Below are 57,858 nucleotides of genomic sequence, written 5' to 3'. Positions count from 1 at the left end.
CAACAAAACGAAACAGAACAAAACAAGTAGTCTGGCGTAAATATCATCAAGATAAATAGAATCATAGATGTATACACATCGTTAAAATAAATAGAGTAGTAAATAATATATATAAATATGCACAGTGCTGTGGGGAGGGAAAAGGGGAAGAGCAGAGGGCAGGAGAAGGGGGAATGGGGAGGGGAGGAGGAGCAGAGGGAAAGGGGAGCTCAGTCTGGGAAGGCATCCCGGAGGAGGTGAGCTCTCAGTAGGGCTTTGAGGAGGGGAAAAGAGTTAGTTTAGCGGCTGTGAGGAGGGAGGGCAAGGAGTCGACGGCGGGACAGGTACCAACGAGGGACCGTGAAGAGGTGAGCGGCAGAGGAGTGGAGTGACGGGGTGGGCTGGAGCAGAGAAGGGAGGTGAGGTAGGAGGGGGCAAGGTGATGGAGAGCTTTGGCACTGTGCTAAGTGCTGGGTTGGTTACAAGAAAATAGGGTTGGACACAATCCCTGTCCCACGTTGGGCTCACGGTCTCAATCCCCATTTTATAGATGAGGTATAGATGAGGCACAGGGATGTGAAGTGACCTGCCAAGGCTGCACAGCAGACGAGTGGTGAAGCCGGGATTAGAACTCATGACCTGCCTCCCAGGCCAGTACTCTATCCTCTATGACAAACTGCTTCCCGTCTTTACCATTTGCCTCCTGCAAGACTCTGGGCAAGTCACTTAATGTCTCTGAGCCTTAGTTCCTTCGTCTGTAAAATGGGGATACAATACCTGTTCTCTCTCCTACTTAGATGGTGAACCTTTGGAAGTGCAGGGGCCGTGTATAATGATAATGGTATTTGTTAAGCGCTTACTATGTGCAAAGCACTGTTCTAAGTGCTGGGGTAAGTACAAGGTAATCAGGTTGTCCCACGTGGGGCCTCACAGTCTTCATCCCCATTTTACAGATGAGGTTCCCGAGGCACAGAGAAGTTAAGTGACTTGCCCAAAGTCACACAGATGATAAGTGGCGGAGCCAGGATTCGAACCCATGACCTCTGACTCCCAAGCCCGGGCTCTTTTCACTAAGCCACGCTGTATGTCCTGATTATCTTGTATGTACCTCTATGCTTGGCACACAGAAAGTACTTGTAGACCACAACTATTATTAGGTTTCAGGGCTAAAGTTTCTCCATCATCTCCACAGGAGACTCGCTCATCAGTGCAGCAATGGCTAATAGGTGACCCTCCTCTAGCCCCTATGACCCGGAAAGGAATTAGGGCAGTTGGGGAAAGTGCTGGCCAGGGGGAATCCTTGGGGGAGAGCAGCAGAAGGGTCAAGGAGAGGCTGGGATTGGTATCCCCAATTTACAAAAGAGGAAACTGAGGTACAGTGGGGTGGAGCTGGCTTACAGTCCAGATTTCCTGCCTCCCAGCTTGGACCATTCCTGTTAAAAAAAAATAGCGTCACTTTTCGGGAGACCTGCGGCCATGCCACGGCGCGGTGACCGGGATGCAATCTCCCAGCTAGTAGACCTGGGTGCCAGCAGAACATTGGTAAACCCAAGCTCCTTCTCCCTGATGGGTCACCGCGGGCGTTGAGAGGCACAGTGACCGAATCCCCAGGTGATCTTCCTGTTAGCGACCCCCTGAGCTAGTCTGTTTCCCTCAGGTCCCGGCCTCCATCTATTCCCTTTCCCCCACTGCCCGGGACAAACATTTATAAGTTATATGGTATTCATGGAGTGTTTACTGTGTGCAGAGCCCTGTACAAAGCACTTGGGCGTACGATACCTTAGAGCTGGTAGACCCGATCCCTGCCCTCGAGGACCCGGTGCCCTCCTCCATCTCCAGCTTTGGTGAAGCCAGCCGATGAAGAGACATCAAGAAGAACCCATACCGACAATAATAACGCGGTGGTATTTGTTCAGTGCTTACCCTGGGCCACGTCCTGTGCTACGCGTTAGAATACGTACGATTCATCAGATTAGACGCGATCCCTGTCCGGAGCAGAGCGGCAGGACACGGGAATCACCGGACAGGGAGCACGGGGCCTGGGGCACGTGATACGAGGCAGGGGACACACGGCACAGGGGGCACGTGACAGAACAGAGGGCACATGGCATGGGGTAGGGCACACTGGGGAAGGGACAGGATGCGTGGGAGGCTGTTGTGTTTTCTAGCCCTGCCCTGGCTAATCGGTGGTGGCGTCAGGGCGTCAGGGGGCTTCTGCCTTGGCTGGCAGCGGGAAGGCGCGGGCTGGGCTGGCTCCGGGAGAGTGACGGGCCCACAGGCACGTACCGCCTGGGCCCAGGTGCACCGGCCCAGGCCCATCTCCCGGAGGAAATGCAATTACGGCCGCTTATTTCCCAGGCCTGATCTTTATCCCCTCTGTCCTCGTGGGCTCACCGAGGAAGGAGAGGCTCGCTCAGCTGCCCGAGGGACAGGTTAACCCTTGTGGGCCCACGCACCCAGGCAAGCACCGGGTCCGAGCCCATCGGGTGCGACCGGGGTGAGGAGACCCCCTGGGGCCGCTGCCGGGGCCCTGCCACCCACCCCGAACGGTGGGGTTGTGGGCTGCAGGGCCGCCGGGCCGGGCTGCTCTCGCAGACCCCCAGCCCGGTTGCGACTCCCAAACCTCGGCCGCTCGTACCATGTGCTGGGGTGGCAGGGGACACGACTGGGCATCACAGTGCCATGGGGAGAAGCCAGGCTGAATCGGCTGACAGTGAGGAAGCCCAGAATTCAGGGGACCATGGAGTCCCATCTCTCCGCCCTAGATCCCCAGCCAGACCGGAACCTCCTCGGGGACAGGGATTGGGTCTAAGGTATTGTACGCTCTCAAAGTGTTTTGCACAGTGTTCTGCACACAGTAAGCACTCAATGAATACCATTCATTAATTGATTAATTAACCATTCACCCAAGAGCCAGCCCCCGCCACCAGACCATCTCCTCGCTTGTTTTAGCTCCGAGGGAATGCCTAGTCCCTCCCCACGAACAGTGCCACGGCAATGCCCTCCTCCCAAGGGCTTCTGAGGTCTCGTGGACATCCGCACCCCTCGGCCTAGAGGCGGTGCCCATTCTGCAATGACCCCATCTCAGCTTGCCAATTAAATAGACAACCTCCATCCAGTTCAACCTTCACAACATCCCTAAGATCCACCCTTTCTTCTCCAGCCAAAATGCTACTGTATTAATCCTAGCACTTAGCCAATCCTGTCTCGATTACGGCATGGCCTAGTGGAATGATCACTGGCCTGGTGAAGGTCAGGACACCAAGGTCCTAATCCCAGATCTACCACTTACCTGCTCTGGGTGGCCTTGGGCAAGTCACTCAGCTTCTCTGGGCCTCATTTTCCTCAGCTGTGAAATGGGGATTAAATGCCTGGCCTCCACTCCACTTAGATTACAAGCCCCATGTGGAACAGGGGCGGTTTATCCAATTATCTTGTATGGACCCCAGTGTGTAGCCCGGTGCCTGCCACATAGTATGTGTTTAACACATACCGTAGTTACGATTGTGTGCTTTAGCTTCCTGTCTTGGGGTGGGGAGAGGGTGATCACCTTTTTTGTTCTTGTGGGCAGGGATTGCACCTACCAACTCTGTCGTGCTGTATTTTCCCAGGCATTTAATAAAGTGCTCTGCACAAAGTAAGTGCTCAGATACCATTCTGTGTCCTCTCTGGGAAAGTTAAGGTATTGCCCAGGGATTTTCTCTGTGGATTTGTCTCAGGATTGTGTTTCCTAGCGGGGAAAAGATCCCGGGACCATTTTTACTGAAGAACCATGGAAAGTTCTGCCTCTCTGGCACCCGTCCCCTCCCCCCATTCTCTCACCCTATAAACACCTGGTCAACAAAGCACATCACCCCTCCCCAGGTGAATCAGGAACCAGTGCCATTTTCTACTTGCCTGGTAACAAGCCTAGCATAGACCCTACTCAAACACCCGAGGTTGGCAGCTTTGGGTTTCCTTGTGTTTAACTCAGCTCCCTCTTGCTGCAATTTAAGACCCCTCTCCTCTGACTTATTTCTTGTTCAAGATGGAAAAGGGATCCTTCCCTCCTCCCCAGAAACTCTTGGTCTAAAAGGACGGAAACAGCAGTGAAGACCCCGTAACCATCTCCTCTCCAGGCAAAGCTGGCTGGTAAATGAAGGTCGCCTGCCTCGAGATCCTTCCCTGACCCTGTCTCTCCGGGCAAGGTAAGCGCACCCGGCTGGAACGGGAGGCGTAGGAGGGCAGACTGATGGCAGAAAGGGCAGGAGAAGCCACCCTGCTTGGCATGGAACATGAGGGCAGCGTGCCTATTTACATAGGGACTGTTCATCAGAGGTAGTTTTCCAGCCTGCCTCTCCTCCACGCCGGCCGCAATTGAGCAGAGAAGGAGACACACGAGCCCCCGGAGGCTTATGTGGGGAAACACGCTGAAATTCAAGCTTATTCTGAAATGGTTTCATTTGTAGTCAGGTGCCTTCGACAGCCCTTGAGTGGGAAATCTTTTGCTTCCCTCTGGTTTCCTCCATTCCCTTCATTCTGGCAATCCTCCAGCTTCATTTCCTCCCCATAACCCAGGCTGAATTCCTGCTCTCCCCCAAAACCCAGGTTGATTTCCTGCCCTCCCCCAAAACCCAGGCTGATTTCCTCTCCCTCCCCAAGTCAGATTCCTCTCCTTTTGCACACCCAGTCTGATTTCCTCCCCTCTCCTCACCCTCAGTCTGATTCCTTTCCTCTCCCACCCCCCTGTCTGATTTCTTCCTCCCCCACAAACCAGGCACCCCCAATCCTCATTCCTCCCCTCTTGGTGCAGAGGTGGGGTCTGCATTGAAGCTGCATATTTGGTTGACTGTAGGAGAAGGTCGATGGAAGATTGGTCTGGAAACCTCAGCTGCACCTTGATTTTGCCTCTCTCCTTTAGTGAATCGATCCCTGACTTCTTTCTCTCCGGGAAACTCACCGATCTACGACTCGGAGAGGGACTAGCTCTTCATCTCGGGCCCGAGTTTTTGTATTTTAGCTCATTAACTTCGGGACCGGGCAGCCGGTCGCGTTTGTTCCTTTGTCCATCTTCAGCGTCTTTCTCCTCCTGACACCTCCAAATCTTTTCGTATTCTAATTAGCCTCGCACCTGCCGAATTCCCTTCCTGCTATTTAAAATGCATTCAGGACAAAAGGGCAGCATATGGAGCCCGGAATCTCCCAGTGTTTGGGGGCCTGGCCCACTTTTCTCTCCCCGAGCGTGGAACCCTTGGGTTCTATTTCTGGTTCATTCCAGACACATTACATCTCATCATTTGCTCTGTGCTTGGGTGCCTCTCCCCCAAGCCAGCTGCACCATCAGCAGAGACTTTGCTTTGGTTTGGAGTGGTTCAAATGCCCAATACGTCAAAGTGGGACCTGAGTTCTTCTTGTCCATCCCACTGTCTCAGGACATCATTGCACCAAGAGGTTGGATTGCGTGTCTCACTGAAAAAGATTTTCAAGGAGAGACCTTACATGTCCACCTTGCTATTCATTGAACTTTTTAGTATCCTTCATTCAGGAAGTTCATCCTTATGTAACCTTCTGTTTCCTGCTGCAGTTAAAGTTGAGGAGATCAGGGGAAAAGGGTGGTTGAGCTTCTTTTTGATTAGTGGCAGGTTTCTCTCTCTCTCCTAAAGTTTTTTTATGGTATTTGTTAAGCACTATGTGCCAAGCAGTGGGGTAGATATAAACTAATTAGGTTGAACACAATCCCTGTCCCATGTGGGGTTCACAGTCTTAATCCCCATTTTACAGATGAGGTAACTGAAGCACAAAGAAGTGACTTGCCCAAGATCTCACAACAGATGTGTGGCAGAACCGGGATCAGAAGACAGGTCCTCTGACTCGCATGCCCATGCTCTTTCCACTATGTCAGGCTGTTTCTCAAAACTTCCAAACCCAGAAGGGAAAGAAAGTGTTAATCCATACTTTCCTCTCTCTGTCCTGCCCCCTCAAACCTCTCCTTTCTTCAGTGCTATTTATTAACCTCTACTGTGTGCGGAACATAGCACTAAACACTTTGGAGAGTACACCAGTAACAGAAGACAGAATCCCCATGCTCAAATAGCTAGGAATCAAATGGGGGGAAGACAGGCATACAGATCAGTTCCAAACAGAGGAAGCAGGAGGAAGAAAGAGGATTTAGCAGGTAGTAGTGTATTTTAGGATGAAATAGCCAAAGAGATAACCAAATACAGAGAAATCCCAAGGATGCATATATATTCCAAGTGCTATGGGTGCCCGTTCAGTTGATACAAACTGAGAAGGTGGAAATAAATCAGGGAAGCCTTTTTGGGAGGAGGTGGGATTTTAGGAGGGTTTTGAAAATGAAGAGAACTACCACTAGGCAGATTGGAGGGGAAAAGAAGTTCCAGAAAGAGAGAACAGCGTAGGAAAGAGATTGGAGGCAGGTGAATTGAGAATGAGAATCAGTTAGGTGTTCTCCAATCAGTGGAGGCCCCTCCTCCATATACACCAGCCTTGGAGCAGTTAACTCCCTGTTTCATCTCATTCTAGTAAATTTGCCTTTAATTTGACATAGCCATGGTTCAAAATGCTGCTAACTCTGTTCTATTCTTCTTTTGGGGGGCATTCAAGAGCAGAACTTAAATTTAGTGAGGCCAAGAGGGATTGGAGCGGGGTGGGTAGGATTATGGGGTGGGTTAGGGCATGGCTAGGGAGTCACAGAAGCCAAAGTTGTATTATCATGCTTTTAATTAGAAAAGTGATTGTTCTGTTGGTAGGAGGGGACTAAAAACTTCCAATGGCTCCCCATTCACTCATTCAGTTGTATTTATTGAACACTTACAGTGTACAGAGCACTGTGCTGAGTGCTCTTCCTCTTCTTATTCCTCTTCCTCCATAGAGGGGGTAAAAAAATATGTCTTTCAGAGCCCTACAGACACTCACAGCCAGGCTAGGTCTTCTAGGTCAATTCTTGTGTACAACTGCCTAATTCCATTTCCTCATCCCTGCCAAGTAAGTGATTGCCCGGCTAATAGGATTGGTGATTGGTTTTTGCGTGGCTCTCTAGCACAATGCCCTGAGTGTTGAAGTGGCTTTCAGAGAGGATGGAGGAAAAACCGGACGGAACATAATGCATCTTAACACTGTCGGGTGTAGAGATGGTTATCGGTGGGATGGATGGTCTCACTACTTCGCTCTGTTTCCAGCCCTCACCACCCCATCCTGGCTCTTCTGCAAAGAGCCGGCTGCCGACGGGCCGGTGGGATGAATGATGCTCCATCTCCTCTGCTCTTGTCAGTGTCAGTATTTGCTGACTAGGAAGAGGTTAGAGATGGAAGCCAACTTACCTTGATCCTTCTCTTCAGGGCAGAGATCAGGTCTGCTAACTCTAGCGTGCTCACCGAAGCTCTTAGTACAGTGCTCTGAGCTGAATAAGTGCTCAATAAATACCATGTGTTGGTTATTAATTCTGATTCTGTCTCCCCGTTTGGATCCATCCTCAGAGAGCAAGTCCTGAGGCAGATATGTATGACTCTCTGATCTCGAGTTTGTACTGGCTGCCCCACCGCAGCCTGGATGCGTGATAATTCAGCTGAGGGGAGCCTGGGCCTCCTCAAAGGTAGCCTGTGTTAACACAGCCTATGTGCGGGTGAAAGGCAGTTAATTTGCTCTGTATAGTTCCTGGAGCCTTATATATGAGGTGACTACTTCATGGAGTCTCTTGGCCCCTAATATCCATCTGTCATCAGCCGTCCTCTTCCGCTCCTTCTTATTCTTAAGTTGTGAGAGACTTTCCCAGTGATGATAGAATGAATGAAAAAATATTGAATATTAGAATTGAGACCTCACCTCCTCCAGGAGGCCTTCCCAGACTGAGCCCTCCCTTTCCTTCTGCCCCTCCTCCCCTCCCCTTTCCCCCCTACTCCCTCCCTCTGCTCTACCCCCTTCCCCGCCCCACAGCACTTGTGTATATTTGTATATATCATTACTCTATTTTATTAATGATGTGTATATATCTATGATTCTAGTTATCTTGATGGTGATAATGCCTGACTACTTGTTTTGCTGTCTGTCTTCCCCTTTTGACTGTGAGCCCGTTGTTGGGTAGGGATTGTCTCTATCTGTTGCCTAATTGTACCTTCCAAGCGCTTAGTACAGTGCTCTGCACCCAGTAAGGGCTCAATAAATACGATTGAATGAATGACTATTAGAAGATATTCGGAACCACAGAGAGGGGTCAGAATTGAGTAGCAGATCTTTTTTCTTTATATCCAATGGAACAAAGCTACACTTTCCATCGGATGGTCTCCTCTTGGACTTTTAGTGCTGGTTTCTTGAGAAGCCGAATCTGAATCTTTGCCCTCTTTACTTTCCATTTGTATTGTCCCAAGAGTTTACTCTGCACTCTGTGAGCAATCAATAAATACCATTGATTATGATGACGGTGATCCCCAGGGAAAAGAGCTTTTCTTAAGGGTGGCTCTCTTCCTCTTCAGTTTCCTCTCTCTGATCTACAGGCACAAGGCACGAGTCAAAAATTTTCAGGAGATGAAGGGGAGAATGTGGACCACTGAGGCAGCGTCTCTCTCAAGTCTCTCTGGAGTTTGCTTTCATTCTTTTGGGCCAGCAGGGTCAGGATGCCTAGACCATTCAATGGCAGCGCAGACTGGCTCAGCACCCTGGACCGAACTGGGCAACTGAGAGAAAGATGCAGGACCCAGCAGAGCGGCATCAGCAGGGACCTCAAATAAGATTTCTGTTTGCTGGAGAATGCTGAGAGGGCAGGCTAACGTGAAAGCCTCTCTAGACATTGCCTGGCCCCAAACAGCATTGATGTCCTGCCTGATTGGTTACTTCTTGGAAGAAGGAAATTGAAAACATCAAGCCAGCAGAACCTCCTGCTTGATTTTTGCTATATTAAATTTTAAGATCCCACCTTATGGGCCAGGGCCACTGTGGAGCCCTTTGATTTTTTTTCCTTGCCAGAAATGAAGTCAGTCTAATTCATTCTGGGGCCTGAGCCGATCTGTGTATTCATTTTTTTTTTTCCACATCACACTCTTCAGTCATGGTATTTAGAAAGTGCTTACTGTGTGCAGAGCACTGCACTAACCACTTTTTAAAATGGTATTTGTTTAGTCCTTATTATGTGCTAGGCAGTGTTCTAAATGCTGGGGTAGATATGAGTTAGAGATTGGACACAGCCCACGTCCCACATGGGGCTCATAATCTTAATCCCCATTTTACAGATGAGGTACTGAGGCCAGTGACGTGACTTGCTCAAGGCCATACAGCAAACGAATGGCAGAGTAGGGATTAGAACCCAGGCCCTACTGACTCCCAGGCCCATGCTCCATCTACTTAGCCAAACTCCTTCTCACCTGAGAGAGTACAGGACAACGGAGTATGCAGACATATTCCCTGCCCACAGCAAGCTTACAGTCTCAAGGGGAAGACAGACTTTAATATAAACAATTTATGGAGGAATACATAAACGTTGTGGGGATGAGGTGATTGACAAATGCTCAAGACATTCAGAATTAAGTGCTTAAAAGATGCAGAAGGGAAAGGGAGTTAGGATAAAGAGGGCTTAATCAGGGAAGGGTTTGAGGAGGAGAAGTGACTTTACTAAGGCTTTGAAGGTGGGAAGAATGGCAGTCTGGCGTATATGGAGTGTGGCGAGTTCCAAGGTAGAGGGAGGAAGTGGGAAAGGAGTAAGTGGCAAAACCAATCAATGGCATTTATTGAGTGCTTACTATGTGCAGAGCACTGTTCTTGGTGCTCGGGAGTACGACAGAATTAGGAGACACCTTTCCTGCCCATAATGAGCTTTCAGTCTAGAGGGTGAGGTGGAAATTAATATGAATAAATAACTAATATAAAGAAATAATGTAAAGATATGATGAGATGAGATCTGGGCCCAGTGACCAAGCTGGTCCTAGACAAGTGAAGCATGTGGGCTGGGCTGTAGTAGAACATCAATGAGGTGAGGTAAGGCTTTAAAGTTTATGGTAAGGAGTTTCTGTTTGTTAAAGAGGTGGATGTGCAACCACTGGAAGTTCCTGAGGAGCAGGGAGGTGTAGAATCAATTGTTTTTTTTTCTTCAGAAAAAATCATCCAGGCAACAGAGTGAAGTGTGGACTACAGTGGGGAGAGGCAGGGAGGTCAGCAGGTGGGTTTCAATCCCTTGAGGTCTACCTGCATCTTCATAGGCTAGACATAAATTGGGTGCTGGGTCACTGGCCAAAAAGAAATAAACCATAGCACCAGGCTGCTGATCTTTGGGATAACTGAGCTAGAGGATGCATTTGTTCTAAATTAGAACCATGACAGTGAGCTCTGAACACAGCTCCGGAGGCAGGGGCGGAACCCAAAGGAACCTCCCTGGATTTCAGGGATTCATCCTTCCTGGAAGAGGCTTATCTAAAGTCTTTTGGGGCCCAGCCCCTGGCTCTGGAAGAAATGTTCTGAGTCTCTGGAAATACTTTCATTTTCATTCTTGGAGAAAGCCGTCAACTTTCTTTAGGCAGCGATCATCTCTCAAACTGCTTGTTGTAGCTCCCGAGCTTTTAGTAGAGTGCTCTGTTTTCAACAGGTGCCCAATAAATGTCACTACTTTTACCCATATTAGTGCTGGGAGCTCCCACTGCACATGCTCTAAACTGTGGCATGTCAATTCCCAGTAGTATCTTTGGGGTTTAAGGGTACTCTTTCCCTCCTCCCACCCCCACCACCAGCCACAGCTCACTGCTTAGAAGGGACAGTCCGCAAAATAGAATCTGGCTCAGAGTTGCTGAAATGTTTGTCCCCTTGGGTCAAAAACACTTTCCCCTTACACTCCATCTCTCTCTCTCACACACACATTCACACCTGCACACATATGGTTTCCAAGAACACTGGTGTAGAATGGATAAATTCACTGGCATAAGGAGAGGGAATAAAGTGAGTGGAAGAATGAGGAGGAAAAGGAGATAATAGACCTGAAATACAGTTTCGTTTGGACTACGCAGGAGACACAGGTTTGCTTCCCGATTCCATTCCTGCATGGTTTTGAGGGCAAAGTATAAGAGCAATAATCATCATCGTCATCAACTAGTACATGTTTTTTGCTCTGCCGCAATGTGGAATTTCCCTCCTTTGACATTTGGGAACTCATAATTTGCACTAGAGTGATTCTGGTGTTTGTAGATGGGCCTGGTGGGTCGTAGGTGGACCCTTGATAGGACACAAAACTGTGTCACCTTTAGAATGTTTCTAATAGTGCTACCACAGATAGTAAAATCAAGTAGCTAATGGTTGAAGCATGAACCTGTTTATCCTGAAATAACAGCTCATCATCTAAAGCAGCGTGGCTCAGTGGAAAGAGCCCGGGCTTTGGAGTCAGAGGGCATGGGTTCGATTCCCGGCTCGGCCACTTGTCAGCGGTGTGACTTTGGGCAAGTCACTTCACTTCTCGGTGCCTCAGTTACCTCATCTGTAAAATGGGGATTAAGACTGAGCCCCACATGGGACAACCTGATTCTTCTGTGTCTATCCCAGCGCTTAGAACAGTGCTCGGCACATAGTAAGCGCTTAACAAATACCAACATTATTAAAGCACTCACTGATCCTTTCCCATAGCCTTAACCACTGCCCCATCCTTGACTCAAACCCTAATGTGTTTTTAGGGGGAATTGATCTTACTGATAATTGACTTTTGAATTTTTTAAAATTATGGTATTTGTTGAGCGCTTACTGCGTGCCAGGTTCTGTACTAAAAGCTGGGGTATATGCAAAATATTCAGGCTGGACACCGTCTGTGCCTCACATGGTGCTCACAGTCTAAAGACCCATTTTACAGGGGAGGTACTGAGGTCACAGAGAAGTTAAGTGACTTGTCCAAGGTCACACAGCAGACAAGTGGTGAAACTGGGATTAGGACCCAGGTCCTTCTGACTCCCAGGCCATCCTGCTTCCCTGTTGATTGTTGAGGAAATGTACTTTTCTATTCTTGACCATTAACTAGTTGGTCTTGGGTTAATTGAATGGCTTCAAGCTTCAGATGAATTAAATTTAGAACACCTCAGCAAATTTCACCTCGAGAGAAAGCATTTTTTTTAACTTCCTGAAGCAAAGACACCTCAGGGGAGTGAACAAACTGACTGCCTTTAGTGAGGATGGGGGTCTTCCTAAATGATACCTCAAGCACAGTTCCTACTCTCAAGGTGCTTTCAACTGAATGGTCTTGTCAGGGTGGCAAGTAAAATGGCATGTTAGAAATGCTTGACCCTGAGGGGGTGGTGGCGGGTGTGTGCAAAGGGCGGGGAAATGAGAGAATGAGGAATCCGGTGGAGAGGGTTTTTACTTTATTCTTGCTTTCATTTCCCATGGCTATAGGCATCCCTTGCATGGGATTTCAGGAAGGATAATTGGTCCAGTGCGGCAGCAGGAGCCCCTCTGTTATTCCACAGAGTCCTAGTCAGAGGGGAACTCGTTTGTGCTCAGCACTTCCACAGGGAGAGGATTAATGTTCAGATCTGCTGCTCTCCAGGGAGCCTGACAGCCACCACACTTCTTCCTTGGAGGAGAGAGGAAAGGCCAGAGCTTGGTCTGGGAGCTGGCCTGCCCCCCTCCACCCCCACCAGAGCTAAATATGAGCAGATAGGCTAGAGATCAGCTGTGGCTAGGCTCTCACTCAATCTTAGATCCAGCAGTGGAGACAGTAATTTAAGACAGATCTCCTTCCTGTATTTCAGGACAGAGAAACTCTTTCCGTAACCAACGTATCATTTTTAAATGCCCACAAAATAAAATGGACTAGCCTCATGTATTAGCTCCCACTAACTGGCATGGTCATAGGCAGAGTGACCCCAGGCTCACCAGTGTTCTTCCTTTGCAGCTTGCTGACCTCTCAGAGGTGAGAAGGAGAGCACTGAGGGACATGATTCCGTAGAACCTTAAGGCCTGCAAGGCTCTCGAAAGATCATCTGACCCCTCCCTCACTTTCCTGAAGGAACTCACCTAAACTATCCCCCCAACAGGGGAAAATGTGTCCTATTTTATATATCCATAATGGATTTCTTAAAACCTGTAATTTATATGTGTAATTTATTTATGTTATTGTCTGTTTACCCCTCTAGACTTAAGCTCGTTGTGGGCAGGGAATGTATCTACCACCTCTGTTACATTCATCTCTTCCAAGCACTTAGTACAGTGCTCTGCAGGCAGTAAGAACTCACTGATGGATTGATATTTTCAAGTCTGTCAGGGGAAGCTTTCTCGGCCACTATTCCCGGGTTAACAGGGTCCATCTTAAGGAAGTTCTTCCTTAGATCTACTCTAAGTTCATCTTGCTGCAGTATAAACACATTTCCTTTTGTCCTGTATTTTTTTCTCCCTGTTTGAGGAGTGAAAAAATATCTAGTTGCAAGGTTTCAGTCATTAGCAAGGACACATTTCTTTATCCACAGCATGGACACAACCCCCTTCCTTCTCTCTTGCTTTCATCTGTTGTTTTTAAATTAGAAAATTTCTTTCTATATGCCTGGCGTGACAGTGACACATCCTCTCAATAAACCGAGGAAATTTGCAGCATCTATTTATCTCAGCAGACATGAGCCTCTTAACCATCGTGTTGTGTCTGGCAAGTAGAGGGGATTAATTGTGAACTGCCATAATGGCTGAGCCATCACATTTAGCTAGAGTGTGCTAATAAAAGGATTATTATTTAACCATTCGGCCACGGTAAGCTCACTTCTCTCCCTCCTCCCTGGGTCAGTAGAAGAATCTGCAAGCTAGAACTAAAACTGCTTCAACTCTTCCTGCTCCGAGCACTTAAATTTGCAAAGAGATGTAGAAATATGTGTGTGACTGGAGGATCCGGACTGGCTCGGTGATCTGGAAGCGATTTAGATGGAGAAAAGAAGAGCTAGAGATATCAGCATCCTGTAACTTTTCTGATTTCTGGAGGCAGGGCACTGGACCAGATGTTCTCTTGTAGGCTATTCAGATGTAAGCTTAGATAATTTTATGAACTTCAGAATTTTAAAAGAAAGATTCCTCTCTGACTGCAATCTTATTATGGTCGGGGAATGTGAGTGCTAATTCTGTTATATTGTACTCTCCCAAGTGCTTAGTACAGTGCTCTGCACATAATCATTCAATAAATGCCACTGATTAGTAACACCTATAGAATCTTTGACTTTAAGCTTGTTGTGGGTAGGGAACATGTCTGTTTATTGTTATATTGTACTCTCAAATGCTTAGTACAGCCCTTCATACACAGTAAGTGCTCAATAAATACGATTGAATGAATGATGAATTTTTTTTTTAATTCCAAATTGCAGACAGGCTCAAGGCACCACTAGAGCATATGCAGTCCCTCTTCCAGAACCTTGGAGAGAGCCAAGAATTCCCAAGATTTCTCAGTCCTGCTGTTTCCCCTCAGGTGGCCTTTCTTAATTTTAATTCTTTTTAAATTAATGCATATTTGATTTCTTTTGGGGCAAAGACAGCAGTAATCGCCAACCCTCTGATCTTATCCTTGCTGTTAGAAATGTCTCTCAGGCCAGTTGATCCCTGATGCAGAAGAGAGAGGAGTGGCATTTTGGGGGGGTCACTGGATCATCTGAGGTTTCGAGGGAGCCTTGGACCGGGAAGGGAGGACGAGGGTGACACCAGTACCCAGGAAGAGAAGGTTCTGGGACGTGGCCCCGAGACTCAAATTGGCCCCAAGTGAGGGCTGGGACAGGGTGGAGGTGGATTCTTACTGTGGATCCCTGGATCCAGAGGAGTAGGAGGAAGTCCTGGGACTCTTTTTTTTAAAAAATAGCATTTATTAAGCACTTAATGTGCCAGGCACTGCACTAAGCATTAGGGTAGGTACAAAGCAATCAGGCTAGACAAAGTCCGTGTCCCACAAAGGGCTCACAGTCTTAATTCCCATTTTACAGATGAGGTAACTGAGGCACAGAGAAGTGAAGTACTTGCCCGAGGTCACATAGAAGACAAGTGGCAGTGCCAGGATTAGAATCTGTGTCTTTCTAGCTCCCAGGCCTGTGCTCTATCCACTAGGCCAAACTGCACACTCAGACGCTGAAAGTAGAAACAGCAGTGATTAGATTGGCTGGCCTCACCGACACTGAAGAGCTAACTGGCGCATACGCTGCTCTGCTTATGGGGTGGAGTCCGACCCCTGTCCCCTGTGTTGGCTCCTGGTCCAAGAATTCTTGTCAGTGCCTGCTTCTTTGTCTGTACCCACTCCTTGCTGCACAGTTGGACTACTTGTTGTATGCGGCAATGGTCTTGCCCTTCCTCTGGAGGACTCACAATTTTCAGACACTCCATTGTGTTTCTGGAAAGACTCTTCAGAAGTCACTAGTTCTCTTCTTTTGCCTCTAGTCTGGGTAGAAATGATTTAATGATATCGATTCTAAGCCCTTATTTGCTCTACACTCACTCTCTTCTGCATCACCCATGCGTTTGGATTTGCACCCTTTTTCACCCCACTCCACTCTCAACCCCTCAGCACTTTTATGCATATCCATATTTTTTTAAATTAATGTCAGCCTCCATTTATAGACAGCAAGCTCACTGAGAGCAGGGAATGTCTCTACCAACTCTGCTGTATTGTACTCTCTGCACACAGTAAGCGCTCAATCAATATAATTGTTTGATTAAATTTCCCACTCCCCTCGTACTTGTTCCAGTGTTCTGCCTTTAGGAAGTGGTGGCAGGCTTTTTTGTTATCATATTTATCAAGTGTTTACCATGTTCCAGGCACTGTACTAAGCATTGGGATAGATACACTTTAATCGGATCGGATGCTGTCCATTTGCCACGTGGGGCTCACAGTCTTAATCCTTACTTGACAGATGAAGTGACTGAGGCCCAGAGAAGTTAAATGACTTGCCCGAGGTCACACAACAGTCACGTGGTGGAGCTGGGATGAGAACCCAGATCCTTCTGACTCCCAGGCTTAAGTTCTATTCAGTGGGCCAGACTGCTTCTCTACTGGCTCCATCCTCCCTTTCCTCTCCATCCAAACTGAGACCATGTTAATACAGTCACTCATTCCACCCCAACTGGATTACTCAACCAGCCTCCTTGCTGATCTCCCAAGCCTCCTGTCTCTCCCCACTCCAGTCCATACTTCACTCTGCTGCCCAGATCATTTTTCTACAAAAACGTAAGGACGTTTCACCCTGCTCCTCAAAAACCTCCAATCAAAAGAAACTCCTCACCATTGGCTTTAAAACACTTCACCTCCTAACTCACCGTGTTTCTCTTCTTCTACAACCCAGCCCGCACACTTCACTCCTCTAGGGCTAACCTTCTCGCTGTGCTTCGATTTCACCCGTCTCACCGCCGACCCCTAGCTCGTGTCCTGCCTCTGGCCTGGAACACCCTTCCTCGTCAAATCCGACAGTTACTCTCCCGCCACCCTTCAAAGCCTTACTGAAGGCACGTCTCCTCCAGGAGGCCTTCCCAGCCTAAGCCCCACCTTTTCTCATCTCCCATTCCCTTCTGCATTGCCCTGACTTGTTCCCTTTGCTCTTCCTCCCTCCCAGCCCCATGGCACTTATGAACATAACTGTAATTTTATTTATTTATATTGATGTCTGTCTCCCCTCCTCTAGGCTGTAAACTCATTGTGGCCGGGGAATGTGACTGTTTATTTTGTACTCTGCCAAAGCGCTGTGTACAGCACTCTGCACACAGTAAGCACTCACTAAATACTAATGAATAAATGAATGCTCCTTGCATAAAACAAAAACTCCTAACTCTGAGTTTTTTTGACTCTCCACCAGATGCTCCCTTCTTGTCACCACCCCTCATTCTTTCTCCTCCAAAGTAAACTTTCTAAGTGCACCTCACTCAGGTCTCTCTACCACTGGTCACACCTTTCCCCCATCCAGAATGACTTCTTACATCAGTTTCTCCAAACTGCAGGCCCCTCTTCTTTCAAAGCCACCCCTATTCATCAACGATTGCTAGCAGTCATACCCAGACTAATCTGTTCATACATGTGAGTGTCTTTTTATGTGTTTTTATTGATTTAGGTCTTTTTACAGTAATGGCCATAGACGCTCGATATCCACTGCTGCCGCTGATGACAATTATAAATAGGATTTGTTCTAGAATCCCTGTATAGCAAAGATGGCCACTTCCTGCAGAGCTTACACATTTTCAGGAGCCTGAGTTAAAGCTCAATCTTGTAATCGAAGGCCTCTAAGCCAAAGATCCAGTAAGTAGCTTCCGACATTAAAGAGCCAAACATGCACCAGATCAGAATTTATTCAAATACAAACAAGGTTGTCAAACACAATATAGTCTCTACTTAAGAAAATATTCACATTTACAATTAAAATATGGTTAGTCTCATTCTTAGAACTGGAATACCCAACATTCCATTCAACTGTTCTGTTCACTTCATACAGCCTCCTACTGGGCAGAGCTGCTGTTTCCCATTGCAGGAATCTGCAGAAAGAGTTCAGTCCTCCAGTTTGTCTGTCTGCCTGTCTTCCTTGCCCTCTTCCCCACGACGTTTCGATTCCAGGTGTTCACTAAAAAAGACAGCATGTGCTTGCTTAAATTTACTGCAGGTCCAATAGGAGTACAAATAAAATAGCAAGATACTGGGCTAGTTAACATCAGTCTTCCAAGATACGCCACAAAACCAAATATAAGGCAATAGCTTTAGTACCAGAAAACAGCAGCTCCTACATGGCAGACTTCAAAAGTCAAGGCTTCGTTTCCCAAAACTGGCCTGAAAGAAAAGGCTTCAAAGTTTTTTGTTTTTTTTAAATTATTTTACTCTCATTATATTACCATTAAAGTTACTATTAAGTGAGTAAAGCCCTCAAATTCACTGAAACCAAATGGTTCATGAGGTCCGCACCCAACTGGCATGACTCAAGGCCATTTGATGAGTTATACTCAGAAAACTCCAATAACTCAGTGGAATGACTTCACAAAATCAGACCTCTTTTAAATACTGTTTATCAAAAGATAAAATATAATCAGAAGGAAAACAGTCAGATTTCACGGCTATTCTATCATTATAAGAAAAGTAATAAATTAGAGCATACGGACTGCATTCCTTCCCCCAGTGGGGCATTTGGTTTTTTTAAAAAAATTAAAACATTCAATTATTCATGTATGAGTAATGCTATAATAAGTAGAATAATGAAATTCTTATAAATATCGGTTCTCGTGTTAAATACATTCTCAAAAATGAATCGCTTAATCTTTACAGGTATTGCACTTGGACTCAGTCACGTAGAACTCCAAATAGCATTCCTTGTCACTAACTAGGCTTTTCAAAAATAAATAGACCTGTTTCACGTAGAGACCCTTTGGTTAAGATCGATTCACAAAGAAGGAATCCTCTCAAAGGGATGGCGGGATGTAGGGAAAATAGGTAGAACTCACACGGATTAAAAAATTAGCAAGCCAGCAAGGAGGTGATTTTTTTCCTTGGATATCTGGGGGTTCATGACACACTGAAGTGGAGTATTCGCTCCCTGAATGTTTACCACAAACCCTGTCCTGTGGATGGACATCAGGTGAATGAACAAATTTAGAAGTCAGAGGAAATTTTTATCCTCCTCTCCTCCTCACCTCCCTCTTTTAGAGTGTAAGCTTCTTGGGAGCAGGGAACGTGTCCCTTTGTTATTCTGAACTTCCCTAGTGTCCAAAAATATTACTACTACTACTACTCTCCTCGCTTCAGAGAAGAGTAGACCATTCCCTAAGTTGCATCAGAAATTGAGGAAACATTTGGAAAATGATAGATCGAGGGCCCAATTTTTGCTTGGTTCTATAAAGCATCAGGGTCAGAATCTCCAGAATTGTTGCGCAAGGTACAGACTGGAAGTCTTATGAACCCAGGCAAACTCAAACTGGGGAGCATTATGGAAAGTTGAAATTGTGGAAAGTTGCCAATTCTTGAAATTGGCAACAGGAGCCAGGTAAACCCATTCGTGTGTGTGTGTTTGTGCATATGTGCGCTTGTAATTTTTATTCATTGAGAAGCCCCTATTTAGCTGACATAGTTGTGCTAGTTTGGGCCATGCAAGGAAACAGCACCTCATCTCTTCCCGAGGTCTGGGTTATTAGCTCAGATGGGGACTAAAGCAGTCCCAACCGGACCACCAGTCAATTAAAAATTGGGAGAAAAGCTTAGGTGATGAACTGTCCTTATATATCGGCAGCTTCCATTTCATATTTGGAATTGCCGATTGCATGTAAGAACTCTTAGGGAGAGTTGGTGTTTCCTCCCCACCCTTGAGGTGCGCCAGTGACTGATGCCTAAATCACTGAGGCGATTTTTGAAGCCGTTTCAATTAAAGCAAACGGAGGATACCTCTACAAGCCACATGACCCCTGGGACTCGGGCTCACCGCTCCGTGGCTCCCATTAAGAGCAGGCCTGAAACTCTAGACGTAAAAGGCTTATGTGCAAAAGCTTACATCAGACTCTCCAACAACAACAATAAGCTTTTCTAGATTAAAACATAGAACACTGTAAAGCTGAGGAAGTCTTCATACACAAAAGCTTATGACAAGCCTACTTAAATCTAATGGCAAGAATGTGCTTTTTTTTTTTGTTGTTCTGGGCTCAAGAATTCTTATTTTCTCCTTCTCCCGAGACATTGTCTCTGCCTTGGGATGAGGCAAATAAATAAAATTCTATCCAAAATGGCAATTTGCAGAATGGCTTTTGATCCCTCTGCTCCCCTGCCTACCCCAGGCAGACGGAGGATGGAGCAGTTTTATGGAGAGCCTTTTCCAAAGAGAACCTGCTGGGGGTCGAGGGGGATAAGAGTTCAGAAACTGCCCGGGGCCTCCAACCCCAGCAGAAGGTCACCTCGGACACCAGCAGCAGATGCGTGGGGAGAGTTCAGTATAGGCAAGTGCACACAACGCAAGTGATTCTTTGAAAAATACAAAAAAGACATCCACGTTCGGAGCTAGGCGCTCACGGTCGCATCAGCTCTTTTCGTAAAGAACGTGGTTTCAGTAAAGCCCTGTCGGGGCTGAGGGAATTTGTAAAAGGTGCTGTTCCCCCACAAGGTGTGACGCTAAGATTCGAGCGAGCACCGACTTGAGAGTAACCGAACGGCACAGTCTTGAGGTCTTGGTGGGGGGGGGGGTGCATAGCCTATGCGTTGGTATGAAATGGTCGGGGTGGTGGTTCTTGCCTCGACTTGGAAAGAACCAAGGCTTCTCCTCCCATTCCTACCCACCTACCACACTTCCCATCTATCACCCTCAACGTCTTTCAGTCGACGGAGATGCGAAATTAAATTCCCTCTCTCAGGAAGAGCATGTTCAGCTTTGTCTAGGTGAGGTGAATCACACCCCAGAAGGGGAGCTGAAGGTGAAGGGGTGGGGGCCAGCTAGCAACTGCTCCCCCCCAGGTCAGGGGGATATCTTTATAGGCTTCCCATTTTTATCGTACTGATAAACGAGCATTTTGATACAGTGGGAGTTGGCAGGGGAGATCCAAGGACTACTGGTTATGGAAAAGTTATGATTCGTATAGAATTGAACAGGCTGCTTCTGGCACTTGAAGAAAGCCTTGAGGGTGCCCGCGGCCATGGTGCGGAATCGCTTGCTAATGAAACAGTAGAGGAAGAAATTAATCGCCGTGTTCAGCAGGGCCAGCATATTGGCAATGTCTGATACAATATGCACCAGCCAGCTGTTGTGGATGGGGGAGACGTAAAGGTGATACAGGATCATGATGATTCTGGGGGCCCACAGCATGGCGAAAATGGAGGTGATGGTAAACAAGATGGCGGTGGTTTTCCCCGTGGAGTATCCCCGGAGTCGGAAATTGCTTTTCCGCCTGAGCTTGTACACGATGATGGAGTTTAAGATGAAGAAAATGGAACAGGGCACCAGGTAGACGGTGAAGCAGTGAACCCAGATGAGGACGTGGTGCACGGAGGTGCTGATGTAGTCTTCGATCCAAATGTTGGGCCACCAGTAGTAGGGGATACTGGTCAAGAAGCAGGTGACGTAGACGCTGACGATGACTTTCCTAGTACGGGCCGGGTAGGAGACGGTGTGATATTTGAGGGGGTGGCAGACCGCGATGTACCTGTCTATCGTGAGGGGAACGGTAATCCAGATGGACGTGTGGATGGAAGAAAATTCCAGGACTTCGATGACTTTGTCCGGGACTTGAGGCATCTGCTTGTTCAAGATGAAGTCTTCCAACAGAAAGTCCACGAACACGATGAAGAATAGGACCAGGATGTCAGCCGCCGCGAGGGCTAAGAGATAGTTATAGGAGGATTTCTGTCGCCGAGCCACCAGCTGGGAAAGGATGATGACAGTCAGGATGTTCGCTGTGGGGACAAGAAGAGAGGTCGTTAGTGCTGAAACCCTACTGCTCTTGTTTGCTATCTGTAATTTATTCATTCAATTGTATTTATGGAGCGCTTACAGTGTGCAGAGCTGACAGTACTTGAGAGAGTCCAATGCAGCAATAAATGGGGACATTTCCTGCCCACATTTATGTATGCATTTATGTATTCATTTATATTAATGCCTGTCTCCCCCTCTAGACTGTAAGCTCATTGTGCGCAGGGAATGTATCTATTTACTGTTATGGTCTCTCAAGTGTTTAGTACAGAGATTCGCACACAGTAAGCGCTCAATAAATACAACTGAATGAATGAGCGAGTGAATGAATGGCCTCCCGAGGCCCCATAATTTGATGCTATTTTGGATTGTAAACTCCTTGAAGGCAGTCATATCTACAACTTCTGCTCTATACATCCAGGTGCTTAGTACAGGGGAGAGCCGTTCAGAAGCATCGTACAGAAGGTGGGTTTGTAGTAGAGCTTCCAAGTGGAGAGTAACATGCTTGGTGAAGTAGGTTTGGTGGGGCTTTCTTATAGTACCAAACTCTGCTTCACTGGGGTTAGGCAAAACTGGATAAGGATCAACCTGAGTCCAGCTGCCCCAATGGATCCAGAGAGCGAACTTAAGACATTTTAGCTGAAGGAAGGAATACAGATGGCAGCTGAACCACAAGGCAGAAATTAGAAATCACAATGAGATGAAAGAGCCTCTAGCGGAACAGTACTCTGCCAGAGCAGTCCTTAGCTTGCTTAGATGGTGGAGCTGGCCTGGACTGGGCTGAAGGCAGAGAAACCTTTCCCACCATGACTCAGGAGGGAGGCTTCTCTATCGTCTTGTACGTGATACTGGGGGCCTGGTGCCCTCGTGCCGACCGGCTCTGCTCACCGGGATGGCTGAGAGGCTGAGGTACAACAGGCTTTCAGAATCTCCTTCCCCACCTTTTTAAAAAATGTTCTGGGAAATTTGTTGTTAGAGTAGAAGTAGGGGAGAGTGGAAGTGCTCAAATCCCATTACAGGATGAGTGGAGTGGAGTGGCTCCCCTCCCCACCCACCACTTGGAAAACTTGCCTTAATCAACTTGCTAATAGCTCAACCTCCAAATTGCATGCACAATAAGACTCAGATTTCCAGCTCCTTTTAAACTGAGCAGATAGAGGTTTATCCACTTAATTAGGGAGCATTCTGGGGGTTTTGTTCACACTGTGCAAAAATGGACCCATGAAAGGAGCTTGCAACCTAGAGTGTCCCCTAAAGCAGAGAAGAATTTACATGACGGTGAAGACAAAGGCAACTCCAGGCTTTCCAGGAGCCTGAGGTGGAATGAAGCCCAGAACCACCCACTCTCTCTGCTTGGGCCAGCCTCCTGTGGCAATTGTTTGCTGAGGCAGGCCTAGCTGTGCCTGGGTCCTTGGATCCTGACAACAGCACATGGACGTGGTTGGATCTGAGACCCTCCATCCTTTTATTACAATGAGCTGCTCCAGGCTGCTCCCCTCTAGGCTGTAAACTCGTTGGGAGCAGGGAATGTACTCTCCCAAGTGTTTAGTACCGTGCTGTGTACACAGTAAGTGCTCAGTAAATAGGATTGACTGACTCCCCAGAATTCCAGGAGGGTGGCCCTGGGACCAAGCTACATTCATGATAAGTGAGCCCAGAGATATGAACTTCATTCCTCCAGACCTGTCCATGGGTCTCCAAGCTCTCCTCCGTCCCCATTCTTTGCTGACCTTAATAATGGTGGTATTTGCCAGGCTCTTAGCTAAGCCCCAGGGGTAGGTACAATACGATCAGATTAGACATAGTTTCTGTGCTCCTCGGGGTTCCCAGTCTGGCAGGGGTTGTGAGAAATGATGAATAGGTATCAAATCCCCATTTTACAGGTGAGGAAACTGGGACACAGAGAAGACCAGTGCCATGCTCAAAGGTGCACAGCAGTTACACACCAGAGTTGGGATTAGGACCGTGGTCTCCTGACTCAGGGAATGAGGTGAGGGAAGGCTGGGAGAATTCATGATGACCTCATTGTTGTTTTGGGACCAATATTCACTGGATATGGCAGTGCTCCCCCCCAAGCTGTGAGGCTTTGCAACAGTCCTGAGCAAATCCCAGAGGACAGCCCAGGCAGCTGCATTCTCTCAGGCCCCTTAAGGATGACCCCTGAGAAGAAGCAAGGCAGCCAAAACAGGGAACAATATGGATCATCTTCCTCCTGTCCGGTAGCCCTACCAAGTGATTTTGGTACACAGTGTGCTGTCGTGCGTTCTCTGGGGCTGGGAGCAGTTGGACTTTTATAAAGTGGGCTAGGATATCTGCTTAGACGCTTCCCTCTTCCTCCAGGCTAAGTAGTGGGAGCCGGGTGAGGGGTCTCGGGGCTAGAGATACTTCATCATTGACCAGCCGCACAAAGGATCCATTCGCAACGAACCATCCTCTCTCTGATGGTTCCACACCAGGTTGGCCCATCTGCCCCTTCAATGTCCCAGCAGACAATGACCCCACCTTGCTGCCCCAAGGGACAGTTTTGAATCCCGTCAACAGCCCTCTTTACTCCTGTGGCAGTAAGGGGCTTGAACTATGATGTGAGAGATTCAGGCAAGGGAGCAAGAATTTACTAGAGAAGCAGCGTGGCTAGAGAAGCGTGGCTCAGTGGAAAGAGCACGGGCTTTGGAGTCAGAGGTCATGGGTTCGAATGCCGGCTCGGCCACTTGTCAACTGTGTGACTTTGGGCAAGTCGCTTAACTTCTCGGTGCCTCAGTTACCTCATCTGTAAAATGGGGATTAAGACTGTGAGCCCCACGTGGGACAACCTGATTCCCCTGTGCCTACCCCAGCGCTTACAACAGTGCTCGGCACATAGTAAGCGCTTAACAAATACCAACATCATTATTATTATTATTATTATTACTGATGGGGAAGGGGAGGTGGTGTTAAATATTGTAATGGATGTGTAGACTCCCTTCAGCCAGGAAAGGTGGAATCCGCCTCGAACCCCTTTCCTTTCTATGCAGCCTGGAAGAGTGGGAACAGAAGCTTCTGGGTAAGAGGCAGACATTGCTAGCTCACCTTTATTCTGAGTCTCACTCTCCATCCAAAGTAGTGGCAGAGGGAACTTGTACTCCACACTGTGTGGGTAGAAGGGATCAAATGTGAAAGCAGAGTGGCTCAGTGGATAGACCACAGGCCTGGGAGTCAGAAGGACCTGGGTTCTAATCCCAGCTCTACCACTTGTCTACTGTGTGGCCTTAGGCAAGTCACTTCATTTTTTTGGTCTCACTTAACTCACCTCTAAAATGGGGATTAAGACTGTGATCTCCATGGGAGACATGCTCTGTGTTCAACCTGATTAGCCTGTATTTACCCTAGTGCTTAGTTCAGTGTCTGCCTCATAGTAAGCGCTTAACAAATACCATTTAAAAAAATCCCCAAAGCTCAGATGTGTGTGAAACGAGGCTGCTAATGGTGGGATTTCATTCCTGGGTTGGATTGACCCTAAGAACAGACTCATCCGCACTGTACGTATGTAGCAAGTCTTCACCCCAAACAGAAAAACACTGTTCAGACACACCATGTGAGGAGCTAAAAGACAGATCCTGCTATTTTGTAGCCTCAGAGAGAACAATATAGGACTGCCTATACCACAGGCCTTCCGGATAGGTCAGGAGGAAGGAGGAAAAGTGAAACCCAGCACCCGTACAACATGCACTGGATTGGTTTTTGCTGTCGTATTGAAGGGCTGCACCGAGCTCTTCAGTCAATCTCCATCATTCCCTACAGAGCAGTAGCAGGTGCAGCCTGATGTCGCTAAACAGAAAATTTCTGTTCATCCTCTAAAGCAGGAGAACGACTGTGCCCTAAGCTGTTGTCGATGAGCATGGTATTCGCAGTTGGAGCGGAGGGTTGGGGGTTGCGGGCCTTCTAGAACCAGTGGGATTCAGGGGCCAGTTCTCAATGCCCCACCGACAGAAATATTTGACATCAGGGATTGGCAACCATTTTTTTTTCCAAGAAAAAAAAAAAACTTAGTGAAACCTTTGAGTAGATGGTGTGCATAGAGCCAATCATACAATTTAAATACACATTAACACAGTTTACTTCACTGGGGAAATAGTTAAAAATGCTTCAACCCAACACTCCCCCGTCCCCCCCTCCTTGAGATGGGGTGAACCAGACAAAATATACGCATACACACAAAGACATATTCTCTCTCTCTCTCACTCTCTCACCCCCGGACTCAAAGCTCATTGTGGGCAGCGAATGTGTCTGTTATATTGTTATATAGTTTTCTCCCAAGAGCTTAATATAATGCTTAGCACCCAGTAAGTGCTCAGTAAATATTATGGACTGACTCTTTCTCTCTCTCTCTTTCTCTTCCTCTCCCCTAATCACACCTCCTCGCTTCTGTGCTATGGGAACTGATTTTTTGGAAGAAGATACAGCTGAGGAAACCCAAGAAATTCTCATCTTATCCATTTCCATGGGTACGAGTTTTGTACTTATTTCTTAGATTTCAGAGCACAGCTCCTTTGAGGCACTCCGAGCTCAGAACTCAGAATGATTGAAGACTGACAATTTAAGCATACTCTAATGAGGGAAATAGGAAATGGAATGAGGAGAAAACAGGTGATACGAGTGCAGCTTTTGGCTTAAGAAAGAGAAAGACACAGAAAGAGAATCTGCGTGTGGTCTGTGTGTGCGTGTCTGTGTGTTTGCTTTTGTCTTTCAGCCAACAGATGTATTTGATTGAAGGCAGAGATCAGCTGCAGGAACAGGATGATACCTGAAAAACTCCAGCCTAAACAGAAAGTGCTTAACAAATACCATCATAATTATTATTATGATTAAAATCCTAGTCACCTCTTACAATTGTACACCTTCCTGAACAGCAATCGATAAATTGGATCTATTGAGCATTTATTGTATGTAGAGTACTGTACTAAGGGTACGGTAAAGTACAATATAACAGAGTTTGTAGAGTTCCCTGCCCATGAGGAGCTCACACTCTAACGAGTAAAGATAACTCCAACACACTCTCTCTGTCCAGAGGAAAGCCCCTAGGTAGTGTTGGGTTTGACAGGGCACTGCTGAAGACTTCTAAGAGCTGGCTGGAAGCTTCACTGTGATGAACTGCAGCATCTCCCCAAAAAAAGGAGGTAGAATTGTATTAACAGTGAAGAATGGTTGCAGTATTTGAGCAGGCATGGCCTAGTATGCCCTGTAAGGAAAAACAGAAAGGCAGCTCTGTTGTCCACTGGAGCCCAGATGGTTGGATGAGGGGCCCGCTTGCCAATCCAGCATGACCTGTTTGAAAGAGCACAGCCTGGGGGAGCTTACAGTGAGCTTACAGTCCAGGTTAAGTCCCTTCACTTCTCTGGGTTCAGTTTTCTTCTCTGTAAAATGGGACCAAGATGACTCTTTTTCCTTGCTTTTGGGAACCCCATGTTGCGGGGGGACCATCTGATCTGGTTATTATATATCTATCCCAGAGGTTAATACAGTGTTCGGTACAAAGTAAGTGCTTAATGAATTCCCTAACAAATCCACCTTCCCACTCCCACCTGCCAGAATCCTCTTGACCAGAGAACACTGATCAATCTGGTGTCTGCATGCTCACTCAGATAGCAGGGGTTGAGAGTGTTGACCAAAGTGTGGCTTACTAGGAAGTGTACTGGCTTGGGAGCAAGGGCACAAGGGTTGAATTTCCCAAGCTGCTTCTGCCTATTTGTGTGGCTTCAGATCGACTGAACCTCATTTTCCCCATCTGAACAGTAGGGATAATAATTCTCATCCCATCTCCTTAGGGAAGTAATGGCCATCAATAAATAGCCATGGCCCTACTATACCGTGTTCTCCATCATAGGAGCTCACTTCACAGGTGGACTTTTGTCTGTCGATTCTTTGGAAAACACCACACAACTAGACCATTCCATATGCCACCCCATTTTAATTACTACACTGAGCAACAAGGTCCCATCTACTGATGGGTTAAATTGCTAGGTATTTATATTAGATCTTTTCCAGATTTTATCATAATTGCCTCTCCGTTGAGGCTAGCCTCTCAAATACCCAACATCACACACTGTTTGTCAGGTGGCTTTTCCCCCAAGACCCTCTGAGGGGTAGGAGAAGCATCCCTAAAATTTGAGACAGGAGAGAGGGGGAGACAGGTGGGGATCAGATGGATTTTCTGAAACAGGAATGTTTTTCCACTCTTATCACTTGACATTTACTGAAACTCTTGACTTCCAAATGCCGCCTGAGCTTAGATTTCCATAATGGAATTTTTAACACCCCAAACACCCCAAAGAGGAAAGATGAGTGAGCCAGATGGGGTGGGGCAGGGTTGCTGAGAGCACCTCTGTGGGATCTCTCCCTGAATTTCCATTTCCTGACCGGTTCCGCGGCAAGAGAATTCTGCTCTTCAGACCACTTCCGGGGAAACCAAACCAATCCCTTCCCCTCCAGCCCGACTGAACTGGATGATCAAAATGTCAGAGCTTTCCAAAAAGCAAATCCTTTGCTCAAATATTGTCACCTAGAAGCTTTAAGCTTTCTGGTAAATATTAAGCCTAAATTTCATGATTGCAAAGTCTCCCCAACACATTCTTGGGGAAATCCAATTTCCCAAATCTCATGACTTACTGTGCTCAAACTGGGGAGAATTTCAGTAGCAGGTGAAAGTGCAACACAGGTCACTCCGTCAGATTTCACCACATACTGACTGATAGCATAGCCCGGGCGTGAGCAGGCACTTTTTCCCTCTGTGTCTGCAAAATTAGAATCCAAAGCAATATGGTCCCTTGAGTGGACCCTTGCCTTTTCGGTTCCCTTTTCCAGTCCTCTCAGGTGTCACACTGTCAGAGTCAGAACCCGGAGGTGACTGAGTCTTGCTCTCTCTGCCTCTCAGCACTCCTCTCTAGTCCCTGCTCCTCTACTCCAGCTCTCTCCCCGATCCCAGCCGTCTTGAGGGGCTTTGGACTTCCTGGTTCTGGCTTGCTGTCCTGTCATCTACTTCCCTCTCCTGTCTCCAGGTTATACTCCCTCTTGTCTTTCCTTCTCCTCTCCCAGCCTCACTCTGCTTGCCCCAGTTCTTTCCTCCCTCTCTCCCCATCACGTATTGACTTCTAAATATTACCATCCATGCCCTACTCTGCTCTAAGAGGGTAGAGCCATGAGCAGAAAAATCCCAGTGCTGGCCGGGTTCATAAGTTAGGCTGTTTACTGGTGTCCCTAGGCTGGAGGAGGGAGAAGGAGCTATCTGTCCGGGGGACCGGCCTATGTGTCCTCACAGACTTTTCTTGAGAGTGGTCCCTTTCTACCCGGTATGCCAGCAGTCTCTAGGAATAATCTAAAAGGGGGAAGCTCATGAGTGCAGCTGTTTTGCCACCTGCTTCCAACCTCAGAGACTCTTCATCTGATGAAATGACTGTCAGGAATCCCAGCTGCGGTCCCCACTGCTCCACCTCTCCCATCTGGGAGAGTGTGAGTTGCAATTCCTCAGCCTTCAGACTCCTAAATAAGGGGACTTCTGCTAGAATGTTATCCTGAGAATCCAGCCTGCCTCAGGACTAGCATTTGGGGGTGATGAGGGGGAGGGAAAGAGAATAATAATAATTACTCTCTCCCCTTTAAAGCCTTATTGAAGGCACATCTCCAAAGTTCTTCCCTAAGTTCTTCCTGTCTCCCTTCCATGTCACCCTGACTTGCTCCCTTCATTCATCACCCACTCCCAGCCCCACGACACTTATCTGTCATTTATTTCTTTATTTAATGTCTGTCTCCCCCACTAGGCTGTAAGCAGGTTGTGGGCATGGAATGTATCTGTTTATTGTTCTATTGTACTCTCCAAAGCACTTAGTAGGGCGCTCTGCATGCATAGGTGTGTAATAAATACAATTGAATGAAGGAATGACCATTTGCTAAGCACTTACTATGTGCCATCCGCTGTACTGAATGCTAGATTGTAAATACCTCATGGGCAAGAGTAGTATCTATTAACTGTATTGTTCACTCCCAAGTGGTTAGTACAGTGGTATGCACACAGTCAGTGCTCAATAAATACCACTGATTGATCGGGGTAGATCTCATCTTGTCTTATGCTGTCGAGTCATCTCCGACCCCTAGTGATGCCATGGTCGCATCTCTCCCAGAAGCCCCACCTCCATCTGCAATCCTTCTGGTACAAGATAATTAATTGATCATAGTTGGGTGGGGATTGCCTGTATTTGTTGCCGAATTGTACTTTCCAAGCGCTTAGTACGGTGCACTACACACAGTAAGAGCTCAATAAATATGATTGAATGAATTGAGTGCTTACTGTGAACACAACACTGTACTCAATACTTGGGAGCGTACAATACAACAGAGTTGGTAGACACATTCCCTAGTAAGTAAGTGCTTAGTACAGTGCTCTGCACATAGTAAGGGCTCAATAATATGATTGAATGAATTCCCTACCCACAAGGAGCTACCATTCTAGAGAGGAGACAGATATTAATATAAATAAATATTTTATAACTATGTACATAAATGCTGTGGGGCTGAGGGAGGGGTGCATAAAGGGAACAAGTGTCCCATCCAAGGTCCTAGTGGGCCCTCGATATATAATAATAATAATGTTGGTATTTGTTAAGCGCCTACTATGTGCAGAGCACTGTTCTAAGCGCTGGGGTAGATACAGGGTAATCAGGTTGTCCTACGTGAGGCTCACAGTTAATCCCCATTTTACAGATGGGGGAACTGAGGCACAGAGAAGTGAAGTGACTTGCCCACAGTCACACAGCTGACGTACCACAGTCTGACTGACTATTCTGCACTGTCAGTCTGGTTCCTCAGGTTTCACAAAACCAGAGGAGATTAGGGAGGCCACGGATGGTATTTGGGAATGCCCGATGTCCCGCTGTTACCCCAGAAGTAACAGCTCTGCTTTAAATTAAATGCGGGACTCAGGCTATGCAACATAACTTAATGATATCAAGGGGAATATTTGGTGGAAATGTGTAGAACCTAGAGGGTGTCACTGGGGGACCATGACCCCTGCCCTCACTTCAGGGCTATCACATTTTCCCATCCCCCCCCAGTCCCATGCAAACATGGGGGCCAATCAATGGTAGGAGCTAAGGTGGATGAAGGCTGGGGGCTTCAAATAATGATACTGGCCACAAAAGTGTCCAGTGCTTTGTCAATACAGGGCAGGCGACCTACTGGGTTAAAACCTAATTGTCCAGGATAAAACCAAAGGAATGGCCCCCCTAGAGGAGATGGAGACTAGCTGGTTGTGATTCTCTTGAGAGGTGACCCTTCTTTGACTTGTCTGGCTGCCCCTCAGCTAATTTCAACTCCTTTAACTTTTCCTCTTAGACCTTATTTTCCTTCCGTTTGTCTGCATGGTTGTCCCATAAATCCCTCCGAAAATCCTTCAGTCCCTTGTGATGTTGTTGTTGAACCCTAAAGCCGGCCCAGGTCTCTGATGAGGCTCTGGCCTCGTCTAATTGTGGTGGGGCCAGCCAGAGAGCCTCAAGGGGCCTACCTTGCCAATGTGTCAACAATGGGAGCAAAGGTGGCGGGCAGCCAGGGCCGGGGCTGACTCACGATTGCGGGAAAACTGAGTCAGTGCCTACCTCTCAGCGTCGGCCACGGCCCAAGATGCAGGCCGGGCAAATCAGTGAACCTTCTCTTGACAGCTCCATCGGACCTGGTTGCTGCCTATGCTCTCTGACAGCCTGCCCTGCCCATTGTGGCTTCCTGGTTTCCTGGTGGGGGTTTGGGGGGAGGTCCCCTGGGCAAACCAGACCTAAGCAAAGATGGGATCAGCAGATCCGTGGGTTGCAAATCTCCCTGATGAAGTCCCGTTACACCTCACCTCTGGGGGTGGGGAGAATTGTCTCCCTCTGGGATTCCCGAAAATAGATTCATTCATTCATTCAGTCATATTTATGGAGTGCTTACTTTGTACAAAGTAACGTACTAAAAGCTTAATGATGCCAATCCTAGTACCGGGCAGGGAATGAGGAGGGTGAGAAAGGGACAGAAAGTTTTATTCCTGTAGAATCATTTTCCCATGGCCCCTGGATTATATTTGACTCCCTCACGCATCACCACGGTGATGGAGGGAGGCTAAGATTCAGAGCATTGAGTTTTATTCCAAGGTTCTTTGCTGACATCCAAGAGTTGGCCATTAAGGGTTCTAGGTGTATGTTTCTAAAGGAGGTTGGGTTGAAATGGTCATATAATGATGCTCCAAGTCTCTGGCTGGCTGGCTGAACTCCTCATTCCTAATCTAAGTCTTCCACTCCAGACAGCCTCCTCTCTCACCCCGATCAGATGCTGATGTGTTGTATTGAAGCATCTATTAGGCAGTAGACACCACCCCATATGAGATACCTCCTTCTTCAAGGTTTCAACAGGCCTCCCACATCCCCACTCCTGCCCCATGAATATCATTCCCTGAATTTAGCCCTTAGTACTGTGAATGCTTGCTTGCTGGTGAGAAGAGCAGATTTACTATGGAATGGGCCTTCCAGAATATGGGACAAGCCAGGAGTGAAATGTCACGTACTAGAGACCTTCAGAGAGCTGGCAAGCTAGCCGGACAGAAAACCCATCGGGAACATCACTGAAGAGACAGATGGGTTACAGTTGGAAGAAGGGAAGACATGTTTGGAATATCTCAATTTTAAGCACCTCCAGTTCTTTTTGAAACCCATCCGGTTTCTACCGAACAGGAATTACTTCTCTTTCAGTTTGGATTATGGGAGTGATGGGAAGATGGAAAGGAAGCCAGTGAGTTGGGAAAGAGAGAGAGAGAGAGACAGGAGTAAGGTTGTGATTGAGGTCCATCTGAAAGGGGACCCAGGATTTTTTGAGTTTCTGGCCATTAATGCCAGAATCAAAGTGATCTTGAGAGGTTATTTCATCTTCCCCTTTGCATGCAGAGAGGGCTAATCAATCAATCCACCCATCCTATTTCTTGAACGCTGTGTGTAAAGCACTATATTAAGTGCTGGGGAGAGTACAGTGTAGCAGACTTGGTAGACACGATCCCTGCCCACAACAATCTTACAGTCTGGAGAGGGACTCTCCAGACAGACATTAATATAAATAAATAAATTATGGATATATACATAAGTGCGGAGGGACTGAGGGAGAAGTGAATAAAGGGAGCAAATCCAAGTGCGAGGGTGATGCAGGAAGGAGTGGGAAAAGAGGAAAGAAGGGCCTAGTAGGGGAAGGCATCTTGGAGAAATGCCTTCTATAAGTCTTTGACCATATCAGATGTCACTTACTTTTGCTTCCAGGTACGTTCAGAAGGTATTCCGCAATCTCCCTTGGATTCTCCATTTGAGGGTCCACTATCCCTCTCCCCAGAGCCCTCTCCCGGTCAGGCATTCATCTTAAACCTTAAATCCAGTGCATTTCCATTCCCTGTGCTCTTCCCACAAGTAGGAAAGTTTTGTTGACATCACTCAGCTCTGAACACTCCAGCTGGTTACTGCCTGGGGGGTGGGGGTGGGGAGAAGAGGATCATTCATTTTTCAATTTCCTCGGGCACTAGTGCAAACCCACTGGGCACCTGGCAGCCAATAGAAAGTCAGGAGCATTCAGTCCCTCCATCCTGAGTTCACTGTGGGTGTCAAAGGCTAATTGTGACTCCTATCTGGTTTGCGCTAGTTGATTAAACATCTTGCGCTAAGTACCATCCATCTGTCTCTTCGCCAGCGGGTGCCAGAGCCAGGTATTTTTAGCTACGGGCAAATAGCTTATCAATTTTGCATACAAAATGTGTCCAATCCCACTCCAGCTTTGGGTCTGAGTTCCTCGACCATATTCCTCTCTCGGCAAACACCAGCTAGAGCAAAATGGAATTCAGATACGGCCGTTGTCTCCAATCATGCAAACACATCAGCCTACTAGAGTCCTTCTGCCTTCATCCTACGCGAGTCACCACACAGGCTCTCTCCAAGGACAGGTTCCTGGAGGACATTTTGTTCCCCCTGGGACCAGCTATTAGGAAGCTGAATTCTCCACCCAGAGACGCCCAGCGTGAGACACGAAAAGACCATCTCAGTCAGGTGATGAAGTGATGCCATAGGATGCGACCCGCCAGAGGTGTGGGAGCCCCTGGGGACCAATTGGTGATTCTTCACTCTTCACTCTTTCTGGAAAATGCCCGTGTCTATGGCACTCTCCCAAACTCTTCAGAGCTCTGCACGCAGTACGTGTCATCAAAGGGCCATTGAATGATTGAATGCCCATGACTTGTCAAGTGAATAAAGACAACAGAAATGAAATACAAACTTTAAAACTAAGTTCAAGGCGGGGGATTGTATCTCTGGGTGGTATCTGAGAAGGGTGTAACGTGCCACTTAAGATGTCAGCTTTTGCATCCGGGGGGAAGAACTGTGGGTTAAATGTCCACTATACAGGCTCTGGTTCATTAATGAGCCTTCCACAGTGGCCCGTTAACTTTCCGTTCTTTTCCCTACGTCTTTCTTTCTCCTCTTTTCCTCCACTTCTTCTTGAGTTAGATGTGGTAAGAAAGAATTACCTTTGAGGGTTTGGCCTGGCAGAGGGTCTATTGCCCAGACCTGTAATGTGTCTGGCAGGCTGCCGCCTGCTCATAACCCTGCACTCCGGGACGGAGCTGCATGGCTGGAATGTAAACTTTTACATTTTCAGCAGAGCCTCACTGTCACCGAAGGGGGGAACGTAGCTGAAGTCAGGCCCCGCTTTAGCCTCTCTCTCTTCCGTCAGTGATGTCAGTCCACGAGGAACTCGGCTGTTGCAGTCTTAGACCTCGGCATCCTACGCGAGCCGCAACGCGGGCCCTCTCCAAGGACGGTTTTCTGGAGGACATTTTGTTCCGCCTGGGACCAGCTATTAGGAAGCTGAATTCTCCACCCAGAGACACCCAGTGTGAGACACGAAAACACCACCGTAGTCAGGTGATGGGCGCCGAAACGTCAGCAGCCGGATGTAGATGAGGAGGGAGCAGGGCCTCCACAGAGAAGACAATTCTGACACCCAATTATCCGGAAGTACTGAAAAGGCAATTTTATGTAGCTCGAGAAATTGTTTTTGTACATCCAGCGAAGGTACACACAGACTGACATTTAGGTCAAGGAGATGTAATTATATGGAAATGGGTTTTATTAGCATTGGGGAATTTTTAGACAAAAAAAACCCCAAACCTGAAACGTGTGGTTGTGGGACAGGAGATGCTCTAATTTACGTCAAACTGCAGGTTCCAAAGTGAAGTGTTTCTGAGAATTACCGGCTGGGCCCGTTTATCCTTTACTGTGGGCATGATTACAAGTATCTGGGTTGAGGGGAGGGAAGGAAGAGGAGAGCCTGCCTAGTGCTATCCAGGTTTCATAGGTAACAAGACAAATTCCATCTACCTGGCTTGTCAGTGAAAGGAATGCTGCTGGTGGATAAAGCGGCAGCTGGACCCAGAGAGGAGAACTCCTTGACAGGGCTGGAGGCAAGAGTCAGAGTCTGAGATGGCTACTTAATGTTCTGGCCTTGGGGACTTCTAGTCTGATAGTGATAATACTAATAATAATGATAAAAAATGGCATTTGTTAAGTGCTTACTATGTGCTAGGGACTGTACTAGGCACTGGGACAGGTACACAATTAGGTTGGACACAGTCCCTGTTCTACATGGGACTCGTAGTCTTAATCCCCATTTACAGATGAGGTAACTGAGGCACAGGAAGTGAAGTGACTTGCCCAAGGTCACACAGCATAGACGCGGTGGAGCTGCAATTAGAACCCAAGTCCTTCTCTCCACTAGGCCGTACTGTTTCTCAGCCTGCCTAAACCGGATCCATTTACTCGGCAATAAGTGGAGCAGCTGGGCTGAGGGCAGGTTGGGAGGAGGAGTGTGGCCAACTGGGACCTGGGACGATGGAGGGAACGGGGAATACAGTTCCAGTCACCGTCGGCATTATTTTACCCCTCTGGAGGCTGTTAGGGCAGTGGCTACAAGAGTTTGGGGGCGGGGGAGAGGTAGTGACACGCAGCCAGATTAAGGATCCGGAGAGCGCCGCTAATCTTGGTGCTGTCTTTAAGGGCACCTGGGGCACTCTTTGTTTGAGGGATGGTTCACCCCCTCCTCACGCGCTGGGCAAAGGCACTGACGGGGAAAGAGAGCGGGTGCTGGCTGAGGCGTAGTTTGCTGCATGATTCTAGTAGGCTTCAGATTTCCACCAGTTTGTCCAGGGGAGTGTTCAAGGTTGGTTTTCTTCAAGCAACTCAATTTCTCATTTTTCGAGTAGGGAATTCATCCACCTGCTCTTGTTTAAAAATAATCTCAAATAATTCAGGAGAGGGAAATGGGGCCAAGAAGAAGTAGGAAGCAGTGGCCCAAAGTAGCTCTGAGAGCAAGGCCATGGTGACTCATTGTGAGCAGCTCTGTGGAGAGAGGGAGAGAGAGAAGGCTTCCTTTCCCTCCTACCCATCCCTTCTTCCCCGCCTGCCTCCACCCCAGCGACAGAGTCAATACGTTTTGGCCCAGAGAAGGGGCTGAGAGTATCTAATACCCAGTTCTGTAGGATTATAGATCTCATTCTCTACTGAGCCGGGACCAGGGCTTTCTCACATTAAGTGGTAATTGTTGGTGCAGAAATTACAGCTGTTGGGATCAAGAACTTTAAAATTAAACAAGTACATTCACTATGACAACTTCCACTTCTCCAGGTATGGAAGAAGATCAAGGCCCGTGTCGTCGTAATTAAAAATAACCCCAAACAACCAGGACAAGCCTCAGCAGTGCCCCGGGAAAGATTCCGTGGCCACAGCTCTCATCCACGTTGGCTTTCCCACCTCTGCTGGCAGAATCAGCCGGAACCACTGGCAATTACTCTTTGGGGAAAAGGGTCTTTCCAAATTCGTGTGCCCAGGTCAAGGGTTAAGTTCCATAAGGCAAAACACAATGCTAATTGATGTGGTGAGTTCGCAGTGGCTCCGGCAACAAGCTCAGATAGACATCTGCTGCGCCTCTTCAGCAAAACAAGAGCCAGGAAAGATAGACAGCAGAGCTATCCCCCTTTTTTTAATTCTGGGTAATTGGTCGGGCCATCCTGAGGGAAGGTGACTCCCTGGAAGAGCCACAGGTCCAAAGATTTCAGCTCTCCTCTCACAAGCAACCGTGGCAGAAGGTGACCTCTAGACCTAGGCACGGGAATGGTGTGTAAGGCGATTTGTGAATTGGGCCAAATGAGGAGAAGAAGGGCAGGAGTTTCTGCTTGGAAACTTTCAGCACGGCTCTGGCAGCTACTTTGGAAGTCATCAGAAATAGGGCTGGTGGATTATCCGGCATTCAGCTGCTCTCTTCCCTGCACCATACAGATTTGACTCCTGACACTATGATGTCTGGCATTTTCACCCTCGCTCGGTATCCCTCGGCCTCAGCTCCTGCCCGGCGCTGAGTTCCAGGGCCAAGGGGCCTTTGGGATGAAACGCAATCATTCTGATGCAAGTGGGAGGAGGCTCAGGGGTCGCTTGGGGGAAATGCTGTAAATCCAGACAGACTGAGGGTCCTGAATGTCTTTTTTAATCCTCTTCCACACCACCCCCAGTCTGTCCCCTCACCCTATAACTGACCTGGTATCCTCGGGACTGCCCAGAGATCAGGTAAATTGGCATTTAAGGTCCCGAACTCCTCTAGGTACGAATTCAAAGACATACCCACGGATGGATACTCACTGTACAAAAAACACTCTGTTTCCTTCAAGTCAATCTAACTTTTTCTTGCTGGCTGGTTTTAAGAGAACTGATGAACTCTTCAGAGCCTACCTTTACACTCGTCCCAAGTAGAAACAAGCCACCTGCCCTTTTCAGGCAAAACTTGCAAATCCCGTGGCAGCTTGATTTTTTTCACCTCATTCTTGGCTTTCAAGAAACAAAAAGAGAATAACCCTCTGGTAATTTTTTCACATCCTAAAAGGAGGGATCGAAACCTAATTTTAGGCCTGCTTCCATCCAGCTGGAGGCTCTTTGTAGGAATGCGGCCCCGCTACTCAGTGGCAAGGCTGCCCACATTTTCCAACCACCTTCTGAGAGACTGTCAACATGAGGGGAACTGGAGACCCTTCATATGCTCTCCTTCCTCCCCTCCTCCTCACCCCCATCTCCCTGTCGCATTAGACCTGCTGCAGTGTCCACCCATTGAATGCCATCCAAAAACTTACACTCAAATGAGGCAGAGCAGGAAACTGCCCAGGCATAGCCTCGGGATACCGGGCAGCGTGGGATAGTGGTTAGAGCAGGGGCCTGGAGTCAGAAGGACCTGGGTTCTAATCCTGACTCAGTCACTAGCCTGCTTGGGCATGTCACTTCACTTCTTTGGGCCTCAGTTACCTCATCTGTAAAATGGGGTTTCAGACCGTGAGCCCCACGTGGGACAGGGACTGTGTCCAACCCGATTTGCTTGTATGCACCCCAGTGCTTAGTACAGTGCCTGGCACATAGTAAGCCCTTAACAAATACCGTAATTATTATCTTTAGTAATCTTATGGCCGCCTGATCCGAGCTGAAGCAGAATGACCTACAATGCACCATTTCTGTATTTTGAGTCCCGACTGCATGGCAGTAGTTTGTTGAGGACAGAGTACGGAGGGACCTTTCGGGAACTGCTTCCAGCCGCAAGCTGGAAGTGTCAGATGAATCGCTTGAGGTGTATACTTTCTCTTACTGACACAGTTTAAAATGCAGATTTGCTCTCAGGCCTCGGGCTCTCTGCCCTGTCCAAGACAGTTAAACCAATTGAGCGTCGCTCCAGAAACCTTCTGGCATGTCCCTTGTAACCGCCTACAAATTGGACGACGTCCATCTCCCCGTGCCGCTCTGCTCTCCCCCGCTCTCCTGATCCTGGCGGGGTAAAGAAGGAAAAAGGAAATCTCTCCAAGGAGTGGAACTTCCATCCTGACTATGGGCCAAGGATGCTTCTAAATGATATTTCCTTGTTCTGTCTTAAAATAAAGGTGTGTGGCAAGGGTGAGTTATCACAGGAAGGGAGGGGCAACCTAAGGAGTGGTTGAGTGAGGATAGGGGTGTGTGCATGTGTGTGTGAAGCAGCATGTCCCAGTGTAAAGAGTACAGAACTGGGAGTTAGGAGATCTGGGTTCTAATTTTTACCCTAGCACTCATCTGCTCTGTAACCTTGGGCAAAGCACTCACTCCTGTGCCTCAGTTTCCTTATCTATAAAATGAGGATTAAGTACCCGTTTCCTCTCTCTCCCCGTCTGATGGGGAATATCATGTGGGACAGGGACTGTATCTGGGCTGATTGTATTGTATCTACTTCAGGGTTTCATACAGTGCTTGGCACATAACGGGTGCTTAACAAGTGCCAAAATTATTACTACTATTATTTTTACTGGTTGGGTGAGTCTGGGTTTTTTTAAGGGGTATATGAGAGACAGAGAAGATGTGTTTTCATGTGAATCTATGTGGGTGTTGGGTGGTGGGGGAATGCAGTCTTGGGAAAACTTCCCCATAGATTTAGGTTCCTATGGAAACACAAAGATAAGGTGATGCCCTCGCTTGAAAAGCTTTGCCATCATGTTTCCTCCTCTGGTACTCTCCCCTTCCCCGCTGAAAGATTGCTGGATAATCCCCCCCCCCCCCAGGGAATCCACTACCCTCAATTCTGCTCTGAAAAATGGACCACATCAAAGAACAAAGGATCCTTTTCTTCCTTTGCACATCCTGCAGCCTTCAGTCTGTTACCCACCTTCCCCCTCTTCCCCCTCATCACGTCCTTCTCTTCTGCAGCCAAGTAGAGAGGGCTACCTGCCTCCCTGCTGGCTTCGGGGTCACTAGATCAGAAGGCTGTGGTGGACACTCCTCCCAGCCTGTGGTTCAGTCTAAATGCCTTTCATTTGTCAAATGACAACTCTGAAGGTGACTCCGTCTCTTACTGCCCTTCCAGTGCAGAGCGATGCACAAAGGCTTTCTCTTTCTCTGGGCTGTTAGAAATGACAGTAAATGACCGCAGGCCAGTGGCAGAGCTGGGACCAGAACCCAGATTTCTAGGCTCCCAGTCCAGGGCTCTTCCCACTAAGCAACACTGCCCCAGTATTATCGGTCTGGTGACTGCTGGCTGTTCGGCAGAGCCTGCTCTCTCTCTGCTTAAGAAAGTGTAATGGGGGAATCCAATCTGAATGCTGATGAATTGAGTTCAAAGTAACAGTAGCAGATTCTGCTGAATATTAGGATTCAACCTTTTCCTAATCAGTTGGCCTGCAAATCAGAGTGTCAGCCAGTCAACTAATCAGACAGTCAATCACTCAGTCAATCAACTAGCCAGCCAGTCATTTCGTCATCCGCTCAGTCATCCAGTCAGTCAGCCAGCCAATCATCCAGTCAATCATCCAGTAAACCAGCTAGTCAGTCAGACAGTCAGGCAGCCAACCGACTAGTCAGTCAGCTAGTCATTCAGTCATTCATTCACTCAGCAGTCGCAGGATTGGTCCCTCAGCAGTCTGGACTGTACCTCTCCGTATGCAGAGTAGTGTTTATTCTTCAGTGCACTGGACATTGTATTGCTCCTGAGGAGAGTTACAAAGAAAAAGATCCAGCCCCTGCCTTCAAGGATCTTCCGGTCTATTAGGGGTTGTAACCTGTCCCCAGGGCCTCCTGGAACTCATGGTCGGAGCAGTCCCAAGTGTTCAAACAGGGACCCCCTGCCTGAGAGCCACCGTTAAGCGGAGCTCTGGGCTTTCCTTCATGGCGGTTGTAGTCCACCTTTGTGGAAGCTAAAATTCAGGGGCTGCTCCTGCTGCCTGGTCTTCTCAATGAAATCTGGCCCTCTGTGGATGTATATGGGAAGCAGCGAGGCTCAGTGGAAAGAGCACGGGCTTGGGAGTCAGAGCTCATGGGTTCGAATTCCGGATCTGCCACTTGTCAGCTGTGTGACTGTGGCCAAGTCACTTAACTTCTCTGTGCCTCAGTTACCCCATCTGTAAAATGGGGATTAAGACTGTGAGCCTCATGTGGGACAACCTGATGATCTTATATACCCCAATGCTTAGAACAGTGCTCTGCACATAGTAAGCGCTTAACAAATACCAACATTATTATTATTATTATTATATGTGTATACCTTAGCCTTCTGCGGCCTTGGGTCTGCAGTCTGGACCTGATGAGCTGTCCAAGAAAAGGAGCTCATCTAAAACAGTATTGCTCTTATAATTTTTTTTTAAGATCGTCAGTGGGGAAGGGGAGGAACGCAGAGAGGTGGTAATGACTTCTTCAAGGTCACAGGAGAAATCAGTGGCAGAGTTAAAACTGGATTTGTGAGTTTCCAAGCTGCCTCTCAGTAGCTCGGTCCGAAATCTGCAAATTGGTGAAATGCTTAGCACTCTGTAAATGAGAGAATCCACAAGAAGAAAGGAGGAACTGCCCCGGCCTCTCATATCTCCCTCAAAAATGGACCTGACTAGTCTCACTCTCCTCTTCCTCTCTCTTCTCCAGCTCATCTTTCGTTCTCTATCAGCATAAGAAAACACCTTCCACATAACATTCTGTTTCTTCCAATCAAGCGGGCCGGCTTCTACCATTATTCCAGCTCACCACCATCCCAGGATACGGGATTCTATGGTTGAAGGTTCAGGTGCTGTTTCACATTCTTCCCGTGGGGAAATTGCATTCTGCTGCTCAGGTGAAGATCATGAAATGAGTGGACAGCAGTGGAATTCAGTCAGCCCTTATCTCTGGCTGTGTAGTGCTCTGTGTATGTTTGCTTGGGTGCGTGTGCCTGTTCGTGTGTTTGTGCATGCACATGTGCTCAAGTGTGTGTTTCCCTCTGTCCAAAATCAACAATTTGCTCCTTACATTAGCCTAAAATGGAAAATAATGGATGTAGTAGAAAGTGATTCCCCCAAACACTGTCATTTGTTGACATTTTGGTAAACAAGAGAGAGGAAGTGCCCATTAACCCTGACACACTGGCTTGTGGTTTCTTTCCTCAAATGAGGGATATACTTAATAAAGGCTTGTGCCTGATTGCTTCTCTCCACCTTCCTGGAATGGCTTCCCACTGAGGGGAGTCTGAGGAGAGGCAGGATGACACTTTGAACTGACTTCAAAGGACACTTTTTCAAACCGTCTCCTTAACGCTGCTTCAGGTTCTGTATACTTTTGAGAGGGAGACATTGCTTGGAAAGATATCTCCAAATTATCCCGAATCACCATTACCATCCTTCCAAGCCCACCTCTTCCACGTCCCTGCCAAAATGGATTGAGTTTCAGACTTTTACCCCATCCACATTCCTCCTGTGCTCACCACCCGTCTATCTCACCTCTCCTACGCTGTAAGAAACTCTTAATAGTAGCACATTATTTGTTAAGTGCTTACTATGTGGACAGGGAATATGTGTACCAATTCTGTTGTACTTTCTCAAGTCCTTAGTACAGAGCTCTGCACAAAGTAAGCGCTCAATAAATACCACTGATTGATTATGCACCAAACACTGTACTAAGCAGTGGGATAAATCCAAAATGATCAGATCAGACACATCCCTTATTTGACATGGAGCTCTCAGTCTCAGCAGGAGGGAGAACAGGTATTGAATCCCCATTTTACAGATGAAGAAACTGAGGCACAGAGAGTTAAGTGACCGGCTTAAGGTCACACAGCCGACAAGTGGTGGAACCAGGCTTAAAACCCAGGTGCTTTAGCTCTCAGGCCCCTGTTCTTTCTACTAAGTCACGCTGCTCTAACTAGAGAGCAGGTTCAGCGACTAGAGCTCTGGATTTGGAATAAGAACGTCTGGGTTCTAGGTCCAACTTTACTACAGATTCACTGCGTGACCTCGAGTAAGTCAGTTGGCCTCTCAGTGCCTTGGTTTTTTCCACATCTGTAAAATATCAGTCTTGACACATTTGTGCTGCTGAGTAAGGTCCTGGCCAAAAGGTGAGCTGGAGAAGTAGCATCAGGGGATCTGGATAAACCAGCCCCAGCAATAAACCGAAACTGGACCCTAAAAGAGCAGTGGAAATCAGAGAGGCATAAAGCCTCCCGGGTTATCCCCTGTGCCCTCCTGAGACAGGCTGGCTTCCCACAGTGCTTTTCAGCTGAGAGTGATGTGCTGCTCTTCAATTACTGAAACCATCATCCCCTTGCAGCTCCTGGGAAATGATCCCTTTTCTGGGAGGAGCCACTTGTGTGTATGAGTTTGTGTGTATGTGTGCTGGGGGGGTTGGTGGCGGGGGTGCCATTAATTCAGAATTCAAACACCTGACGTTTGTCTCCCCTGGTGTCTGCAAAGGGAGAGATCAACATTCCACCCCTCCTTTCTGTGGCCTTCTGACCCAGACCTAAAGGACACTGGCTATTTTCCTTCTCTTTCCCTTTTGCAAACTCCCATCTGATAAGCTGCACATACTTGCCCTGAGGTGATTCGTGGTATTTCTATTTTCCAGGTTATTCCAGCTCCCTGAATCTGTCTGATGGGAGATATTTTCCCCCTAGATATAGATCTCTACATCCTCTCCCTCCCTCCCTCCTCCATCCCCAGTAATCCCATTTTCTGACTTTATGTAGTTTAAACCTCAGAAAATCTATTTCAGCTTCTCCGTCCTCCCTGCGATGCTCCCCAAGTTAGCAGCGCTGCCAGAGTCAGTACCTGGTTATCCATTTCCTCTTCCAAAAGAAGGACGGCACAGCTAATACTGATCTCCTCAGTCCCCTCCAAACCTCTCTGGACCGCTGGAGAACTGGTTGTTAATGGGCTTCGATACTCAATTCTGAGGTCAGACTTAGAGATGGTAATTGCTAGACTCATTTTTCTAACTTTCTCTGAAGATGAAGAGCATTTCACATTCAGTGCCATCTCTGGAGATTTCCCCAAACCATGTACAATTTATTTAGAAAAGAAATCAGTAGGCTTGTGAGCAAATTCTCCTAGCTCTATATTTAGGATTCAGTCATTTGCGTCTGCTGAGTTGCATGATGTATGTTGAAATTTACAAATATTTTCATCACATTCCATTGAATGTTGTGTCCCATTGGACTTTACAGTTTCCCTTTTCTTAACACTCTTTTAAGGAAAGAGTTTACAATATCCCAAATTCCAGCGAAACATCCCATTTTAACATATTCATCATTAAGCACCCATTTCCACTCTTTTCTCTAGGATGTTCTTAAACTCCTACTCCCTCCTTCACTCCTTCTGGGCTTGGGGCTTCCTCAGTCTTTTCCCTTCAGCTCCTTCCTGTTCGTTCCCCTCTGACAGTGAGGATTTTCTAAACTGTCCTTCCAAGGCCATTCTGGGAAATTCTTATTATCCAAGTGAGTAGGGAGAAGAAGGAGAAGAGAAGTAAGGTAGGAGAGGGAAGCTGTGTGACCTTGGGCAAGTCTTCTCTGTGCCTCGGTTATCTCATCTGTAAAATGGGAATTGAGTGTGAGTGCTATGAGGGACAGGAACTGCGTCCAGCTTGATTATCTTGTATATAATAATAATAATGAAGGTATTTGTGAAGCACGTACTGTGTGCCAAGTGCTGTTCTAAGCACTGGGGTAGATATAAGACAATCAGGTAGTGCAGCGTGGGGCTCACAGTTTTAATCTCCATTTTACAGGTGAGGTAACTGAGACAAAGAGAAGTTAAGCGATTTGCCCAAGGTCACACAGCTGACGGGTGGCGGAGCTCGCATTCGAACCCACAACCTCCGACTCCCAAGCCCGTCCTCTTTCCACTAAGCCACGCCACAGTGCGTAGCATAGTGCCTGGCACCCTACTACCAGTAAAAAAAAAATGAGGAAGAAAGAAAGCAGCTAGAGTAGAAAGTGCTGAAGAGGTGGGGACTAAGCGTACTAGATGTCGCAGGTCTATGAAAGGCAAGCAGAGACAGTGGGGTTAAACTGCAGCGGGAGGGATTCCACTTAGACTAAAAGAAGACCTCCTTGACCACGGGGGGTTTTCTATACTGGAATGGGTGATGAGAGAGGTTGTGGCATATTGAGTTGGTCCCTTCCAGCCTTGCGAGTCTATGTTTCCAATTCCAAAAGTCTACGCTCAATGAAGGCGGCCACTCAACCTAGCGTCCCTGATTTCAGACACAAAATCCAGCCAGTCTGTGATCTGTCTCTACACCTTACCTCCCAGGATTCGACTAGGAGCCCAAGAAGAAACATTCCTCAAGTCTCTTTCCCCTCTGAAGACAAATCCTGCTCCTCAGAACTGGGGCTCCAGAAGGTAGTAATCCTCCCTCCCCAAGGAGTACCAGCAAGGAAATACCTCCTTTGCTCATGGACCGGTGAATCCCCGGCTGTTGCTCGGGCCATCCGCGGCAGGCCCCAGCGGGTCAACGTGAGGGCTCCAGTTCTTGCCTTTCGCGGATCCAACATTAGACACCCACCAAGTCTCTCGGGGTCTTCACAGCAGAGGTTTGTCTTCTCTCTGAGCTCAAGGGGGGACCCTGGCTCTCCCAGGTCACCGATTCTCAACCCGACTGACCCCATCGCTATTGTCCTTTCTACCTCGGGCCCCAGGAGGGTTTCCAGGGGTCCGGGGTCCAGCCTGGAGCCAGTTACTTCCATCCAATCACATTCCCCCCGCAGCGCAGCTTGATTCTCCCCATCCCTTTCCAAATTCTCGTAAACATTTCCTCTCCTCCAGACTCATCTTTGGGTGAGCCCACTGCCAGGAATGGCAATTCAATTAAAATCTCAGTTTTCAACAACATCATCTAGCCCTGTGGTCTGTTACTTCACACCCAGCTTAGCTGTGTGTTCCTGTCAACTGCAGAATAATGAGAGTTCCCTAATTAGGGGGGAAAATGTATTACAGTGAAACTCTCAGCTAGGGGAGGGTTGTGCTGAGCCCAGCACTCTCCTGACCTTGCCTCCCAAGGCTTTCCCCTGGCAGGATGGGTGGATTTGGTGGTTCGCTGGACTTCTAATGACCACCTACCCTGACCGTGAAGCACTTCATCATCATCATCTATTCATCCATGAAGGCTGAGGGCCCACTGGTTGCCAGGTGTTGAACCTGGTGATGAAAATTTCCTGCTTAGGGACATGAGCCATTTGACCAACTTGGCAAACTTCAGCTGGTGCCTCAAGCTTGCATTTTGGAAGGACCACCAGTTCCCTAAGCTACCACCTCCCCTCAAGAATCTCCCATCTGTGTGTGTGTGTGTGTGTAGATACTTATGTTGGTTTGTATGTGTAGCTATATGCATATACAAGTACACCCACACCACATGCTGTATATAAAGTCATGCTTCTTACTCAAAAAAGATCCGGTTCAAGATGAAATTCACCCCAGGGTGCTTGCAGGGCTGAAAGAACCAATAAGGACCCACAGAACCTACCACACTGTGCCCTCACAAAGTTCATCCCTGGCTCCTTCCCCCACTTCCTATGCCACTAAGGCTGAGCCCAGGCATTCCCTGCCTAAATGACTGTCAGCATCCTCCCAGAAGTGGGACTTCCCATAAGGACTAAGAGATTGGGCAGAGGAGGCAGGGCATAGTCCACTGATTTCTCAGTCTGTGGCCCGATTTTCACTGTGTGATTCCTTCTCATGGCTGAGAAGCAGTGCACTGGCAGATTTCTCGGGCGTGGCCCCGCTCAGGCACCTTCATCTGTGAAGCTCTCTTTTCCCGAGGGGTCTCAGGAGGTGGATTTAACTGGGGCAGTAGGACCAGAGGGAGCTTAGTGGCTCCGAGGGCATCAGCTCCCCTTCACCCTGAGAGATGGGACTGCCTCACGGGGGGCAGTAGCAGTGAGGCTGGACTGAATTCCCGAGGCCGAGAACACCAGACGGTGTTTGCCGCCGTTTCCGGCTGAGCGGTACGTGCTCTTCGGACTGACGGGAGACTGGAGATCCCGGCATTCTCCACTGGGCCCCCTGAGCAGCCCGAAAAGTCACTTACCCAGTGGGACAACGCAGAGGGGGTGAGAGACCGGTGCCCGCCGAACCCTAATCGATCCCGATCCCAAAGTAATTCAAGGTCATGCGCGGGGGCAACGGCGGAGAGAGTTACCCCTCCCAAGTTAGCCAGAGTTATTAGTCGGGAATACAAGTCTAATCGCTCACTGGGTCTCATTTACATTCAAGGAGGGGAAGAGCCTTTGAAATTAGTAAACTTATGCTTTCTCGTGACTGCCAGTTTAGAGGGAAAATGATATTAAAAACCCAGCGGGGCCCTCTCTGGGGGCCGGGGATGGGCCTGCCAACTTTCTGGGCATAACGAGCTTGGTCCCAGCTGGAGCCGGGTAGCATCAGCAGGCCGATCCAGGGGGCTGGGCCCCGGGAAGAGGTGGAGGAGGAAGAGGAGGAAGGCAGGGGGCGTGGGGGGAAGAGGATGGAAGCTCTTTCTTCCAAATCTTGCAGGTCCACCCGGTTCATGACCTGGACCTTCTGAGAGTCGCCCTCTCAGGGAATGGACCTCCCCCCACCACTCCTCATCCCGTCACTCGTCTCCCTTCTGACCGACGCGTAGGAAAGAAAGCGAGAGGAAGCCAGGGTGAGATCGCTTCAGGAATTCTGCAGGTCTCAGCGTCTCTGTTCCCAGAAGGATTGCCTGCCCCTCTACTGCCCATCCCCCAGATCCTTCGCGGGACAGTGGAGTGTGGGAGGTGTAGGGTATGCGCTTTTTTTTTCGGGGAGGGGGGAGGGCAGGGCAGGGTAGGGGGCTGGCAGTGGGACGTAGTGGAGAGAGCACAGACCTGGGACTCAGAAGGTCATGGGTTCTAATTCTGACTCCACCCTCGCTCCGCTGTGTGACCTTGAGCAAGTCACTTCACTCTGTGCCTCAGCTCACCTGGAAATTGGGGATCACGACTGTGAGCCTCATAGGGGCCACCCAGTCTGCTCGTATCCAACAGCGCTCCGTAGAGTGCAGGGCGCATAGTAAGTGCCTAACAGATACTGTAATTACGATGATTCCTATCGCCTCGTTCTCTGGGGTCGGTCCCCAGGCTCTCCTGCTTACGACTCACCCTCCCTCCTTCTGTTCCGGCTCCTGGGTCCCAGCCCCGGATCCCTGTCCCGGGCTCCGGGCTCCCGGTGGCCAGGGGGAAGGGGTCGGGTAGCCCTCACCACCCTCCCCAAGCTCACACCGGGCATCACCCGCGGGGGTGGTCGGGCTGTAGACTCCCCCGGACCCCCCTGCAAGGGGGCCGAGACGGAGAGACGGGACGGTCCGGTGCTGGGGCCTTGAGAAGCAGCGTGGCTTAGTGGAAAGGACCCGGGCTTGGGACTCAGAGGACCTGGGTTCTCATCCCGCCTCCGCCACCTGTCTGTCTGCCTTGTGACCTTGGGGCAAGGCACTTCACTTCCCTGGGCCTCGGTTCTCTCCTCTGCGAAAGGGGAAGACTGGGAGCCCCACGTGGGACAACCCGATCGCCTGGTATCCGGCCCAGAGCTCAGAACAGCTCCCGGCGCAGAGTAAGCGTCTAACGAATACCTTCGTTATTACATGTCTTATTGCTGGGAAGGCTCAGAGCCGGCGGGGGGCTGCGGGGGCAAGAGGATCCCCATCTCCTGGGGTCTGGGTGATAATGACAATCGTGACGATGGTAATTCGAGGAGGTGTGCGGGGGCCGGGGCGGAGAGACCCCCTCGCCTCTAGCCGCGCTTCCCTCCCAAGGTAACCCTCAGCTGTAAAAATGGGGATCGAGCCTGTGAACCCCACAGTGGGGGCGGAGGGAGGCCTCTGTCCATCCCAGTTTGCTTGGCATCCACCGCCGCGCTCAGTCAATGGGATCGAACGAATGAAGGGACGGGGGGCGAGCCGCACCCGGTCCTGGGCCGCAGGGAGGAAGACCCAGGCTCCCCTCCCCACTCCCCTCCTCTGCCCCGCCGCCCTCCGGGATCAAACTTTCTTTGGGACTCGGGGGGATTTCGGGGGCGCGGAGGCAAGGGCGGAGACGAGCCCGGCCCCGGGCCGGAGCTTTCCGCAGCTCCCCGCCCCCTCCCCCGGGCGCCCCCGGCCCCTCTCACCTGGCAGGCCGAGGCCGAGCAGCAGGCTGTAGTAGACGACCGGCACGAAGCCCAGGCCGCAGCCGTAGCGGGGGTAGGAGAGCAGCGAGCTGTTGCGGAGGTGGAGGTGCGTGTGCTCCATGGGGCCGGGGGCTCCCGCACGCTCCGCGCCCCCAGCTCCTCTCTGGCCAGCTCCGCTCCTCCCGCACCGGTCCTTCGGCCCCCTCCTCCTGCCCTGGTCCTCCGTCCGGCCCCTCTCCTCCTGCCCTGCTCCTCCGTCCGGCCCCGCTCCACCCGCACCGGTCCTCCAGTCCCACTCCACCTGCCCTGGTCCTCCGTCCGGCCCCTCTCCTCCCACACTGGTCCTTCAGCCTCACTCCGCCCGGACTGGTTCTCCGTCCGGCCCCTCTCCTCCTGCCCTGGTCCTCCGACCGGCCCCGCTCCTCCTGCACGGCTCCTCCGTCCGGCCCTTCTCCTCCCGCACTGGTCCTTCAGCCCCTCTCCTCCTGCCCTGGTCCTCCGTCCGGCCCCTCTACTCCCGCACTGGCCCTCCGTCCAGTTCCGCTCTACCTGCACCGATCACCCAGCCCCACTCCACCTGCACTGATCCTCCGTCCAGTCCCTCTCCTCCTGCACTGGCCCTCCGTCCAGCCCCTCTCCTCCTAAACTGGTCCTCGGTCCGGCCCCACTCGTCCCGCACCGGTCCTCCGTCCGGCTCCTCTCCTCCTGCCCCGGTCCTCCTTCCAGCCCCTCTCCTCCCGCCCCGGTCTCCCGTCCGGCCCCGCTCGTCCTGCCCCGGTCCTCCGTCCGGCCCCGCTCGTCCCGCCCCGGTCCTCCGTCCGGCCCCTCTCCTCCTGCCCCGGTCCTCCGTCCGGCCCCACTCGTCCTGCCCTGGTCCTCCGTCCGGCCCAGCCGGTCCAGCCCCACGCTCTGGCTCTCGGTGGCGGCGTCTGTGCCTCTCCAGCTCCTCCCTCCCTCCCTCCCTCCCTCCTTCCCTCTCCCTTCCTTTCCTCTCCTCTTCTCTTCTCTCCTCCGTCCCTCCCTCCCCGCCTCCCCCCGCAGGGCTGGTTCTGTCCCCGCTCCCGCTCCCGCTCCCGCATCTGCCGCGCCCCGGAGTTTCCCCTCCGCCCTTCCCTCCCCTTTAGCCAGACCCCTGGATTGCCCCCCTCCTCTCTCCTCCCTTCCCCGGGGGGCGGCAGGGGGGAGGGAGATCTCCTGGGGGCTGCGGGAGGGGAGGGGCGGAGGGTATCCCCCGCCGGCTGCGACGGGGGACCGACGACCCCCCAGGCCGGTCCTATCGTCCCCCCCGGGGCAGATGAAGGGGCGGTCCGGAGCGGGCTCCCACCCCCCACCCATCCATCCTTCCCCTCCGTGCTCCAAGCCACCCCAGCCTCCAGGAAGCCGGAACACCTGGGAGAAGGGATCGGGGTCCTCTTCCAAGCGCTCAGGACAGTGCTCTGCGCACAGCAAGTGCTCCAAAAATGCAATTGGGCGACTGGTTTGCTAAGCGGTCGATCAGTCAATCGAGCCACAGACAGATGAAAGCCAGAACCTCATTCCCAGAGCTCCAGTTTTAGGGGAGGCTGTTGCGAGGGGACGGTTTCGCTTGGTGTTTCCATCTCGCTTCGTCCTCTCCCTTCCTGGCCTCCGTCCTCCACCCTCAAGCCCGGCCCACGGTGTACGGTCCGAGCTTCGGGGCGGCAGGCCGGACCGAGACTCATCCCCCCTTTAAATGGCTGAAGGAGCGGGGCCTTGTGGAAAGAGGACTGGCCCGGGAATCAGAGGATCTGGGTTCTAATTCTGCCCCTGCCACTCGTCTGCTAGGAGACCTTGGGCAACTTATTTAACTTTTTCTGTACCTCGGTTACCTCATCTATACAATGGAGGTTAAGACTGGGAGCCCCATATGAGTTAGGGGCTGTGTCCAACCCAATCATCTTGTATCTACTCCAGCGCTTAGTACGGTGCCTGGAACGTAGTAAGTGCTCAACAGACACCTTAAAAAAAATCCAAAACTGAGTGAGACAGCCCGTCCAAACCTTTATCTACCTCAGTCTTGGCCAGCCTCCTCATTCTATAATTGGGTCCAGATTGGGGAAAGGCATAGTAGACGCTGGAGGAGGTCCAGAGAATCAATCAATCAATCAATCGATTAAATTTATTGAGCGCTCACTATGTTCAGAGCACTGCACTAAGCACTTGGGAGAGTACAATATAACAGAGCTGTTGGATACGCACCTTTCCCATAACAAGCTTACAGTCTAGAGAGCAGAAATAGTCAAGGGAGGGGAACTAGCTACCCCAGGAAAGATGAGATTGGTTAAGAGACACTACATGTCCGTCTCCAACCTCATGAGAGATTTTAAGATTTGCAACAGGCATCTACATCCTTAGGGGACTGAAAACTCTGGAACAGTACAGTACAGTATTTGGCTTCCTTGCCTCGTCTTACGCTGCCAAATCGCCTCCAACTCACAGTGACTCCACGGACGCATTTCTCCCAGAACGTCGCACCTCCGTCTGCAGTCGTTCTGGTAGCGTATCCACAGAGTTTTCTTAGTAAAACTATGGAAGTGGTTTCCCCCTGGCTTCTTCCGCGCGGTCAACTTGAGCCTCCACCCTCAACTCTGTCCCGTGCCGCTGCTGCCCAGCACAGGTGAATTTTGAGTTGTAGCCGATTGCCTTCCACTTGCTAGCCACTGCCCAAACTAGGAATGGAATGGCTATACCTCTGCTTGACTCTCCCGTCCGTAACTAGGACTTGTAGAGTACCGGCAACTCTCCAGGTGTGATCCTGAGACGGGGTTTGCTCATTTAGAAAGCGCTAAGTGAATGTCATTGATCCTACAGCTTCCTGAAATCCCGAATTCCTTGACCATTGAGTTCCCACCAACCTCCTACTGCTCCGTCATTATCATTTGGGGAAACCCGAGAACTTCTCACTCTATTCAGGACACTTGGAGCCTGGAGCTTCTTAGAAAACCGTTACCAGTCAACATCCGGTAAAGGAGGATGTCAGTCGAGTGGAGGAAAAATGCATCCTTCCTCAGGGGAGAGATGGGAATGAACTGGGTTATTGGAATCCTTAAATATCAGGTAAGTGTTCACCATTTAATTTCATGGATAGGCAGCTTCCTTGCTGGAAAAAAGAAATCTAACGTATTCCAGGGAGGAAATATGTTATGGCAGGAGAAAAGAGACAAAGGAGCTCCTTCAGGCTCTGTATTCTATTCATGGTCCCTGGAGATTGCACCATTTGTGTATTCCTGGCCTCTTTAAAGAGGATGAATAGTCTTCTAGTTTTCAAATCTCTGAGGCTCTCTTGGACCCACTTATCACGAATGACTGTGGTTCTGCCATTGCCATAATTCAGAAGCTACCGTCTTGTTTTCGAGGGCTAGCCCCTTTTGAAGGTTAAATTGGAAGCTGAGCCTTTAAAACAATATGGGGAGCAAAAATAAACCATCCTCATCTGTTTCAAGGACAAAGTGCATATACCATAGTTACACACTTTTATTTTCCCTCCTATCATTCAAGACACCTTAGCAGTTCTTTTTTTCAGGAAAAGTGAAAACATATTCTGTGATGGTGGGGTGGGGTTTGGGGTGTTTTCCAGAGTAGGAGCCCCCCGGCCCCCGCCACTCTCCTATGTCTTCATCGTTAGAGCTAGACCAGATCATTGTACACAGAGTGGTGGCCCACTGAATATTGTCCCTGGGCAGTGAGAGAATTCTTTGCAGTGACCTGGATTTCCCAGATGACCTCCCTCTTCCCTTTCCCCACCTACCTGTCTCCCCTTGCTGCCATGACCTCTGACCACCCCGCCGGTCGGTGGCAATAAATTGCTGTGCCCTCTTTCTTTCTACTTTTACAGATTCATGGGAGAAGCAGTGTGGCCTACTGGAACGAGCACGGGCTCGGAAATCAGAGGACCTATTTTCTAATCCCAGGTCTGCCAACCGCTTGCTGTGTGACCCCGAAGCAGCGTGGCTTAGTGGATAGAGCTCGGGCCTGGGAGTCAGAAGGTAATTGATTCTAATTTCTGTGATTAGGCAAGTCTCCTTACTTCTCTGTGCCTTGGTTACCTCATCTGTAAAATGAGGATTGAGTGAGTGAGCCCCACGTGGGACGAGGACTGTGTCCAACCTGATTAGCTTGTATCAACCCCAGTGCGTAGTACAGTGCCTGGCACATAGCTCTTAATAAATATCATTTTTATTATTATTCTTGTTATTACCCTAGGTAAGTCACTTGTCTCCAAGTTTTAGTTGATTCCAAAGTATGACCACGGGGTGTACTGCTTTTCATTCTTTTAACTGGGAGAACTGGGAGGTAGATAGGTTTGTGCTGTTCAGGAAAAGAGTATTGGTTTTGCCTTATACAGATGTGACTGATATCTCCGGCATTCTTTTATGGACAGTTAACCTTTGTGGAGACTGCTGAAGGACTCAGGACCACTAAAACAATAAAAAATAAAAGGAATCTGCCCACCCACAGGCTGTATATCTGATTAGTTGTCTTAGGCAACTTGGGTCCCATGGAGTTCCTTGAAGTGAACCCAAAGGGGAAAAGAACTCCTAAAAATCTGGGTTCACACTCAAGAAAATGAAGCACTAGCTCAACTATTCAAATTATTTGGACCCAATAAGTCATTTACTTTACCGAGTTAGCAATGGTTTCAAGGCCAAGTGCAAGTATCACATCATAGTGGATAGAGCACGAGCCTGGGAGCCAGAAGGTCATGGGTTCTATTACCGGTTCCACCACTTGTCTGCTGTGTGGCCTTGAGTAAGCCATTTAACTTCTCTGGACTTCAGTTACCTCATCTGTAAAATGGGGATTAAGATAGTGAGCCCCAGGTGGGACAGGGACTGTGTCCAACCTGATTTGCTCCCAGACTAAGCCCCCTTTTCCTCAGCTCCCCCTCTTTTCTGCGCCACCTTGACTCACTCCCTTTACTCTTCGCTCCCTCTCCCTGCCCCACAGCACTTATTTATATATCTATAATTCTGTTTATTTATATTGCTGCCTGTTTACTTGTTTTGATGTCTGTCTCCCCCCCGGCTAGACTGTAAAGCTGTTGTTGGCAGGGATTGTCTCTCTTTAGTGCTGTATTGTACTTTCCAAGCGCTTAGTACGGTGCTCTGTACACAGTAAGTGCTCAATAAATATGACAATGAATGAATGAATGACAATATCCCTAATAAAAAAAATGAAGAATTGCTAACATCATCCCTTAATGCACTGATTATATGCTTTTTTTATAAATGTTATTTGCTAAGTGCTTACTGTGTGCCAGACACTGTATTAAGCGCTGAGGTGGGTTCAAACTAATCAGGTTGGACACAGTCCATAGTCTTTATCCCCATTTTACAGATGAGATAAGTGAGGCACGGGGAAGTTAAGTGACTTACTTGAGGTCACCCAGTAGGCAAGTGATGGAGCCAGGATTAGAACCCAGGATATTTGACTCCCACACCCATGCTCTTTCCAGTAGGCCGTACTGTTTCAAGATACCACGAAACCCCTGCCTCCCCAAGTCTTGACCTCAGGACACAGCAAAAGACCACTTATCTTTTCTTAGAGGTGGGGAAGTTGAAGGAGCTGCTTAAAATATGTCATAAATGTTTTTTCAAACACAATAATGGACTCCATTAAACACTTACTCTGTCCCAAACACTGGGGTAGATACAAGATAGGTTAGATACGGACCCTGTCCCAGTTAGGGCTTGCAAACTAGGATGTGGGGGGACAAATATTGAATCTCTATTTTACAGATGAGGTAAGTGAGGCGCAGAGAAGTTAAGTGACTTGCCCAAGGTCATGCAGCAGACAAATGGAGGAGCTGCTTTCGGTATTTACACCGTGGTAACGGGGACCAAACTGGTGGAAAGAACAAAGGCCTGGGAGTCAGGAGATCTGAGTTCAGATGCCGACTCTGCCACTTGCCTGCTGTGTGACTTTGGGCACGTCACTTGAGCTCTCTGCTCCTCCATTTCCTCATGTGTTAAATGGGGATGTAGAATGTTCTCCTTCCTCGTTAGACTGTGATCCCTAGGCGGAACAGGAATGTTGATCCAATCTATCCCAGTACTTGACAGTGTTTGGCCCATAGTAAGCCATGAACAAATACCACAGTTAAGAGCATTTCTGTCATTATTATTATTGTTGTCATTAATGATAATTAATGCTCCAGACCTCCTCTTTAGGCCCTAGAAGCTGCTGTGCATCAGCCTGGTGGAACTAAGTGTTTCATCAATGAGACCATCCCGGAGCTAAAGAAATATAGCCATTCTAGCTTGAAAGCTATCAAAATTATTGCTTCTATACATACACCTACAACTCCATCCCAGGAAAAAGCATGCCTACATTTCCAAGGCGACCTCTTCTGATTTTGGTGTGTTAATAATTGATTGTTCATAATTCATTTTATGAAATGCACCGTAGAACAAAGCATTCCTTCTGAAGTGAAGTTTTAACAAACCTCTCTCATGGACTACCATCCCTTTTCTTTCAGTCAGCCTCAGTAGGGAACACTATCACATACTTATTCACACTTCAGCCTTCCTCAGAGGACATTTGACAGTATCCCTCCGGGGGTCAAGGCCGTAGTCACCTCCTCACCTCTATTCCTGCCCTTGTCTTACTTCCGGGCCCCCGAAGCCCTCCTTAGGAAACTCTAAGGAGTTTTTTTCTGGGGGGGCGGGGGTTTGTTATACACTTACTATGCGGTAGGCACTGTAATAAGCACTGAGGAAGATATAAGTTAATCAGAGTCAGAGTCTATGTTCCCCGTGGGGCTCTCAGCCTTAATCCCCATTTTACAGATGAGGTAACTGAAGCACAGAGAAATGAAGTGACTTATCCATGGTTACAGAGCAGATAATAGGAGGAGTTGGGTTTTGAATTCAGGTCCTGTGCTCTTTCCACAAGTCCATGCTGTTCTGACTATCTGAGTGGTTGAATGGAGGTCATCTGACCCTAACTAGGGAGTGTTTGGGGGGATCATTCCTCTGTATTTCCTTCTTGTCTTCCTCCCGTCACCAATCTAGTATTTTTTTCAGAAGGTTTGGGGCCACTATGTTTAGAGGACTCTGTTGAGCATATAATGCTGGGTCATGTTAGCAAGGGAGAACTACTTTGTCAATAATTACCATCGTCTGAGATGATTTTAGTTATTATTTGTCATTTAATTGCTTGACTCATTACTTTTATTTATTCTCAGGCTTTCCTAAGTACTGTGGTTCCTGTGTCTTATATGTCCTCATCTTCCCCATTGGATCAAATGCTCCCTGAAGACATGGATCTTGTTTTAAATACAAAATAACAGACGCAGTGACTATTAGTCTGGGTCAGAGCAATGGCCCAGTACTTTTTCTGACTGTGAAAACAGAATGCTTGGAAGAACTGTGTTTTTGCCCTCCTTTTATGTTTATGGATGGATTTTCTAACACCCTCAACTTTTTCCCTCTTCAGCTCTAACTTCCCCTCTAGTAATCCATTATGGACCACTTAATGTTGTCATCTTAATATTCAAGGTTGGATTTTCTAACAACTTCAACTTTTCCTCTCTTCATCTCTAACTTCCTTCTAGTAACCCATTATGGACCACTTGGTGATGAATTTTTCCCAACGTCTCTTGAATCCACTTCTCCCATACATTGCCTAAACACCAACAGCAATAGGAACTCAAGGATGTTCTTAGGAATTGATTTATTTTATCATTTTGATCTTTTAAATTGTACCCTTTGCAATAGTTGCCTTGGGGCAGTAGCACAAAATTAAAAAAAAATCCAATAAGATATGCACAACTCTAAAAACTGTCAGTAGCCAAATAAAACTAGATGAATAAAATGAGAAGCAGGGTGACCTAATGGAAACAGCAAGGATTTAAGAGCCACGAGACTTGGGTTCTGATCCAAGCTCTGTCACTTACTTGCTGTGACACCTTGGGCAAATCACTTTATTTTTTGGTGATTTCCTCATCGATAAAATAGAGATTCAAAATTTGTTCTCCTTTCCCTTTATATTGCAAATCCTACCTGGGACAGGAACTGTATCTGACCTGATTATCTGATATCTACCCCATGGCTTGGACAGAACAATTGCTTAATGGAGTCCATTCTTATGTTTAGAAAAAGCCAATTTATGACAGATTTTAAGCAGCTTCCTCAACTCCCCAACCATAAGAGAAGATAAGTGGCTTTCTCTGTGAAGGTCAAGATTTGGGTAGGCAGGTGTTTCATAACATCTTGAAGCAGCGTGGCTTAGTGGAAAGAGCACGGCCCTGGGAGTCAAAAGTCCTGGGGTTCTAATCCACCACTTACCTGCTGTGTGGCCTTCGGCAGGTCATTTAACTTCTCTGTACTTCAGTTTCCTCATCTGCAAAGTGGGGATTCAGTGTCTGTTCTCCATTCTACTTAGACTGTGAGCCTCATGTGGAACCTGGTTAACTTGTGTCTACACCAGCAGTTACAGTAAGAGCTTACCAAATACCACAATTATTATAATTATCACAAAGGATGGTGCTTTGGGGTTCATAACTGTATGTGTATATCGTATGTTCCTACGTCCCCATTTGTGAACAAAGTCAACATTTGGACAGATAGTGCCAACTGATGAGATGATGTCTGAGATCTCTTCCTGCATTTTGCATAGAATACAACTCTCTGATAATAATTTCTCAAACTCTGATCTTAGTAACTATTAGGGGCTGATTATTCAGCCTGAGAAGACCCTTCCTTGGGCTGAGCTTTCTTCCCTTAGTTTGGGCAGAGGAAGTATGTGATGATGGAGTTCACATTGCCCATGAGGCTTCTGGTGAGTAGCTCTAGACACAGGTCGAATGGCAGAGGAGGTGAAAATCCGTGCCTAAATTGAAGTGTTTGGGATGAGCATGGATTTCAGTTGTCCATACTCCCCCTCTCCATTTCCATGGGCAACGGAGAGTTGGCGGTATAAATGAAAAACTATAGTCTTAGATCTATGCCTTTCTAGGGTAACATGGGAATTGTGGAAACGGGCACACCGTGTCTATTTTATTAAGACTCCCATCTCGTCATCTCCTAGGAGGCAGGGATCACATTGCCTGTATTTCTATACGGTACCCAAAATCTTGCATGAGTGAACAAGATTGAGAAAGCACCTGCGATGAAGGGTGACAGTACTGTTTCCGACTGGATAATTATGACTGCAGTATTTGATTTTTCAGCTTTTGCACTCAAATGTCAAAAAAAAAAAAAAGAGGATACAGGTTTTTTTTCAAAAGTTAGAAGAATAGAACCGAAAGAGAGAGATACATCACTAAGGGCTACAGTGGCTACAATGTAAATGTACATTCAGCTACAATGTACAATTGTACAATGTACAATATACAATTGTACAATGTACAATGTACAATTTAGCTACATTTAGCTACAATGGCTAAAAAAAAGAGGATACAGTTTTTTTTTCAAAAGTTAGAGGAATAGAACCGAAAGAGAGAAATACATCACTAAGGGCTACAATGGCTACAATGGCTACAAACTTTTCTTGTAAGAACCACAATGGAGTTGGTTACAGACATCTTCCCCAAAGGAATAAACCAAAGAAATGGACAGGAAAGTATGACTC

The 57,858-nt window shown here is 48.3% G+C and overlaps 1 protein-coding gene and 1 long non-coding RNA gene across 2 annotated transcripts; one reads left to right on the top strand and one right to left on the bottom strand.

Moving 5' to 3' along the window:
• The first annotated feature begins 3,899 nt into the window (after nt 1–3,899).
• Nucleotides 3,900–8,958, top strand: LOC114809126. The gene is made up of 2 exons (XR_003756887.1): nt 3,900–4,166; nt 8,469–8,958. It is a non-coding gene; the product is annotated as an uncharacterized LOC114809126 (long non-coding RNA).
• Nucleotides 8,959–17,319: 8,361 nt separating this feature from the next.
• GPR139 (G protein-coupled receptor 139) lies at nt 17,320–48,929 on the bottom strand. The gene is made up of 2 exons (XM_029049938.2): nt 48,268–48,929; nt 17,320–21,289 (listed from the first exon to the last, which is right to left on the bottom strand). The coding sequence occupies exons 1-2, from the start codon at nt 48,386–48,388 to the stop codon at nt 20,355–20,357; spliced, it is 1,056 nt and encodes a 351-aa protein (XP_028905771.1). The 5' UTR covers nt 48,389–48,929; the 3' UTR covers nt 17,320–20,354.
• Nucleotides 48,930–57,858: the final 8,929 nt, after the last annotated feature.

Source organism: Ornithorhynchus anatinus, chromosome 2 (genome assembly GCF_004115215.2).
Source record: "Ornithorhynchus anatinus isolate Pmale09 chromosome 2, mOrnAna1.pri.v4, whole genome shotgun sequence".
NCBI lineage: Eukaryota > Metazoa > Chordata > Mammalia > Monotremata > Ornithorhynchidae > Ornithorhynchus > Ornithorhynchus anatinus.
This window is presented reverse-complemented; position numbering and strand designations above follow the sequence as displayed.

Bases quoted from the DNA above. Each gene is read 5' to 3' on its own strand.
- GPR139 (XM_029049938.2), bottom strand. From the start codon at position 48,388: ATGGAGCACACGCACCTCCACCTCCGCAACAGCTCGCTGCTCTCCTAC. The intron at 21,290-48,267 runs GTGAGAGGGGCC...TTGTCCCCACAG, and splicing joins GCTCGGCCTCGGCCTGCCAG to CGAACATCCTGACTGTCATC.